This window comes from Enhydra lutris, unplaced genomic scaffold, assembly GCF_002288905.1.
Source record: "Enhydra lutris kenyoni isolate GAN:26980312 unplaced genomic scaffold, ASM228890v2 scaffoldscaffold86, whole genome shotgun sequence".
Lineage (NCBI taxonomy): Eukaryota > Metazoa > Chordata > Mammalia > Carnivora > Mustelidae > Enhydra > Enhydra lutris.
Window position 1 is genome coordinate 1,020,592 of NW_019154170.1, and position 68,343 is coordinate 1,088,934.

Sequence of the window (68,343 nt, forward strand, 5' to 3'; positions counted from 1 at the left end):
CACAGTGAGTGGGGCTGGGGACCGGGAGCTGGAGGCTGAGACGTTCACGAGGAGATGGAAAGACCTGGAGGGAAGAGAAAGGAGAGCACAAGGACCAGAGCAGGCGTTACCAGAAAGGAAGGTGGAAAGTGAAATACTGTGAGAAAGAGAAGCGGGGGCGCCTGGGTGGCTCAGTTGGTGAAGTGTCCTGGGATCAAGTCCTGTGTTGGGCTCCCTGCTCAGTGGGGAGCCTGTTTCTCCCTCTCCTGCTCCTCCTGCTTGTGCTCTCCCTCTTTCTGCCAAACAAATAAATAAAATATTTTTTTTAAAGAGAGAGAAGCAATGTCAATTATCCCTCTTTTTTTTTTTTTAAGATTGATTTATTTATTTACTTGACAGATCACAAGTAGGCAGAGCAGCAGGCAGGGGGTGGGGGGAAGCAGCTCCCTGCTGAGCAGAGAGCCCGATGCAGGGCTCAATCCCAGGACCCTGGGATCATGACCTGAGCCGAAGGCCAAGGCTTTAACCCACTGAGCCACCCAGGCACCCCTATCCCTCTGTTTTTAAACATCTGTGAAGAGAGCTGATCTGAGAGGAGGAGGAGGGAGGAAGGAGGCGAGCAGGTGGTCCACAGGAAGGGGACGAATGGAAAGGTGCTCAAGCTCACTCAGCACAAGCTGGGAGAGAGGCAGGGGGCAGCTGAAGACTGCAGTGAAATCCCCTTCTCACCAGCTGTCCTGGTACAAACACTGTTTGCACCCACTGTTGGGACTGCCAGGGAAAAGGGACCGATCCTGGCAGGCCCCCTGAGGAGGGGAATCCGGCAAGAACTAGAAGTACAAATGCCTTTTCTCCTTGTCCCTAAAGACACATCCAGATGTTCTCAAGACACTCTCAAATGAGCATGAAATGACAGAAAACAGAACCAGAAGACACGGACATTTATAGCAGAGAAAACAGTCAAGACCGATAAACGTAAGACAGATTCAGTCTCAATGATCAGGGACATGCAAAGCAAGACTAGCAGATACCATTTCAGACCCATTCAACTGGCAGAAAGAAAATGGACAAAGCCAGTGCTGGAGGAGACCGGGATCAGGAATCTCCATCTGTTACAGCAGGAAACATGAGTTGGTATAATCGTTTTTGGAAAACCATTCAGCATCATGTAAAATTGTGGACCATTGGACAAAGTTCGATGCAACAAAGGAGATGATGTACACTTGAGGCCCGAACATCTGTTCAGTAGGGCTGGTTCTTTAGGAAACAGGAAATAGAAAGTCAGAATCGTGATGTTACCTTTGACCTTGGGGGGCAGGAGGATGTGGTTTAGGTAGATAGACCTACAGCCACTGTTTCAGCCTTCAGAGATGTGAAGCATGGTGAGAGACACTCATATTAATAAGTGTCAGTTGAAAGGGATGTGTGAAAAGACAGCCCACAGAGTGGAAGGAAATATTTGCAAACCACAGATCTGAAAAGGGCCTAGTCCCCAGAATATATAAAGTCCTGAAACACTACAGCAGCAAGAAACAAAAGGTGAGCAATGGACTTGATTTTTTTTAAGACGTTTTTTATTTTTTGACGGAGAGACAGCGAGAGAGGGAACACAAGCAGGGCAAGTGGGAGAGGGAGAGGAAGGCTTCCCGCTGGGCAGGGAGCCTGATGTGGGGCTCAATCCCCGGATCCCGGGATCGTGACCTGAGCTGAAGGCAGATGCTTAACCCACTGAGCCCCCCAGGGACCCCAAACTGACATTTCTTCAAAAAAGATACATGAATAACCAAAAAGCCCATGAGAAGAGGTTCAGCATTGTAAGTCCTAGGGAAATGTAAATGAAAACCACAAGATAGTACTTCACATCCATAAGGATGGATAAAGAAAAAAAAAAAAAAACTAAAAAAAACAATGCTAGTAAATATGTGGAGAAAGGAACAACCCACATACTTTGCTGGTAGGAATGTAAAACGGCCGTCACTGTAGGATGCTGTTTGGCAATTCCTCAAAAAGTTAAACAGAATTACCGCATGGCCCAGCAATTCCACTCCGGGTATATACCCCCAGAGAACTGAAAACAGATAAACAATGCTTGTATGTGAATGTTCAAAGCAGCACCATTCATGAGCCAAAAGACAGAAGCAACCTAACTGTCCATTAGCGGGCACATGGGTAAACAGACTGTTTCCATACCAAGAAATACTGTTCGGCCGGAAAAAGGAAATACTGATTCATGCTATAACATGGATGAACCCTGAAAAAATGAAACACACAAAAGAAGCCAGACACAAAAGCCAGACACATTCTATGGTTCCTTTTATATGAAATACCCAGATTAGCTAAAGCTATAAAAAATAGAATGTAAATTTATGGTTGCCAGTGGCTGGGAGGGAAGGGGGGAATAGGGAATAATTGTTTAGTGGGTAGGGATTCTTTTTTTCTCAGAGTGAGCCTTGCTAAAGAACTCTTGGGGGGGGGGGGGGCCAGATGGCCGTCATGGAGCATGTGACTCCTGATCTTGGGGTAGTGGGTTTGAGCCCCATAATGGGTATGGAGATTACTTAAAATTGAAAGAAAGAAAGAAAGAAAGGAGAGGGGAGGGAAAGGAAAAAAGGAAAGAAAGGAAGTGAAAGGGAAAGGAGAGAAGAAAGGAAAGGAGAAAGGAAATGAAAGAAAAGAAAGGAGAAGAAAGGAAAGAAAAGGAGTCCCAAATATCACTGAGTAGAAGAGCCACCCAAAAGAAGAGGTCAAGGGGCACCTGGGTGGCTCAGTGGGTTAAAGCCTCTGCCTTTGGCCCGGGTCGTGGTCCCAGGGTCCTGGAATCAAGCCCCGCATCAGGCTCTCTGCTCAGCAGGGAGCCTGCTTCCTTCTCTCTCTCTGCCTCTCTGCCTACTTGTGATCTCTCTGTCAAGTAAATAAATAAAATCTTCCAAAGAAAAAAAATTTAAAAAAATTTTTAAATAAAATTTTTTAAAAATGCGGGGCACCTGGGTGGCTCAGTGGGTTAAAGCCTCTGCTTTCGGCTCGGGTCATGATCCCAGGGTCCTGGGATCAAGCCCCGTATCAGGCTCTCTCCTCAGCAGGGAGCCTGCTTCCTCCTCTCTCTCTGCCTGCTTCTCTGCCTACTTGTGATCTCTGTCTGTCAAATAAATAAATAAAATCTTAAAAAATAAAAAAAAATAAAAAATAAAAATTTTTAAAAAATGCAATGGAATATACTCTTAAAAAGGAAAGAAATTCGGATACATGCAATGACATAGATAAACTGTGAGAACTTATCCTAACTGAAATAAGTCAGACACAGAAAGACAAACACTGTATGAGTCCACTTATGAAGTGTCTAAAGTAGTCACATTCACAGACTCAGAAAGTAGAATGGTGGTTGCCAGGGGCAGGAAGAGGGAAAAATGAAGTAAATTATTTAAGGCGTAGAGAATTTGTTTTGCAGGATGGAAAGAATTCTGGAGATCGGCTACAATGTGAATACACTTAAACCTACTGAAGTACACACTTAAAGTAGCTACAATAGTAACTTTTCTGTTATGTGTATCTTACCTTACAGCTTGCTTGCTTGCTTGGTTAGAGAGAGAGAGCACAAGCACGGGGAGTAGGAGAGGAAGAAGCAGGCTCTCTGCTGAGCAAGGGAACCTGATTTAGAATTCAATTCCAGGACGCTAAGATCATGACCTGAACCAAAGGCAGACGCTTAACCGAGTGAGCCACCCAGGCACCCCGTGTATCTTAAGATAATTTAAAAGGGCGGCGGGGGGGGACTTCTGGGTGGTTCAGTCCTTAAGCATCTGCCTTCGCCTTGGGCTCAGGTCAGGATCCCAGGATCCTGGGATCAAGCCCCTGCTCTGTGGAAAGCCTGCTTCTTCCTCCCACTCACCCTGCTTGAATTCCCTCTCTCGCTGTCTCTATTTCTGTCAAATAAAATCTTTAAAAATAAGTAAACAAATAAATAAATAAAAGATGGGGAAAAAACATGGGAACGTCGGTAAACTAGGAATAGAGGGGAACTTCATCTTGATAAAACCCCGCAACTAGCATCCTACTTAATGGGGAGAAGCTCGAAGCTTTCTAAGAACAGGACTACAGCAAATCAGGCTCCCAGTTCTGTGGGAAGCCTCCTTCTCCATCTCCTACTCCCCCTTCTTCTGTTCCCTCTCTCGCTGTCTCTCCCTCTCTCTCTCTCTCTCTCTCTCTCTGTCAAATAAATAAATAAAATCTTAAAAAGAAAAAAAGAAAATCCAAAATAATTGACAAAAAAAGTCCTCCTGGAACTAATAAGCCCTTGGAGTAATGTGGCAAGATACAAGATCAATGTATAAAAGTCAATCACTTTCCTATGTACCAGCCGTCAAAAAGCAGAATTTGAAATTAAAAGCACAATACCATTTATACTATCATCCCCAAAGTTAAATCCACTGGTATCAATCTAACAAAATACATACTAGTCCTTCATGAGGAAAACTGCACAACTCTGATGAAAGGAACACAAGAACTAAATACACGGGGAGCTATCCATGTTCATGGACAGGAAGGCTCATAGTGTCAACCCATCAGTTCTCACCAACTGGATGTACAGAAGAAATGCACTTCTGGGGGCGCCTGGGTGGCTTAGTGGGTTAAAGCCTCTGTCTTCAGCTCAGGTCATGATCCCAGGGTCCTAGGATCGAGCCCCGCATCAGGCTCTCTGCTCAGCGGGGAGCCTGCTTCTCTCTCTCCCTCTGCCTCCCCCCATCCCGCTTGTGTGCTCGCTCTCCCTCTCTCTCTCTCAAAAATGAAATCTTAAAAAAAAATAATAACAAATAAATAAAATGAAAAATTCCTGCTCGGAGAGAGACGGCATCAACAGAGTGAGAAGACAGGTACAGACTGGGAGGAAAATGTGCAAAAAACTTATGTGATAAAGAACTCTTCTCTAAAATAAATAAGGAATACTTGGGGCGCCTGGGTGGCTCAATGGGTTAAGCCTCTGCCTTTGGCTCAGGTCATAATCTCGGGGTTCTGGGATCTGGCCCCACATTGGGCTCCCTGCTCGGCAGGGAGTCTACTTCCCCGTCTCTCTCTCTATGCCTGCCTCTCTGCCTACTTGTGATCTCTGTCAAGTAAGTAAATAAATAAATATTTTTATTAAAAATAATAAAGAGGGACGCCTGGGTGGCTCAGTTGGTTAAGCGGCTGCCTTCGGCTCAGGTCATGATCCCAGCGTCCTGGGATCGAGTCCCGCATCGGGATCCTTGCTTGTCAGGGAACCTGCTTCTCCCTCTGCCTCTGCCTGCCATTCTGTCTGCCTGTGCTCACTCTCTCTCCCTCTCTCTCTCTGACAAATAAATAAATAAAATCTTAAAAAAAAATAAAAATAAAAATAAAAATAATAAAGAAAGAAAGTATACTTAAAACTCAATAGTAAGAAGCCAACCACCCAGTTAGAAAATGGGTCAAAGATCTGAACAGACACCTACCTCATCACAGAGAGACAGATGGCGAACGAGCACATGAAGACACATATAGGTCACCAGGGGAACACACGCAAAATGAAGCCACCGTGAGCCACCATAGCACCCCCATGAGAATGCTCCAACGCGGGGCACCCGGCTGGCTCAGTCCATGGAGCATGTGATTCTCAATCTCGGGATTGTGATTTCAAGCCCCACGCTGGATGGAGTAATGCCTTAAAAATAAAATCCTTCGGGTGCCTGGGTGGCTCAGTGGGTTAAAGCCTCGGCCTTCGGCTCAGGTCATGATCTCAGGGTCCTGGGATCGAGCCCCGCATTGGGTTCTCTGCTCAGCGGGGAGCCTGCTTCCTCCTCTCTCTCTCAGCCTGCCTCTCTGCCTACTTGTGATCTCTGTCAAATAAATAAATAAAATCTTTGAAAATAAAATAAAATCCTTAAAAACAAAACCAAAAAAATAAGAATACCCAAACTCCGGAGCGCTGACTACACAGTTGTTGGCGAGCAGGCCAAGAAACAGGGCTGCCAGTCCCCAGAGAATGATGGCGGCAGGTTCCCTGACTGGACCAAACGTACCCGTCTGGTGGGGGTGTCGGCTGTGGGGTAGGCTATGCCTGTAGGTGGGCAGTGAGTATATGGGAGCTCTGTTTTCTGTTCAGTGTTGCTGTGAAGCTAAAACTTCTCTGGAAAAGAAAGTCTATTAATAAAATATAAAAAAGCGATCAGCCTCCCTGATGGTCAGGAAAATGCCTATGGAAAGCCCCGTGAGACTTACTTTCCAATGAGGAGGGAGGAAAAAAGGTAAATTCGATAATATCAAATGTTAATGAGATGCCGGGGGAGGGGGGAATGACGTTTTCCTAGGGGGCAGGGTGCGGAGTGGAAATCGACACAGGTCATTTTTGAAGACAAGTAGGCACTAACTAAAACAGTTGAAAATATGCTGACCCCACAAGCCTCCACCTCTGTTTCCCAGCATCTCAGACACCTGGGGAATGGCTGAGGCCGTAGGGGCTCCGCAGCTCGCAGGAAAAAGGAAAGGTGCCCAACGGGCCAGTACCAGGGAAATATACTAGCAAAATACACATGATCAGTGCAAATTACAGTCGTATCTTCAACCCGGAGACACACCAAAAACATGCTGTTGAGTAAAGGAAAAAAAAAAAACTTGCTCAAATATGTATAGAATCACATCTACATAAAAATACAAAACAAATTATGATTTCATATATATATATATATATATATATATATATATAAATACTCTAATGTGGACTAAAGATTACGTAGTAGGGGGCGCCTGGGTGGCTCAGTTGGTTGTGTCTGCCTTCAGCTCAGGTCATGATCCCAGAGTCCCAGGATCAAGCCCTGAGTTGGGCTCCTTGCTTATCAGGGAGTCTGCTTCTCCTGTACTCTGCCCCCTCCCTCCCCATTCATGTCTCTCTCTCTCTCTCTCAAATAAATAAATAAAATCTTTTTTAAAAATTAAAAAATAATTGGGGTGCCCAGGTGGCTCAGTGGGTTAAGCCTCTGCATTCGGCTCTGGTCATGATCTCAGGGTCCTGGGATCGAGCCCCACATCGGGCTCTCCGTTCAGCAGGGAGCCTGCTTCCCCCTTCTCTGTGCCTGCCTCTCTGCCTACTTGTGATCTCTCTCTGTCAAATAAATAAATAAAAATCTTAAAAAAAAATTTTTTTAATTAAAAAATAAAAAAAAATAAAGACTACGTAGTAGGGGGTAATGAAGGTTGGAGACCAGAAGGCAGTTTCATTATAACTTCCTCCTTTTTAAGGATGCATTTATTTATAAATTATTGGTATATTTTTTAAGACTTTAAGTCATCTCTACATCCAGTGTGGGCCTCAGCCTTACAACCCAGAGGTCCAGAGTTGCATACTCTACCAACAGAGCCAGCCGGGCAAGTAAAAATTATTTGCATATTTTTAAACAAATATACACAGAAAGTAGTAGAAGCAAATATATCAAAACATCAATGATAATGAATTTGGGGCTGTAGAGACAGCAACGATTATCACTTTCTTTCTCCTGTTAATATTTCCCTGTTTTTCATTTTTGCCAAAACGCCAATAAAACAAAATGGGAGGGGAGAAAGTGCGAGAATGAGCTTTTTAACTGAAAATTGGGTGTAAGCAGGTGTTCACTTTGTAAGTGTCCATAATGTTTTCTTGGTGTACCTTTTTATAGATGCCAACTCACAATAAAACAATAAAAAGATTTCGAAAACTGAGTAGGGGTGGGGCAGGGTGCCCAGCTGGCTCAGTGGAAGGAGCGTATGACTTGAACTCTGGATTGTGAGTTTGAGCCCCAACGTTGGACACAGAGATTACTTAAACACACACACACACACACACACACACACAATACTGTGCAGAGGAAGCCGGCAGATTGCAGAGGGGATGGCTAGAACAAGCTAGAGTCCCCTTCATACTCCACATCTACGGAAATGATGGAAAACTTTTTCTTAATATATGTTATTCTATGGAGGTCAAATTCACATAAAATTAATCATTTTAAAGTGAACGATTCAGGGTCACCTGGGTGGCTCAGTCGGTTAAGCCTCTGCCTTCGGCTGGGGTCATGATCCCAGGGTCCTGAGATCGAGCCCCACATCAGGCTCCCCACTTCTCCCTCTACCTGGTGCACCCCTGCTCCCGTGTCAAATACATAAATAAAATACTTTTAAAAAATAAATCAATAGTTAAAGTGAATGATTCAGTGGCAAGCCACCACCGCCTCTACTGGGGTCCAAGACATTTCCATCCCCCAAAGGGAAACCTCACCCCCCACTGGTACTCACTCCCATTCCTCCTTCCTCGAGCCCCTGTCAACCACCCACCTGCCCTCTGTCTCTCTGGGTTTGCCTGTTCCAAGCCACGGAACCATAGCGATGGCATCACAGGATCCATGACCTATCATGTCCACGCTTCTCACTCAGCCCCATGTTTTGAATGTTCAGTATGTTGTTCATTACCCTTCATTCCTTTTGATGCGTGAATGCTAGTCCATGGTCCGGCTAGGTCACATCCGGTTTATCCATTTGCTCACCGACAGACATCCAGGTTGTTTCTTTCGACCATTGTGAACTGCGCTGCTATGATCGTTCGTGTGCAAATCTTTGAAGATCTGTTTCCGGGTCAGGTGTGTTCTTTTTTTTTTTTTTTTTTTAAGATTTTATTTATTTATTTGACAGACAGAGATCACAAGTAGGCAGAGAGGCAGGCAGAGAGAGAAGGGGGATGCAGGCTCCCCGCTGAGCAGAGAGCCTGATGTGGGGCTCGATCCCAGGACCCTGAGATCATGACCTGAGCCAAAGGCAGAGGCTTAACCGCTGAGCCACTCAGGCGCCCTGTGGGTCAGGTGTGTTCTGATGCTCACTGAGGTCACGCTGCTTACAGCCCATACGTGCTCAAGCGTGCTCCCCGTCGTATCTTCATGTGTTTCTTCTTGTAACCTAGGCATGCTGTCCTGTGTATCTGTGTGCTTTCTCTAGAGTTGTCCTGTTCTTATTCTAGGTACAAGGTTTTTATCCATTCTTTAGAGGGGCCCACAAGCCCTCTCCAAGATGCTAAAGGCTCACCATTCAAGGGCCACTTCTACCCACCTCTCAGCCCAGACAAGGCTACTCCTTCAGGAAGCCTTCTAGGATTGCTCTCACCTCTTCTTTGACTGGCTTCTCCCCCTGATGGATGCAACATCCCATTGCCTGTACCTGAGTCCCCAACCCTGCCCCACGGCTCAGCCCTGAGAAGCCTGGCCTCACCCACGCAGACCCTGGACTCACAATCCAGGGCCAGGAGCCCATCAGCCTGGCCGGGATCTCTGAACAGGACTGCAGGGACCAGCCAGGCACTCCCACGGCGGGAGGCTGAGCACAGCCAGAGAGGGGACCGGGCGGCAGGCCAGCAAGTGCACAATAGAGAAAACCCCACACAAGAAAACAAGGAAATAACACAGATTAAAGCAGGAATCAACCATACAGAAGGCAAAGGAACAAAGACGCCAAGAATAAAAACCAAACCCTGGCTCTTTGGGAAGACTAAGGAGATAAACACTTGGGGAGAATGAGCAGGGGCAAGTGAGGAGAGTTTTAAAAATATATGTGACGTTAAGAGCAACTAACAACTGTCTCGGGCCAGGGACAGAGGAGACCCCCGTGCGCCTGCCGGTGGGAGAGCGAATGGGTGCATCTTACCATGCTGGAAAAGAGTCCTCAAAAAACGAAAATGAGAACTACCATCGATCCAGTAATTCCATTTCTGGGAATTTACCCAAAGGAAGTAAAACCTGCCATGAAAAGATATCCACAGCCCCAGGTTCTCTGCCACGTGACTCGCGAGAGCCGAGACAGGGAAAGAACCTAAGTGTCTATCCATGGATAAAGAAAAGGGATACATACAACATGATACGACTCGCTTCAAGAAAGAAGGAAATCCTGCCATTTCCAACAACATGGACGGACCTTGAGGGCGTTCTGCTCAGTGAGATAAGTCAGAGACAAACACCGCATGACCTCACTTGTGGAATCCAAAAAAACAAAAAACCCAAAATCGAATTCAGATACAAAGAACAGATTGGTGGCTGTGGAGATGGCGGGTGAGGGGTGGTAAAAACAAAACAAAACGAAACAGAAGACTGAAACGAAACCAAAGAACTCTAGGGTCTCATGGGTGGCTCAGATGGTTAAGCATTTGCCTTCAGTTCAGGTCATGATCCCAGGGTCCTGGGACTGGGCCCCGAGTCCCTCTGCCTGCCACCCACCCTGCTAATGCTTACGCTCTGTCTCTCTCTGTCTCCTCTCAAATGAATAAACAAAATATTTAAAAGCAAAAAACCAGAGAACTATAAGCCAATAAATTTGAAGATCCAGCTGAAATAAATACATTTATGGGAAAACATAAAAAGCAAAAACTCACACCAAGAAGAATCAGAAAACCTAAGTAGATCCATAAATGTGACTGATGGAAACAATGGGGAGACAAAGCCCTCCTCCGTAAAGGACAGAACCAAGATTGTTAAACCACAATCAAGTTTTATCAGCCCTTCAGGTAGCAGATAATTCCCACCTGATGCTGGTTGATATCAGGAATAGGAAAAGGAAGCAAGAGGAGGGGAACAGCTGGTTTCCTTTCCGAGGACGGCGTAACATACGACAAGATGCTAAGGGAAAGAAGCCAGACACACACGGTGACATATCGCGTGATTCTGTTCGTATGACATCTCCACAATGGGCAAATCCATGGAGACACAAGGCAGATCGGTGGTTACCCACGGAAGAGGGAAGGGTAGGGGGTGGGCAGTGCAACTGCTTAATGAGTATGGGGTTTCCTTTTGTGGGGATGGGAACATTCTGGAACCAGACAGAGGTGGTAGCTGTAAAACACTGTGAACGTACTACATGTCATTGAATTGTTTGCTTTCAAAGGGTTAATTTTATTTTTCTTTTCTTTATTTATTAGAGAGAGAAAAAGAGAGTGAGCAAAAGCAGGGAGGGGCAGAGGGAGAGAGAGAATCTCAGGCATCCTCCGTACTGAGCCTGGAGCCCGACGACGCACAGGTCTCAATCTCACAAGCCTGAGGTCATGAACTGGGCCAAAATCAAGAGTCTAGTGCTTGAAGCACCTGCGTGGCTCAGTGGGTTAAAGCCTGGGATCGAGCCCCGCACTGGGCTCTTTGCTCAGCAGGGAGCCTACTTCCCCCACCCCCCTGCCTGTCTCTCTGCCTACTTGTGATCTGTCAAATAAATAAATAAAATCTTAAAAAAAAAAAAAAAAAAGAGTCCAATGCTTAACTGACTGAGTCACCCAGGCACCCCTCCAAGGGTTCAATTTCTTATGTAAATTTCACCTCAATAAAAATAAAAACAGGTGGGGTGCCTGGGTGGCTCAGTGGGTTAAAACCTCTGCCTTCGGCTCAGGTCATGATCCCAGGGTCCTGGGATCGAGCCCCGCATCGGGCTCTCTGGTCAGCAGGGAGCCTGCGTCTCTCTCTCCACCTGCTTCTCGACCTACTTGTGATCTCTGTCTGTCAAATAAATAAATAAAGTCTTTAAAAAATATGTTAAAAAAAAATGAAAATAAAAACAGGTAAGACCCTGGACCAAGACAGGAAAATTGACACCAATCTTCAGTACTGTCCCTCGAAGCAGAAATCCTAACATACTGCCAACCAAATCTCACCAGCGGGGCAGGCGGCCGGGGTTGGGGGTGGGGGACTTCAGAATTATATCATGACCAAAGGACAATTCAGCCAGAAAAGCTCAGATGAGTTAACCTCAGAAAATCAGGAAATTTAGCTCTGGCAGCTGACGGACTTGTCTCTGACATTGATGCTTGCTTTTGCCACGGCACCATGGGTGGGTTCTCCGAACTCAGACCTGCAGCATGATAGGGCTAGGGCAGACCCAGGGCTGGGGCAGCGCACGCAATGTCCTTGCAAGTCTGTTAGCAAAGCGTTGAGGAAAGGAGAAGCCAGCTTAAGATGAGCACTAGCTCAGTTTAAAAGACTTGTCACATTTCTAGTACATGGAAGGAAATAAGGGAGCCTTTCAAAAATAAAAATAAAAATAAAAAATACAGAAATTCTGACACCTGCTGCCACATAGACAACACCTTGGAGGTCAAAGGAGCCAGGCACAAAGAGCCAAACGCGGCATGATTCCACTGCTGTGAGGTCCCTGGAGGAGTCAAAGTCATAGAGACAGAGAGTAGACAGTGGGAGCCAGGGGCGGGGGCTGAGGGGGTGGGGAGGTGGAGTGTAACGGGGACAGCGCTTCAGTTTTGCAAGATGGAGAGCTCTGGAAGCGGATGGTGGTGACGGCTGCACACCATGCCACTGAAATATGTACCTAGAAATGGTTAAAACGATAAACTTCGTGTTATGTATGCATTTTTTAAAAGATTTTATTTATTAGAGCAGGCGGGTGCATGGGGGGGGCAGAGGGAGAGGAACAAACCCCACCTGGGGCTCCATCCCAGCACCCCCAGATCATGACCTGAGCAGGAGCTAGCTTCTTCACCAGACCCCCCCATTTATGTTTATTTTACAACAAGGAAAACACAAAGGTGAAGGTCACCTGAAGGGACAGCGAACGAAGAAGGTTAGAGACAAAAGCAAACGCCGGAACCCGGGGAAGAACTATGGGAAAGAACCAGCAGCAGCACGTGGTGAGGAGACTCCTGGCCGGATGGTGAAGGGAGAGAGCGCCACCTGCAGGTCGCTCGCTGCATTCTCGGGGACACCGGCGCGCCGCGCACCGCAGCCCCAGCCCATCTGTCCTCCTGCCAACATCGCGCTCCCACCCTTGGGGCAGAACAGACGCCCCATCCAGGAAACAGACACCAGCAGAAAGACACATCCGTAGTCATCACAGCTGCCAACCTGCACCTAGACCCACAGGCCAGCCTTCCCTCCGGGGCTGTGGGTAAACAACGTGGCCGGAGCCCGGGCAAACCCCCGGGAGCCACCAGCTTCTAAACCTTGCCCGGGGGGCCACCAGCTCCCAGACAGGCTTGCCTAGGCCAGAAGCCACCCCAGAACCCTCCCCCTGTACCAGATGGTTCCCATCAGCACACAGATAGGCTGGGTCATCTTCCACCTTTTTGGGGGGGTGTGGTTTTATCGTTGAGATGAAATCCACATAACATAAAATTAAACTTCAGCAGCAAAGAGTACACTTAAAAGTAAACCTTGGTGGCAGTTAGTGTATCTACAAGGCTATGCAACTGTTGTCTAATTCCGAAACATATCACATGGCAAAGAAGCGTTCGAAAAGATGTTCTGCACATCTGTGATCAGGGAATTGCAAATTAAAACAAGATACCGCCACGCACCTACTAAAAACCCAAACTGGGGGATGCCTGGGTGGCTCAGTGGGTTAAAGCCTCTGCCTTCGACTCAGGTCATGATTCCAGGGTCCTGGGATCGAGCCCCACATAGGGCTCTCAGCAAGGAGAAGCTCCCTCCTCCCCCCCCCCCCCCCCCCTGTTATCTCTGTGTGTCAAATAAATAAATAAAATCTTTAAACAAACAAACAAAAAAATCCCCCCAAACTGGGGATGCCTGAGGGGCTCAGTCAGTTAAGCGTCTGCCTTCAGCTCAGGTCATGATCCCTGGGTGGTGGGACCAAGCCCCACATCAGGCTCCCTGCTCAGCGGGAAGCCTGCATCTCCCTCTCCCTCTGCCTGCCCCTCCCCATGCTTGTATTCCATCAAATAAATAAAATCTTAAAAAATAGGCAGGCGCAGTTGTGTGCCAGATTGCCAAGACATCGTTCCCCAAGTACCAACCATCGCCTCCGGCTACCCTACCCTCTACCCTCGACCCGGCCAAATACAACATATCTCCGGAAGCCCGGAAGGCACAAGCCAACCAGTTGGCCGTAAGATCCCAACTTAAATGGGAGTATCTGCTTCAGTACTATGACCCCAAATGCCAAGAGCTCATCAAAGATCCTGTCTTGATTCGTTGCACCTAGGCAAGATCAGCAAACGTCTATCTCAATTTCAGACCCACTCCCAAGACTTCGCTCTTAGGAGCTCTGTTTGGAATTGGGCCCCTTTTCTTCTGGTTTTATGTTTTCAAAACTGACAGAGATAAGAAAGAAAAACTCACCCAGGAAGGAAAATTGGATCGAACATGGAACATTTCATATTAAGTCTGGCAGTGATGACTCTGTGTTTTAGATAAATCTATTTTTTAAATAAATCTATTAATCATTTTTTTTTAAATCTTAAAAAATAATAATAATAGGGGCACCTGGGTGGCTCAGTGGGTTAAGCCACTGCCTTCGGCTCAGGTCATGATCTCAGGGTCCTGGGATCGAGCCCCGCATCGGGCTCTCTGCTCAGCTGGGAGCCTGCTTCCCCCCTCTCTGCCTGCTGCTCTGCCTACTTGTGATGTCTCTCTGTCAAATTAATAAAATCTTTAAAAAAAAAAAGCTCTTTAAAAAATAATAATAATAAAGAAAAATAAAAGAACTTTTGAGGTATGACACACTGTTTATTTAGTCTGCTAAGGCGACCGTAACAAAACACTCCACACTGTAGGACTCAGTTTTTTTTTTCTTACAGTTCTGGAGACTAGAAGTCCAAGGTCAAGGTGCCAGGAAAGCTGGTTCCCTCTGAGGCCTCCCTCCTCTGCTGGCAGGTGGCCACCTTCTCCCTGTGATCGCATGTGGTCGTCCCTCCGTGTCCACATCCGTGAGGCTGCTCAGTGTATCCAAAATTTCCTTTGCCCAAAGGACACCCGACAGATTGGATCAGGGCCCACTCCAATGGCTTCCTGAATCACCTCCTTAAAGGCCCTGTCACAATTTTAAAAATTAACAGTAAATAATAAAGGCCCCATCCCTAAATATAGTCACATTTTGAGGTACAGAAGATTAGGGCTTCTGCACAGAAGATGGGAGGGGACACGACTCAGCCCACGACATACCCTAGAATACCCTAGAATTCACCCGCTACATTTTGGTTGATTTTAGGATTTTAGGGTATTTAGGATATTTTAGGATATTTGCATATTTTGTGCCACGAGCATTATGAGGAATTGTAGGGCATTTCAGCCCTCAAGGAGAAACCCCACAGCCTCTAGCTACCTACCCCTATCCCTCTCTCCTCCCCAGACCCCGGCAACCACTCTCTTTCTGCCCCTACCTGGGATATGAACGGGACCATATGATACCCGACCTTCTGCTCCTTTCACTTAGCGTATTTTCAAGGCTCTCCTGTGCTGTAACAGGACTTCACTCCTTTTTACGGCTGAGTAAGACCCCATCGTACAGATGGGCCCCATCAGGTTTATCCATTCATCCGATGATGGACCTTTCCACTGGTTCTATATCTGGGCTCTTGGCGACTGGCTGGCTGGGAACATTCATCTACAGCAAATACGTTCTGAATAAATGAAGAAACCTAATCATGTAACCCAAAGAACCCCATCCAAGTGGAAATTTCACACCGTAATGAGAATAGAAGAAAGCATCCAAAAGATTCCTTTCTTCCCCGTTCTGGCTTTTTGTTCCGCATTACAAATTATAATATAAGTGTGGCTTCAGCACAAAGTGTACCTACACACAGCCGTTACTAAACCAATTTGGCAGAAACAAAACAAATGAAAAAAAAAAAACCTTGTCCTGAGCCAGAAGCTTTCAGTTAGATAAATCACTGCCTTAAAGAGGGATTTTTTCGTATTGCAGGAAGACCCTTCAAAGCCTAAGTCAGACCATGCATCTCTCTGCTGAAAACTCCGAGAGGACCCACCATACCTCCCTCACTCTGTGCCTCCCCCCACCACCCCAGCCATCTCTGACATCACCTCTTACCACTGCACCACCCCCTCCACAAGCCTCCTGACTTCCTGTTTCTGGAACGCACTTCTGCCTCAGGCCTTTGCACTTGCTGTTTGCTCTTCTCAGAATGCTCTCCACCTACATACCCGCACTGTTCAACTTACTTCCTTCATGTCTCCCCTCGAATGTCTCCGTGTTCTGGAAGCCTCTTTTGATTATCAAATAGAAAGATAGTGACCCTTCTTCCCCCAACCCAGCAAGCCCACCCCTCCTCCTTTGGTACTCAGATCCCAGAACTTAGCACCGTCGGACACTGATGTACTGTTTTAGTAGGGTTTAGTAGCTGACCATCTGCTCCATCACGCCACCTCCACTAACTCCTCTCCATGGGGGAAGGGGTCTTGTTCCGTTCAGGCAAGTCTCCAGCACCTACAATGCCTGCCACCCTGTCGGTGCTCAATGAATATTTGTCCTCCTCCACAAACTAACCTAGAAATGCACTGCAATCCCAAAGTCCCAAGTCGATATTTTCTGAAATGCTACACACCCGTGAAAAGATTCACACACTACCTGTCAGAGGTGCTGGTTCCAGAACATTACGAGTGTGCTAAATGCCAGGGAATTGTTCTCTTTAAAATGATTAATTTTCTCTTACGTCAATTTCACATCAATAAACAATGGCTTGGTGTAATACTATCACGCTCCTATTAGAATGGCTAAAATTTCAAAGGTTGCCCACAGCAAGCGAAGGGACAAGAATACGTTGCTTGGGGAGAAAAGTAAGAGTGCACCCACTCTGTAAGGCACGTTGGCATTTCTTTAAAATTAAAAGGGGCACCTGGTTGGCTCAGTCAGTAGCACTTGTGACTCTTGATCTCAGGGTTGTGAGTTCAAGCCCCATTTTGGGCATGGAGGCTACTTAAAAAAATTAAATTAAATTAAATATATACCTACCACGTGATGCAGCCACTCCACTCCTGGGGTACTTACCCAAAAGGAGTAAGAGCACATGAAGAAACTTAAACCTAACTTCATAGCAGGGGCACCTGGGTGGCTCAGTCGTTAAGCCTCTGCCTTTGGCTCAGGTCATGATTCCAGGCTCCTGGGATGGAGCCTGCTTCCGGCTCCCTGCTCGGTGTGGAGCCTGCTTCCCCCCCTCCCTCTGCCTGCCTCTCTGCCTACTTGTGATCTCTATCAAGTGGGTAAATTTAAAAAAAAAAAACTTAAAAAAAAATGAGTTAACTTTTAGTACATGCAACAATGGGTACAGATCTTAAATGTGTCACGTAAAAGACACCAGATAGAACAGGCCACCTATTACCTGCGTCTAGAACTGCAGTGGGGGCTCAGTCGGAAGAGCGTGAAACTCTTGATCTTGGGGCTGAGAGTTTGAGCCCCACCTTAGGTACAGAGATTATTTAAATAAATATTGTTTTAAAATAGAAACGTGATGAATCTATAGTGTCAGAAGCCAATCAGTCATTGCCTGGGTCATGAGGGGGGTAATAAAAAAGGGGCACAGGGAAACGCAGGGGGAAGACCCTTGAACACTTGATGTAGCTGTAAGAAGTACGGCATCAGAGGCCGCCTATGGTGCGACTCCATCGTTATGATATATCCAGATCTGGCAATCCCACAGAAACAGAAAGGGGGTTATTAGGAGCCGGGGGCTGGGGAACGGCGATGGGGAGTGAGTGCTAATGGGGGCAGAGTTTCCTTTTGGGGGATGGCAAGGTCTTGGAACTAGGTGCCCAACACTGTGAATGTACTAAGCACCATGGAATGTCTACTTAAACTGGTTATGGTTAATCCAATGTTAATTTTTCCTTAATTAAAAAAAAAGAGGAAGGTCAAGAGTTAGAGAGACAAGCACACACCCGTCCCCCCTGCTCCCATCCTCCCCTGGAGCCCCCCCTCACACCGGCTCCCAGCCACCTGCCAGGGTCCACCGCCTCCTCTTCCTGGGCTCCCCAAACACTGCCCTCCCCAACTTTTAAATTTGGACTGTCCTTATGGTTTCCTGGAAGTGACTCACTGAGCCCGCTACACGGGACAGCAGAGTGAGCTCCACTCTGGGGAACAGAGGCAGCTGAAACCCCAGCCTCCTCAGAGCGACAGACACTGGTCCCCGTGCCTGTCCCAGCAAGCAGATGACAGAACTGCTGTCCCTTATTACATTACACAGAACTGCTGTCATCTGCATGCTGGGACAGGCACAGGGACCAATGTCTGTCTATGGGCATAGCCGTGGGCCCACAGATAGTCAGCTGGCTGATGGAAACAGGAGTCCCCCCACACCTGCCTGCCCCATCCTCTGCCCTCTCCCCTCTTTGTGGAAGGTGGCCTGCAAGGATGGCACCATGATGCGGGTCCTGTCAAGGTTCATTCCCTTGAGTGGTCCCCACGCACATCTGGGCTAACCTGGGACTCCACAGAAGCAAGAGAAGGCATCAAAAGGGACGCTGGGCTGTCTCGCTCTGGGGGCCTGGGGGGTGGGGTGCACTGCCCTGGCCATCCCAAGGCACCAGACATGCCAGAGAAATTCTAGATGCTGATGTCCACCCGGCCCAGCCCCCAGAGGACAGCAGCCACCATTCACTACATGGAACGGAAGAACGGCAGCAGACGTGACAGAAAACACGTGGCGGGGGGTTTGCTCCTCTGAACCCATGTGATGCCGACGGATGAGCCAGACCTCTGCTTAGGTGACATGTGACAGTGGCTTCATACCCCCCTTCCTCCCTTGCCCTCTGACCCACTGATGCTGACCACACCTGAGCAAAGGGGAGAAAAACCTAAAAACAAGAAAATCCAACCCAGCTCCGAGCAACACTGCCAGATAAGGAATTCGTTTGCCCTGCCCCTCAAACTCCCTCTTTCAGAAAGCCCTGGGGGGCCTAGTTGATTGCCCAAGTTACCCCACTTCTCCCTCCCAGCCTCAATTCCTCTTTTTATGCTTCAAATTCACTAAAAAAGGGGACACTTGGGGGGCTCAGTCGGTGAAGCGTCTGCCTTCAGCTCAGGTCATGATCTCAGGATCCTGGGATCGAGCCCCGCATCGGGCTCTCTGCTCAGTGGGGAGCCTGCTTCCCTCTCTCCCTCTGCCCGCCTCTCTGCCTACTTGTGATTTCTGTCAAATAAATAAAATCTTAAAAATAAATAAATAGATAAATAAATCCATCAGTAAAGTGTGAATCCCCAAAACCCTGGACACCCCACCCTCAGACCTGACAAAGGCAGAGCCCCAGGTCCACTCTCTCTCTAGGTTCCCCGTGACCTCGCTGTATGGCCCTCGAGGCTGCCGTGTGCCCTCTTGTGAGGACTCGTGAGTCATCGCCCTCGTTCCTCGAAGTTTCCAGATAGTCTTTGCTGAAATGCGTCCAGCGATCCTAAGAAGAACAAGGGCCGGCCCAGCCGTAACAGTGGCTGCAGACAGGAAAGTGAAGTGGGGGCGGGCCGGACAGAGCAGAAACCCAGGCGGATGCCCCAGGCGCTCCTAGCCCATGGTGGCACTGTCAACAGGCCAGTACCTACAGGACAGGCGGCGCCTGCTCCCAGAGCCCACTGGGATTATTCAAACGAGCCAACCCCAATCCCGCCTGCCCACAGGAACCACAATAAACGTTCTTGCCCACGTTCTCCTCGAGCTCCCTCCGCCTCCTGACCCTGGTGCTTTCTTCCCCTGCATGGGGTAGTGTGCCCCCCGCCCCCCATCTTTTGGGAACTGTGAGTCTTTTCAGTGGCAGTCCACAGCCCAGACCACAAAGCCCACATGTTAAAACTGGGTGGACGGGGCGCCTGGGGGGCTCAGTGGGTTAAAGTCTCTGCCTTCAGCTCCGGTCATGATCCCAGGGTCCTGGGATCGAGCCCCAAGTCAGGTTCTCTGCTCAGCAGGGAGCCTGCTTCCCTTCCTCTCTCTCTGCCTGCTTCTCTGCCTACTTCTGATCCGTCAAATAAACAAATAAAACCGTTAAAAAAAAAAAACAAAACAAAACTGGGTGGAGCCCAGACCAGCCCTGGGACGTCCAGCTTACATCTCCAAAAGAGCGAGAAGCCTGACGGACAGCGGTCCCCGAGGACTCTGCACAGGGGCCGGTGGGTAAGGAAGACCACCCGATGCCCCAGCCCCACCGCTGCCTCCTCTGGGTCCCAAGAAGCCAGAGGCAGAGCAGCTGAGGGAGCGCCCAGGGCTGGGTCCCCGAGTCCCACCCTCTGGGGACACTGCCACCATGGAGGAGGGGCTGGGAGACCCTGGGCTGCCCGGGCAGAGGGAGACAGAGGCCCGGAGGCAGACGGAGGATGTGAAGTAACTTTAATCAGCAGCTTCCGATGCGGACAGGAGGAGTGCCTACGTGTGGGGCCACTCCCGGGAGCAGACTGGGGCCAGCCCCTCCGTGCCGGCTGCGGTGCACTCCCCCCATGCGGGGCCCCGGCACCCCCCGCCTCTCTGGGGCCAGCTGCAGGAGCTCAGCTCCATGGTGCTGCCTGGCCAGAAGGACCAACGGCTGAGGGCTGGTGTGCCAGCACCCGTGCGCCGCCGCGGATGTCCAAGGTCTCCAGAGCTGCCGCCGCTCCGGGACCGGGAGCCTGGGTGGCAAGGGCTCGTCCTCAGAGCAGCGAGGTCTTCCTGTCTGACAGCAGCAGGGACTCCTTCACGACCACCAGCAGCCCCAGCGGGTGCAGGCGCCCCCGGGCACAGAACCGGGACAGCACGAACAGGGAGATGGCGGCCACACCGGCACTGAGCACCACTGCAGGGTCAGACAGGCGGGAGTCAGCAGGAGCAGGAACTGGACGCACAGAGAAGGGGGTCTGCAGCCTGTGTCCTCCCCAAGCCCCAGGAGAAGGAGGGCCTGGCCATCTTACCCGCAGCTGCGATAACCCCACAAGCACTCCGGTTTCCAGACTGGACGGAGTCCTCGTCCCCAGTGGGGGTGGCTGTGACATTCCTGAGAGAGGGGACACTGTGCGGGGTCATGGGGGTCCCCGTGGATGTGGCAGTCCCTTCCTGGAGGGGCTCAGTTTCTGCAATAAGTCCAGGCATTCAGCAGCTGGGGGTGGGCACTGGCAGGGGGGCGGGGAGACCACGGGGACACGAACATGTGTTCCAAATGCGGGGGACAGGGGTGGGAGGGACCTTGCGGCTCATCTCCCGCTGCCCCCAGAGGATGCAGGCCCAGGTGGATGCAAGTGTCCACACTTAGCCTGGTCACCCACCAGAGGGTGTCAAGTGTCCTTATCTAACGGCCAGCCCTCCCCACCCCTCCAGGCACGCTGAGGTCCCAGGGCACACACCACAGCCAAGCTCATCACTGGAGTCGGGACAGTCAGGATGGCCATCACAGAGCCACGTGTGTGGGACACAGGCACCGCCCAGCAGGCAGCGGAGCTCCCCCGCCGGGCAGGACTGGGAACTGCAGTTGTGACTGTTCTCAACGATGCCATCTGGGCAGTCAGCGATGTTGTCACAAGGGCAGGGGCTGCCAGTGGGTGGCCAGCACTCTCCGTCCTGGGCACAAGGCTTGATCCCTGGGGTACAAGGTCAGTCAGGTCCCAAACACCCACCCAACAGTGCTGCGGTACGCCCCTCCACCAAGCCCCCTCATAAGCCCCTGCCTTCCAGGAACAGGTGACCTTAGAAAATCCACACATCCTAAAGATCCCCCCTTGTTAGCTCCACCTGCCGAGGCCTGGCCTCCCTTCAAGCCCTTCTTCCCGAGCCCCGCCCCCAAGTCCCCTTCCCAGTAAACCCACCTCTTCTTGTAAGACCTGCCCACTCTCAGGCCCCGCCCCATCACCCCCAAGACCACACCCCTTGCACCAGCGCCTCACCCCCTGCGGCCCCGACCCCGACCCCAGAGCGAAGCCACTCACTGCAGTCCTCCTCATCGCTGCCATCGGGGCAGTCCTTGTCACCGTCGCAGCGCAGAGTGCGGGGCACGCAGAAGCCACTCGTGCGGCACTGGAAGCTGGTGGGCGAGCAGGAGCCTACAAGGGGCACACAAGTGAGGTCTGGGAGGCGCCAGGCCAGGGGCATGGAGGTTACAGACTGCGACCACTAGGAGACAGGCCAGGTCCCAGGGCGCTGGAATGACACTGGTAGCCACCATTTGCGGAGGACCTACTCGGTGGGAGGCCTGGAGCGCAGGTTCTCCTGCCATGCCCATGCTGCAGAAGACACTGAGGAGAGTGACAAAGCCCCAGGCTGCAGCGCTGGTGGCAGAGTCCAGGTCTGAACCCAGGTCTCACTGATCCCAGAGTCTTTACCAGGCTCCAGGCCAGACGGTCTCCCCAAGAGGCCCTCCAAGATCCACAGTTCAAAGCACTGGGGTAGCGGCCATCTCCAAGCCTGCCCCGGACCAGGCCCGTGGTCAGGGTCAGCAGGGCCCATTATATCCCACCTGCTTAGCCAAGGGGAAACTGAGGCCCTGGGCAGAGGACCTGCTTAGTTAGCAAGGCTTGTCCACTCACCTCCTAAATTCCTCCCAGATCTAACCACCTTCCCCATCCTGAATGTGCCGCCTCCTCACAAGGCCCTGTCCCCATCTCCATTTGGACACTGGGGACCTCAGAGTCACATCATTCAGTCACTTGCCCTTGCCCTCCCCTCTGCTCAAAACCATGCCCCCTTCCCCTGACCCTCTTGTGCCAAATCCGTTTTGTCTATGGGGTCGCAAGGCCCGGTCCAGCCCCACTGCGAACAATTCCTGGACCTCACCGCCTCCCTCCTCCTCCCTCTTCAACCAGCTCCCTCTGCCCTGGCCTGCTCACTGTTCTCCAAGAGGCCCGGCTCGCTCCCACCTCAGGGACTTTGCCTGTGCTGGTTCCTGGCCCAGTCCTCCCTCTCTTCTCCCCACTCTGCAACTGGTGATTCCTCCTCAGCTTTCAGATCTCAGCTTTTTTCTCGGAGAGGGTCTCCTGCACCTCTCAGGGAGGCCTGACGCTCTGCCTTCCCCCAATAATAACGGTCCTCAAACTGGTATCCACACAGACTGGACACGTGGTGGAGATCAGGGCCGGGACCTCGTGCCCGCAAGCCCAGGGCGATACAGACACGAGTCACACCAAGGTCCAGGCTGTGTCCTGATGAGAGCTGAGCCTTCCTGGGCCCCAGGCAGTGAGGCTCAGGCTACGTGCTGATTTGGAGGAGCATGGAAGGGCCTAGAACGTGGGCCAGCAGGAGGGAATCTAACAGACCGAGGAAAGGAATGGCCTTTAAGGCTCTTCTCTTGGGTGCAGTGGTGGGGGAGAAGGGGGTGGCGCAAATACCTGCTTGGCCCCAACTTAGTGGCTCTCCAGTCCATCCTGGTACTCTTGCCACTTTCACCTTTACTTGGGCCTGTGCCTCCAGACCCCCTGTTCCCCACAGCCAGTCCATCTACAGGCCCCCAGGCACAATGATACCTGTGGCCCACACAGTCCCGGAGCTTTTGAAGTCAGGAAGAGGTATGGCCGGACCTGGATCTGGCTTCCTTCCCCAGGGGGTTGGGGGTGTCTGGCCATCTCTGGGTGCGGTTTCCTCTCCAGGCCTAGCCATTCTCAGCCCTGCCAACCTCCAGACCTCCCTCCCTGGAGTGTGGGTTCTTCCTGGATACTGGGGGGGAGAGGGGGGGCAAAGCACAGCACACCAGGCCTCATAGGGCTGTGGGGTCAGACAGGAGTTAGAAGTGACCAGTGGAGGAAAAAAAGAAAAAGTGACCGGTGACTTTCCCGTCCAGCCTCAGTTCCCTCTCCTGTAAAAGGAGCACGCTAGGAGTCCCTATCTCAGGGTCGGGAGAAGAGGAGACCACTTGCAGTTTGGTACTTGGTTAAAGTGAGTCCTGCCCCCTTAAAGGACCCAGGAACATTTAGCCTGTAAAGGCAGGGTCTTTGGGATGAGCCAGGAGACCAGATCAGACGGGAGCTCACAGCTGAAAGCGAGGATCACCTGTGCCTACAGGGAGATCACTCTATCCCACTGCTCTGGGAACCTCAGAGATGGCCACCAAGATCACTTAGGCCCAGGAGCAGGTGTCCAAGGGCCTGGGATTACCGGGAGGGAGAGAAACCTTTTGCTCTCTAAGGCCAGAGGAGGAAGGCGCAGGGATGGGGAGGGTGGGGCCTGGTGGCCCAGGAAACTCAGCCATATGGCCTCGGGGTCGGACGGGGGTATATTCGCCGCAGCTGCTGCTAAGAGGCACCAGGTGACCGGCCATGCAGTTAGAGGTCGGACAACCGGAGCCTCCAGCAAGCCTTCATGCCCACGCTGGGCTGAAGGGCGGCTTGGAGGTGACAAGGGGATCCGCCAAAGCGGAGCGGGAGTGGGGCGTGAGAAGGCAGAAGCCGGGCAGCGAGAGGCAGGCAGGGCCACCCAGGCGACGGTCGCTCTCTGGGGAAGACTGGCTCAAGGGCCGGGCTCCCTGCACGCCAGAGTCTCGAGCCACGTGCGCGGGGAGTGTCTGGGACCCACGAGCGGCACAGCCAATGGCGAGGCGCCGCCGGCGCGCGGGGCGGGCCGGCGGAGGGACGCGCGCGCGGGGTACGCGGGGCGCGGAGCTCACTCACCTGGGGCCTGGGCCAAGGACTGGGTCGGCACCGGGGTCGGGGCTGCCTGCAGGCCCAGCCCGAAGCCGAACAGCAGCCGCAGCGCCAGGCCCAGGGCTGCCGGCCACCGCACTCCGCCCTGCGCCATGCAGCGTCTCGCCGCTCCGCCCCCGCCCTGGAACTAACCTTGCGCCGACCCGGCCTCGCTTTTATCCCCGCGCACGCGCGCCGCCGTCGGGGGCGGGGCCCACGCCTCAAGGATCCGCGGCGCCCCCGGCTACGCTACCCTAAAGGTCCGAATACGAGGGGACCCACAATTTGAGGCTCTAACCCACTTTTCCTAGTGACAAGGTCTATGGAAAAATCCCGGGCCGTTTGAAGTTAGAAACTGTGGGGATATAAAGGAACTCGTCGGTGTCTACTCACAACATCGAAGGCGTCGCAAGGATCCCGCAGCAAATGTGACTAATTATCATAGTTAATATGGCAGCCACCCCCTGAGGCACGCTCCAGCCTATGCCTCCTCCAGCTTCTTTTCTGCGCCCAGCTTTGCTACTTTGCTCACTTTGACTTAGTGTCTCATGACCCACTAGAAGGTCAGCGGTAGGACAGGGGTGCTGTGTTGTTCATTGCGTCCCCAGTGCCCAGCACAGGGTCTGCCACCATAGCGGGCTCTTCAATATTTAGTGAATAAATGAATGAAACACTTCCAGAAGTTCCATCAGGGGTCCTGCCCCTCGCACCTGGGAGCGCTCACCCACGCCCACTGCCTCCTTCAGTCTTCCTCACCGGGAGGTAGATCGTATTCTTCCGAAACAAGATACACAAAGGCCGCCCGTGGGCTTTCTCTTCTCATGCTTAACCCATACACATAAAATACAAATCTTCTGGGGCGACTGGGGGGGCTCAGTCGGTTAAGCGTCCGCCTTTCCCTGGGGTCATGATCCTTAGGGTCTTGGGATCAAGCCTTAGCATTGGGCTTCCCCGCTCAGCGGGGAGCTTGCTTCTCCCTCTCCCGGCGGCTCTGACTACTTGTGCGCTCTGTGTCAAATAAATAAATATTTTAAAAAAAATACAAACCTTCTACAGACTTTCTAGCCAATCAGAGGCTGAGTTTTCTCGAAAATAAATACTTTATCAATAGCTCTGCCTTCAGAAGAGGCAACAGGTGGACTGCCAGCAGAACCCCAGACAAGTGGTGCTCCCTCAGTGCTAGGTGTACAAGCATTGACCATCACCCCAAACCCCCACCCCCGTTTCCTGGGGAGCAACACTAAAGCATCCCGAGTTTTCCCACAAGGGGCTCTGTTTGCAGGTTGTTGGCAAGCTTCACGATTTGAAAATGTTGAAAGTTATAGCTGTTTTTGGAGTGTGTATATTATATGTGTTTGTCGGGGTTTTCTGTTAAAAAAAAAAAAAATCTCCCAAATATCCCAGGGGAAATGGGTAAGAGGCAAAGGTGTACAGGTGCAGAGGCAGGTGGAAAGCTGACAAACAGGACTGTGCATGGCAGGGGTGGGGAGTGCCCCATCTTTGAGGCTCAGAGGTCTCTGGGGTGCAGGGATAAAAGCTGAAGACGCCGTGGATCTGTAGTAGTTAGGCGGACTCATCAGCTGTCAGGTTCAATGTTCTTGAGCCTAGCAAGTTCTTGTCCTTCCATTCCTGTTTTTCTGCCGAGGGGGTGTGGCATCATCCATGACCTCCCAGGATTGCTACACAAAGGAGCCGAGAGCCCCAGAGCGTTCAAAACAGTCCCTAGTGCGCAGACCTCAGGTGTCAGACCGCCTTCCCACCCCCACTCCCTTGCGAAACTTCAAGTCTGTGTCACCGGAACTATTCAGCCCTCAGGGCAGCTTCCTTGTGACCTCAGGACACCCTGCCCAGACTTCCTCTCCCTCCCAATCTCTTTCCTGAATCTGACTCAGCCTTTGCTCCAATTAGAGTCCCACGGCCTCCAGAAAGCCTGTCCTGAGGGCTGCAGCCGGGAGTTTTCTCCCAGGTGAGCTTTTAGCATTTCTATCGCCAACTCTGAGGCTCCAAGATACATCCTGCCTTGCTCTTGGCTTCCAGAGAGCAGGGCAGTAGCAACACCCAGATCTTCCTACATCTCCTCACCTACTGAAGGACTGTGGGGGTTCTTCCGCAGGGCAGCCATGACACGCCCCCACTTGAGGTCCCTACATGGCTCCCCACTGTTCCTTCGGACAGACCTGGTTTACTTTTCTGGCTTTCACTCAACAGCTCATTCCTCCACAAGGACCAGCCCCTTCCTCTCCTAGGCTGACTCCACCTTGCTCCCCAGGCCCACAATGAAAGGTTTCTAGTTCATGGGGTGCGTGGGTGGCTTAAGCCTTTGCCTTAGGTCATGATCTCAGGGTCCTGGGATCTAGCCCTGCATTGGGCTCTCTGCACAGTAGGGAGCCTTCTTCCTGCCCACCCACACCCCCCCCCTCCGCCCCGCCTCTCTCTCTGCCTGCCTCTCTGCCTACTTGTGATCTCTGTCAAATAAATACAATCTTTTAAAAAAAAAAATGAAAGAAAGAAAGGTATCTGGGGCGCCTGGGTGGCTCAGTGGGTTAAGCCGCTGCCTTCGGCTCAGGTCATGATCTCAGGGTCCTGGGATCAAGTCCCGCATCGGGCTCTCTGCTCAGCAGGGAGCCTGCTTCCCTTCCTCTCTCTCTGCCTGCCTCTCTGCCTACTTGTGATCTGTCTGTCAAATAAATAAATAAAATCTTTAAAAAAAAAAAAAAAGAAAGAAAGATATCTGGTTCAGGAAGGCCTTTCTTCACCTGTCCTAGGTGAGCCTTCTCTGGGACTTGCCCTGCTGTCCTCGGTCACCCCCACGAAGCTGCAGGGCACTCAAGGCCAGATGGGGGCAGCCGTGGAAGGGCGCTGGCTGGTGTCTACATGAGCAACAGCAACAGGAACTCGAGAAACCTAAGGGAGCAGCTTGCGTTCAGCCCTGGGGTCCTTCACCGTTAGTGCCCAGACACCCAAAGGTCCTAGAACCCAGCCTACTGCTCTCTAGGTTAGCCAGGCCCCCAAGAAGGGACGGTGACAACACTGGAGCCTCTGGACCCCATGGCATCAGACTCGGTGCCCAGTGACAGCGTGTAACCCTGAAGCTCAGGGACCCCTCTCCCTCTCCCCGCCCTGGAGCGCTGGCAGAGTGAGCAGAATCAGCACCAACTTCCACAGGAAATCCAGGAAGTCGTACGCAGCTTCAAAAAGTCAGAACCAGAAGTGACACTAGAGAGCTGGGTGTATTTGTCATAAATTAGGTCACGTTCTCCTCGGAAGGAACACACGGAGGGGAAGCACTCAGGTGGCCCTGGGAGCAGAGTCACAGGTAAGGCTGGTCTTTGGACAGCTCCCACCTCTTCATGGGAGGGGCTGGCGACACAGCCTTCTTCTCAGTGGCAGCTGCAGCCGAGCTGGAAGGGAAAAGAGACTTTGGTTAGGGCCAGGTCTCCGGAGAGCAGCGTGGGCGGATCTGAGGGAGCCCCACACCTGCGTCCAGCAAGACCATGCCTGCCGGGACTGTGCGCAGGCCAGAATGCCCAGAATGCCCAGACGCCTTCACTGGGGTCCCCCAGAGGGTCAGCCAACCCTCGCTGGGAGCTGGCCAGCCCCCTTCGCACCCAAGCCCCCACTGAATGCCCAGTCAGCCTGCCCTGGCTCCTGAGCTCAAAGGCAGCCATGAAGAGCTGGCTGCCTCCTCTAGTACCCCCTCCCACTTGTGGCCCCAGGGTGGACGAGCACCCGACTCCTGTTGCCCCCAAATAGGATACTGGCAAAAGGGCCAAGCAATCAGGTGACGGGCGCCCACTGCTCTCTCCCCATCGGGTGCTGAGCAGTTGACACGTGGCAGGCACTGTCCGTGCCCCGGCAGAGCGCTAAGACCCGGCCTCAGTCTAATGTGGCTGAGAGTCCAGTGCAATTGGTAAATACTCCGTTTGGGGCGCCCGGGTGGTTTAGTCGGCTAGGCGTCTGACTCTTGGTTTCAGTTCAGGTCATGATCTCAAGGTCCTGAGACTGAGCCCTGCATCAGGCTCCCGGCTGAGGGGGGGTCTGTCCCCACCACCCTGCCCCCGACTCTCCCCTGCTTGTGTATGCATGCATGTGCCAGCTCTCTAAAATCAATCAATCAGTCTTTAAAAAAAAAGAGGAAGAAAAAAAAAAAGAATGCACCATTTGACCCAGAGTGAGCCCCAAGAGAGACACTAGCAACAAATCCAAGGAGGGTGCCCCAAGACACCCAAGCCCCTGGGCCCCTGGTGCCTCGGGCCAGAGAGGCTGGCGCACGGTCAGCCAACAAGGGAGAGGAGGCGGGTGGTCTTCTCTCTTGTGGAGAAGACCCCCAGGAGCAGGGGTTCCAGGGCTGCCCACCCTCCCAGGGGTCTGAAGGAGGTGGAAGAGGCAGAAGCGGCCTCCCTAGAAAAGTCAGGCATCCCAGGAGCAGGTGAGGGGCTGTGGGGGGAACTGGGTAGTGTGCCAGTCTGGTGCTGGACTCTGGAGAATCAGAAGGTAACAAGGACCATGACATTGGTCATTCACTGAGTTCTAACTACACAGCAGGCCTTGCCCGGCCTCATCACCTTACAGATCTCGTCACACTGCAAGCCCACCATCCCATTTTACAGATATAGAAACTGAGGCTCAAGAAGGACGGAACAGGGCGCCTGGGTGGCTCAGTGGGTTAAACCTCTGCCTTTGACTCAGGTCATGATCTCAGCATCCTGGGATCAAGTCCCACATGGGGCTCTCTGCTCAGCGGGGAGCCTGCTTCCTCCTCTCTCTCTGCCTGCCTCTCTGCCTACTTGTGATCTCTGTCTGTCAAATAAATAAATAAAAACTTTAAAAAAAAAAAAAAAAAGAAGGACGGAACAGGGGCATCTGGGTGGCTCAGTGGGTTAAAGCCTCTGCCTTTGGCTTAGGTCATGATCCCAGGGTCCTGGGATTGAGCCCCGCATTGGGCTCTCTGCTCAGCAGGGAGCCTGCTTCCCCCTCTCTCTGCCTACCTCTCTGCCTACTTGTGATCTCTGTCTGTCAAATAAATAAAATAAAAATAAAAATTAAAAAAAAAAAAAAAGGACGGAACACTGGCTGCAGACCATATGATGAACCGGCTATAGAGTCCAGACACCACTGGGGGTCTGAGCAAACTGGTCTGAAATCCTTCTTCTGCTCCCCACTAGCTGTGTGACCCAGTCAGGTCACATGGCCTCTCTGTGCCTCGATTTCCTCTTCTGCAACAGGGGCCATCACTGCCCAACTTGTGGAGGGGTCAGGAGGCAGGCATGGCACTGACTCCATCCTAAAACCTTACAAATATTAACTATGAAGATTAAACTTCCTAACAATTCTGCTATAGACTCAATGTTTTATGCCTCCCAAACTCCTGCTGAAATCTCAACCCCGGACGTGACGGTATTTGGAGGCAGCGCGCTTGGGAGGTGATTAGGTCCTAAGGGAGGAGGCCCCGTGAATGGGATTAGTGCCCTTACAAGAAAGACCAGACACCCCTTACCCTTCCACCACATGAGGACAGAGCAAGAAAATGCCATCTGCGCAGCAAGAAGAGTGTACTCGCTGGACACGGAACCTGCCAGCACCTCGATCCTGGACTTTCCAGCCTCCAGAAGTGTGCGAAAGGGCTTCCTGCTGTTTATAAGCCGCCTCAGTCTATGATATCGTCACAGCAGCTGAGTGGACTGAGATACACTCCCTAAAGTAGATACTATTTTTTTTTTTTTTTAAGATTTTTTTTTTTTTTTTTTGTCAGGGACAGAGGGAGAGAGAGCGAGCGAGCACAGGCAGACAGAGAGGCAGGCAGAGGGAGAAGCAGGCTCCCTGCCGAGCAAGGAGCCCGATGTGGGACTCGATCCCAGGACCCTTTAACCCACTGAGCCACTCAGGCACCCCTAAAGTAGATACTAGTATCATCCCCTTTTATTTGAGAGAAGGCACCTGAGGCCAGGGACCAAACTGGGTTTTAAGGGACCTGAGATTTACATGATTCTTTCTTTGGGGCACCTGGCTGGTTCAGTTGGTGAGGCATCCGACTCTGGATTTCGGGGTCATGAGTTCGAGCCCCATGTTGAGTGTGGAGCCTACTTGAGAAGAAAATACAATTCTTTCTTTAAGAAGAGTTCAAAGAAAATGTGGTTGCATGTGTGTATACACACACACACACACACACACACACGTACACGCACAGAATGGAAAACTCTTCAGCCATAAAAAAAAAAAAAAAAGAAATCCTCCATTTGTAACAACATGTATGGACCCTGAGAGTACTACACTAAGTGAAACAAATCAGAGACAAACACTGTAGGATCTCACTTATGTGTGGAATCTAAAAACCAAACAAAAACAAAACCAAACTCATGATACACAGAACAGACTGATAGTCACCAGAGGTAGGAGACAGGTAGGGCGTAGGTGAAATGAGTGAAACAGCCCGAAAGGTACAAACTTCCAGTTAGAAAATGAGTCAGTCCCAGGGGTGTACTCTACAGCGTGATGACTGAGTTAAAATACTCTACTGCATAGTTGAAAGTTGCCAAGAGAGCAGATTTTAAAAGTTCTCATCACGAGAAAAAAACGTGTAACTCTGTGTGCGGGACAGATAAGGAGACTTACTGTGATCATTTCACAATGTATGCAAATACCAAATCTTTACATTGTGCACCTGAAACTCACATAATGTTATAGATCAATTATGCCTCCATTTCAAAAAAAAAAAAAAAAAAAAATTACAAAACAAGACCTGGGCTTCTCCCAGAGCCCTTGATGGGAGCGTGAAGTTTCATTCGCTTTGTAGGAAATGCACCCCAGGCTGGGTGGGGATTAACAGAGCTCTCCCATGAAAAGCCCCCACAGCACAGTTCCTGACACAGGTGACGCTCAGTGGGTCCCTGAAAGGCACAAGCAAGAGAAAGGGCTGGTTCTGGGCTGTGGGGTGCTCACCTCTCCGCAGGCTTGCCTGACGCCAGTACCTTCTGGGAGGACATGATGACTGAGGGCGGCACAGCTTCCCGGCGGCCATCGCGAGTGCAGTAGTGGTTATTGGAGAGCTTGTGGCTGGGGCCCACGGGGAGCTTGGGAGGAGGCTGAGTTCTGCGGGAAAAAACATCACCACTGAAGCAAACAGAAAATCACTTTAAAAAATTTTATTTATTTGAGAGAGAGAGCGAATGCAAGTGTAAACGCTCACATAAAGATTCTCAAGCAGACTCCCCACTGTGCACAGAGCCCAACATGGGCCTTGATCCCACGACCCCAAGATCATGACCTGAGCGGAAACCGAGTGTCGGACGCTTAACTGAGCCCCCCAGGCAGCCCTAATATAAAGTCACTCTTCCTGGCTACACTGGCCTGGGCCGCCTCCATCACTGCGGCAGGCCAGGGCAATTCCTTGATCCGCTGTCGTGGATGCATGGCTAGGCAGGATCCAGGGCCCTGAAGGAGGTAGCAGTCTACACTTCGGGTGTGAAAGTGCTGGAAGGCAAGGCCTAGATATGCCCCAAATGTATGGAGGACCTTTTCTGAGGCTTCTCAGGGAAGGGGGCAGCCCAGATTGGAACCCCAGGCCTGTTCCCACTACACCATGGCCCAAAGCTTCCATCTGGCCTCACTTCCAGCTGCAGGACAGCCCCAGACCTCGTGTGTTTTGTGTTCTGAGGGTCTTTGTTCCCAAAAGCCAGGCTACAGAACTCCTGGGTTTCCCGTTATCTCAGGAACTCTGAAGAACCCTACTGGGATCAAGGCTTATTACTCAAAGAGCACCTTGTCCTCTGAGGTCTCTGCATTTCCTGCCTGGTCACCAACACTATAGCCAGGGCTGGACGAGTGATCAGAGCTCTGCCCTGGGTTGGGCTAAAACCTAGGGTGAATTTACAAAGAAGCCAGGAGCGTAAAATGGAAATGCTAACCTCAAAACAAGAGAGAAGCCTCCCCAGAAAACACAGCAGAGAGGAGAGGCAGAGAAAATAGGAGAAATCATAAAATCACCGGGTTTTCATTCAACCATGTTTTACAGTAATTGGTTTAATTAATTAATTTACAATAATTGGTTAGCTGTTTTGCCAGGATTTAAGTTTTTCTGAAAACAAATAACAGCCATTATATTAAAAAAATGAAAAAAATATATAAAAATATAAAAATTTGATATTAAAAGCAATATCCTGGGGCACCTGTGTGGCTCAGTCGGTTAAGTGTCCAACTCTTGGTTTTGGCTCAGGTCATGGTCTCAGGATCCCCACATCAGACTCTGCGCTCAGTATGCCTCTGCCCTTCCCTCAGCTCACACGTGTGTGCACGCTCGCTATCAATCAATCAATCAATCAGATCTTTAGAGTAAATGAGTAAAAGCAATATTCTGGGGCACCTGGCTGGCTTGGTCAGTGGTGCGTGCGACGCTTTTTTTTTTTTTTTTTTTTTTTTTAAAGATTTTATTTATTTGACAGACATAGCCAGAGAGGGAAAACAAGCAGGGGGAGTGGGAGAGGGAGAATCAGGCTTCCCGCTGAGCCGGGGGAGCCGAATGTGGGGGTGGGGGGTGGGGGGTGTGCTCGATCCCACAACTCTGGAGTCATGACCTGAGCCACAGGCACACGCTTAATGACTGAGCCACCCAGGCGCCCCATGCGTGTGACTCTCCATCTCTGGGTTGTGAGTTCAAGCACCATGTTTGGTGTACAGATTACTTAGAAATAAAATCTTAAAAAGGGGGAGGCACTATCCCGTGTGGCAGTTAGAATTTGCTTAACCCCTAGAGTGCAGATGACACCCCCCCACCCCTGGTGGGTTGGCCATAGCTTTCTGCCACCTAGCAGAAGGGTTAAGAACCGCATGCACAAGAGACACACAGGAATCACTAGGGGGCGCCACGACCCTACAGAGGTTGTAAACTTTATAAACCCTTTTCCTCAACTGGCCTACCAACTACCCTGGAGAGAAATCAACTTCAAACTTCTGATATTTGGGATTAGTTTTAACAGGGAGACATTCGCATAAGTTTGGTTATTCAAATGCTAGTTGTCTTCCTTTCGTGTTAATTCTCAATGGCTGCCTTACCTTCGCCTACTCCTCCTCGGACTTCCAATATACTGATATCCCTCCTTCCCTCCAACTGTTCCAGCCACAGACCTCCTTCCTACTTCTGGCTCTGACGGGCCTCAACAGCCTTGGCACATACTGTTCCCTCTGTTCAGAATGTTCTTTCAATCATAACCGTTTGGCTCATTACTGAGGTCATTCAAATGTCAATTCCAGAAAAAAAAGACCTTTCCTGATCACTTGACCTAATGTAGCCACCCCCAGCTGACTCTAATTTAGTCTGTCTTCAGAGCATTCCAGAATGCTCTTTACCTGTTGCATTTATTTCCCTACTATATTTTTCTCTTTCTAGAACTTGAGCTCCGTGAAAGGAATGGGGATAATAACTTTTCTTCTTGGTCCTGGTATCCCTGAGGACATGGCAGGGGCTTGTAAATATTAAGTAATTTTTGTACATTTTAAATGAGTTTGGAATCACGCCACTTCTGGGTTCAAATCCCAGCTGTCACTTTCTAGCTTCTGAGTGACTTGAAGAAAATTATTGTCTCTCTGAAACTCACACTTTTTCATTTGTAGCTTGGGGATGATAACCCTAACTGGCAGGACCACACTGAGGACTCCACAGCTACACAATCCCCACTCTGAATTCATGTCCAACCTGACCGTTCCACCAGCTGCCGGCTGTGAGTACAGGAAAGATAAAAGCAAACCTCTGCTTCCACAGCCTGCCAGGGACTGGAGGCAAGATGCCCGCCCAGCAAACCCGGGGCCTAAAGGAAAACGCATTTTGTTCCCCATGTTAAGAATAACAGGACAAAGGGGCGCCTGGGTGGCTCAGTGGGTTAAGCCTCTGCCTTTGTTTGGCTCAGGTCATGATCTCAGGGTCCTGGGATTGAGCCCCACATCGGGCTCTCTGCTCAGCGGGGAGCCTGCTTCCCCCTCTCTCTCTGCCTGCCTCTCTGCCTACTTGTGATCTCTGTCTGTCAAATAAATAAATAAAATCTTCAAAAAAGAAAAAAAGAATAACAGGACAAGGCCAGAGTGTGGGCAGCGAGCGGGGCTTGCTCACCGCTTGGAGATCTCCTGGTAGCGCAGCTGCAACTTCGCCTGCAAATCGTGCTGGGGGGTGGGGGGGGGGGGGGAGAAAGGCAGTCAACCCGCAGGGTCCTCCAGGAGAGGAGAGAGCGAGGGAACAAGGCATCCCAGGAGTGGAGAAGGGAAGGTCGGACGGAAATGGTACAGGGATGTGGGCCCTAGAGGTGAAGAGAAAAGCGAAGGCCGGGGCCTCAAAATACAGAGCTAAGAAGGTCCGGGACTAGACAGAGCTCAGTCCAGAATGGGTCCAGGGCTGGGGTGGAGGGGGCTGTGTTTGCTGAAGCAGTCACGAGTTGGGGGTCTCGGGCTGAGACACGGGTTCCGACCTATGGGGATCTCGGTAGTAAAAGCCTCAGGCCCAAGGGTGCAGGAAGAAGGGGACTAGCGGGAGCGGGTCCAAGGTGCACGCAACCCTCAGCCTCCCCGTTTGGCCCCTTCCGCCCCGCGCACCCCCGATGCCCAGTTCCGCAGCCGCTGGATGAAGCGAGTGGCGGACGCCATCTTCCGTTTGCTCTGAAGGACGCCGGTGACGTCTCTACCGCGAGGGCTGCTGGGAAGAACGTACGCGATCTCGCGAGAGGGTGGGCAGGCGGGGCTAGGATGTACTATAAAAGGTCTCCTCGAAGCACGTGACCCCTCTCCGCCCGACCGCAGCCGCGCCGCCATCATGGACACGAGCCGTGTGCAGCCCATCAAGTTGGCCAGGGTGAAGTGGGGAGTCCTGTTTTGGGGGCCCGGGATGAAGAGAGATGGGGTGGGGGGCTCGGGCTGCCCAGGTCTGATCCCAGCTTCTCTCCGCTAGGTTACCAAAGTTCTGGGCAGGACCGGCTCGCAGGGACAGTGCACACAGGTGAGCACGCGGGTGGGGACTCCCCAGGACTGAAAACCGGAGTCCGTATATCCTAGGACTCTGACGTTCCTCTTTCTCGTGGCTTAGCCCGTCCCAGCGACCTCTTTGTGGCTCTATACCCTGTTGAGTGTGTCCCTCTCCCGAACAGGACCAGAGCTGCAGCTGTCCCTCCTGGCGGCTGCTCTTCCCGCTCGAGAACTTTGTGTTCCGCGACTTGGCTCTCTCGGGTTTCTCTCCTGGCTCTGCTCTGCCTCTCAAGCGCAGCCCCCTTTTAAAATATCTCTGGGTGGGTCCCAACACGTCCTTTGAATCGAAACCTGTGGCCCAGCCCGCGGTGCCTATCTGCGGCTCTCCCTGACTCGTTGGCGTCCTCGCGTTGGGCCCCGTAGGTGCGCGTGGAGTTCATGGACGACACGAGCCGCTCCATCATCCGCAACGTGAAAGGCCCCGTGCGCGAGGGCGACGTGCTCACCCTATTGGAGTCAGAGCGAGAAGCTCGGAGGTTACGCTGAACTTGGAGTTGGTGAGTGCAGGACAGGGGTGGGGATCGGCAGGCCTATTAGACCGTTCCTTGGTGGTAGTAGGGAGGCTTCCCAAATCCATGGGGTGAGAGGCTCTTGGGGTGGGAAGTGTAGAAAGAGGCTACTGAGATTTGGAAGTCAGGGGAGGGAGTTGCTGGACGGCCCCTCAGTATCTCATGTTTGGGTCTGTTTACAGGGTCCTGGATATCTGGGTCAGCCGCTTGCTCACAGGGATGATCTGCATATGTTAATAAATCATTTGTCTGGCTCTGAGAAAGGCTTATAAAATCTTCTAGAGGGAACCTCTCCCACCTTTTGGCCTCTAGTGAGTTGGGGGGAGGGGGAACTATGTGTATGTGCCCCCAAAACAAGACACAAGTTGAGTTAGTAATATTTTATTCTGCAAGTGGGTGGACTCAGGGGCCTTGTCACTTTCCAGCCCCTTCCTCACCCCACTGGTCCAAAGTGAGCCCCTCCTGAGCACTGGGTCATCTGAGCCTTTCTCTTGGCCCACGGTAGCATCTGGATAGCAAACCCTGGTCCTTGCTGTGCCCCAGAGGCTGGGGTGGAGGAAGGAACGGACTCTCTCCCAATCCAGGTCCAGGGTGCCAAGCTGCTCACGGAGTCTGGGGGTCTTCTTTATGGTCACTGTGTTCTCCTTCACCAGGCACAGCTGTGGGGGACTCAAGGGGTGACTGGGGAGAGGTGGGGGAGGGGTCCTGTCAGTTACCCGTGGGCAGGATTCCCCTGTGGTGGAAGCCTCTTGGGGGCGGTAGCAGGAGTCCCCTGACAGGGAAAGTGGGAGCTAGGTCTAACAGCTTCCACCTGATCTTAGATCACTTCCCCTCTGGAGACCTTGGGCTCGTGACCTGTGACATGGAGGTGCGTCTCACAGGTATTTTGCAGGGGGAACCTCAGCCACATGCAAGGGGTCAAACCCAGGTTCCCCTGACCCTGGGTGCTTCCCCAGGAAAGGTGGAAAGGAGGCCTCCTTCCCAGGGCACACTTGGTATGCTCTCTGAAGCCAGCGTGTGGCAGGGGGGCCTGGTCCCTGCAGTGTAGGGGCTGCACTCACCGGGGATTGCGGCCGGCCCAAGCTCAGGTGCGCATGCAGCAGTGCAGCCACCTCATCCTGCTCGGCCTCCAAGGCAATGGCCAGGGCGCTGGTGCCCTCCTGAGGGACAGTGGGAACAGTCAGGTCCCTGAACCAAGGCATGGCTCCCCTGCCATCCCCACATCAGCCCCGTGGTGGCTCACATTATCCAGGAGGGCCGGGTCACAGCCTGGTTGGGCCAGCAGCAGCCGGACAGTCTCCAGGCGCCCGTACTCACTGGCACACATCAGCGCTGTGGCCCCATCCGCATCCTGGGCATTCACATCTGCCCCACATGCCAGCAGGGCTGCCACCATGTCCTGGCGGCCGTGGCTGATGGCCAGCATGAGGGCTGTCTGTCCTGTCTGGGGACAAAGAAGGGGAAAGGGTTGTGCGGGAGCGGCACTGGAGGAAGGGAGGTCAGAGACAAACCCAGAAGTGACCTCACTAGACAGGGAGCAAAGGAAGAAGTGTCCACGCACCTGGCTGGCCTTGGCATTAACGTTGCCCATGTGGAAGAGTCTCTGAACCACAGCCATGTCTTCTTCTCGCCCCACAGAGGTGAGTGCAGCCAACATGAGGGCCGTGTAGCCAGCCCGATTCTGGCGGTCAACCTCGCAGACCCCTGGGAGAGTGGAGGGGGTCAGTGAGCCAAGATGCTGACACCCTCAGCCCAACCTGGTTTACTCCCCTCCCCACACACACAACAGGTTTGCCGCCAGTATAAGGGGGGTGGTCACTGGTCATGAATTTACTATTTCCTCTGCCTCTTAGGCTCTCCCTGCCAAGAACCACATGGCTCCATGCCCTTCAGGGTCTGCTCAAATCTCTGTATTTCAAGCTGGTTCAGACTTGGCTTTCTGCTGTATCTCCCAGACCTAACACCTGTCCCATAGTACATCCTCAAAAAACCAGTGTTCCTATTTTTGTGGCTATCATCCACCAAGCCAATAACATTGCCCACCCCACCCCAAGAACTATGTTAACTTGGGGCACCTGGGTGGCTCAGTCAGTTAAGCATCCAACTCATTTTTGACTCAGGTGGTGAGATCAAGCCTGGTGTTAGGCTCTGCATTGGGAGTGGAACTTAAGAGTTTGCCTCTGCCCCTGCTGCCCCCCCCCCAAAAAAACAAACTAAAAAAAGCTATGTCAGCTGGTTCCCCTTTATGTCCAAATCCACTCGTTCCCATGCAGATGAAGAGGAATTCGGCCAGGTCACCTATTTAAGGCACTCTCACATCTCCCCATTGCTCCTGGAATACAGGCCACTGTCCACCGTGGCTTCTGCAGCTGTCCCCTAACTAATGTCCCTTCCTCTGGAACCCCTTCTCCAAGACTGTGTTACATATTGAGTTATGTCCTACCCCCAGAGCTACAAAGTCCTACCTACCCCGTACCTGCGAATGTGACCTTAATTGGCAATGGGGTCTTGGCAAATGTAATCAAGTTAAGGTGAGGTCATGAGGGTAGGCCCTAATCCAGTGTGGCTGGTGTCCTTAGAAGAGACCCAGAGACATGCAAGAGACCACGTGAAGACAAAGGCAGAGAAGAGAAGCTGCCATTGCCCACGGGATGCAGAAGATGGCAGGCGGCAGCCGGGGGCTCAGAGAAAGGCCTGGAGCAGATTGCTTGCTCGGAGCTCCTCAGGAACCAGGCCTGCCAACCTGGATTTTGGACTTTGGGCCTCCTGAACTACAAGAAAATGAATTTCTGTTTTCTTAAGCCACCCACGTTGTGCTATTTTGTTACAGCAGCTCAGGGAAGGAGCACTGAACATGAACACTGGCTCTGTTTCCTTTGGGATCATCCCCGAGGATGATCGTGACCAGCCATCACAGCATCTCCTCTGGGCACAGTTAGCAGAGTGACTTGCTGTTGTCCCCCACTGTTTGGAAAGTTCCATGAGGCTACAAAAGCTTGGGGAGGTCTGAGGCTTGGATCAGGGTCATGGAGTGGATACCCTGTAGAGAGGGACTCAAACAATGGTCTGGGAAGAAAAAGGGTTAAGTAGTATGGAAAGGAGTACGGTGGGTTTCCTAGTCCTGCAGCATGCCCTGTAGGTGTTCACTGCCCCCACAAACTGCTGTGACGCTGGTGGAGTGTGCTGGAGTGGGGAGGGGCACATAGAAACAACCAGAGTGGGGCCTCTGCTGGGTAGCAGGGGTACCCATCTTCCCCTGCCCTCTCCTTTCCCCTCCTACCTGAGGCCTTCCTAAGCCAAAGGATCACTCCATTTGATTTCCTTTAGTTTTGTTTTGTTGTGACCCTCCCTATTTGTAATTATTTCATGTTTCGACGTGATAATTGTCCATCTCCACTCCCTGTCTCGCCATAATGCACGTGCTCACAGCCGTTCGTTCTCATACATTTGTGAGCATTTGCTCATTCTTTGAACCAACACTTGAGGGTCTACGGGGCTCGGTGCTGGGGCCTGCCATGCAAGTAGAGTGAGGTGAAGGAGGGCCATGGGTGGGGGGGAGTTTGAAAAGGGACATGAGGGCGAACAAGGAAGCAAGGGATGTAGCCGGCATTGATGGGGAGGCAGGGGGAGAAACAGACAATGGTCCTGTGATGGCCAAGGGCTGTTAGGGCCGGGCAGCTGGAGAGCTGACAGGAGACTGGAGGGGGCGTGGTTATCAGTGATACCAAGATCTTCCGGTGACCTTACAAGTGTAAGCTGATGTAGGGCGGAGGTCAAGGTGAAAGGAGGAGCAAGGAGGTCAAGGAACTGAGAAGCCTGGAGGTGGTGGGAGTGATGCTTCATGAGGATCCTGAAACTGGGGAGGATTCGCCTGCAAAGAGGAGCTGCTGACCCACAGCTAGAACGCGAGAGGAAGGAAGAGTGGCCTGTGTTTGGAGGGAGATGCCAGAAGGGGTGGAGGGAATAGGGGTCTGATGGATTGGAGGCTCCAAGGTAGGGCTGAAGGGGGAATGGTCTGGAGGTGGATGAGGGGCAAGGATACACAGCCACGTCCAGCCCAGTGTGGAACAAACCCGACGTGGGGAGTACGTTGAGGACTCAGGGTCCTGGGGCAGGGGAGGGACCTGACAGCAGGCAGAAGGGCAGAGGGAATGATCGATGTGAGAATTAGAAGGCCCAGGGCGAGGTCTGGGGAGCTGGAGCTTGGGGGACTGGCGTGAATGCAAGGAATTAAATGGGTCTGGGAGATTCGGGGCTGCTTGTGACCGACAGCCAAGCCTGCCTTGCTGGTTGCTGAAGCCCCGCCCCAGCTCCCTTGAAGGGAGGAGATGCCTTGAATCATGTATTGTTCTTCCCTCCCAAGCTCAAGCTCCCGGTCCAGCTCAGAGCAACTGTACCCTTCCCCAGGTCACCAAGATCTTCAGAGATGGGACAGACCTGTGTGTCTGGGGGCACTGGGGCCGGGGAGGAAACAGTGGGGCCTGCCTGGGCCTGCCGTGACAGTAAGACCCTCCAACGACAGGCCCCGGCAGATACTGGACCTGAAGGATGACATCCAGTCTGTCTACTGCCCTCTGTCCCCTCTGCTGTGAGTCCCCTGCGGAAAGTAGTAGCTGTATGTGGGTGGCCCACCCCCACCACAGCACGGTACTGGAACCTAGTAGGCTTTCAATGTATGTCTGTGGGCTTGGGAACACCTGGGTGTGTGTATCTCAGCTCCAGAGGGGGAAAGCTGGGGAGAGAATGAGCAAGCAAGTGGCAGGAGATAGAAATGGGTAAAATGTGGAGTTGCAGCCCCATTTCCCAGATGAGGAAGGTAAGGCTGGTGACACTAATTCCTCTAAATTTAGGTCAACCTAACTTTAAAGCCGGGTATTCGGCAAAGTGAGAGGCAGGGTCCGGGTGGAGAGCTCAAAGCAGAGAGGCCTAAAGGCCCTTGGCAATCTGCCCAGGACACACGGATCCTCTAACCCTGGGAGGAAGGTGCTGACCGGTATCCAGCAGCAAGCTCGAGATGGCCAGGTTCCCGTGGGACACGCTGTAGTGCAGGGCTGTGTTCCCGTTGCCATCGGCCAGGTTCACCACGTGCACCAGGAGCTCAGGTCCCAGGCGCGCCACCGCGCCCAGGACCCCCGCCACGGGCTCTGCCTGAGAGCGCCGCTGGCTCGACACTCGAAACCACTCCTGGGCCACTAGGCGCGCCGCGCCCTGCCGGGACCGGAGGAAAGACGTCAGAGATGGTCCAGGCTGTGGTGGCGGGGAGGGCGTGGGGGCGGGGCTGGGAATCGAGGCCGGGGAGGATGGTCGCGGCTTGTCTGAGGGAGTGAGTGGGGCCGCACCCTTTTGGAGGAGGGAGTACAGCCAGTGCGGGTCCCAGGCTCAAGCCAGCAGGGGTCCTCCCCTCTGGGAAAGAGCCTGTGGGAGAACCTAGAGTGGAGGAAGGCGGTGAGAGCTTGCCTTTGGGGAGTATGGGGGTGGGCTTGGGGCGCACCCTTTTGGGGGAAACAGGGAACACTTCAGCGATATCCCTGTGGGTGGAGATCCCTTTGAAAAGCCTGGGATCAGAAGTCTTGGCGCCAAGGGGTGGAACTTGGAACCGCCCCCCACCCCAACTCTAAGAAATCCAATGCACTTCCCCAAGAGGGCGTTAGGGGAGGTCCTCGATGGGGCCACGACTCCAGGTGTGAAGGGCTCTGGCTGGCACTCACGCCATCGCGGGTGATTCCACGGGGTCGGCTCAGCTGTCGCTGCAGCGCTGCGCACGCCTCCCTCAAACGCGGGCTCAGCTCGCACCTATCAAGGTGGTAGGGAGACGCTCAGGAGGAGTGGGAGGTGGGGTGCGTGGCAGACAGGAAAGAAAGCAGCGGTCCCCACTGTGTCCCTAACGCCGCTCACCTCCCCTGCGCACCAGGCTGAGGTTCTGCCTCCAGCTCGGGCGCGGGCTCGGGCTCCAGCTCCGGGTCCAGGGCATCCCTGCCACTGTCGTCCCCAACATCCCTGCCGCTGTCCTCCCCGGAGGAGCTGCTCCTTGGAGGCTCGGCAGCACCGTCCTCGCTGTCGCTGTCACTGTCGCTGTCGTCCTCGCTGGATGAGCTCTCGTACCTGGGGGCAGGGTGGGAGGCGGCCGCTGAGCCACCCCTGTGGGCTCATTCTTGTGTCCTGCGCGGTGGGAGTGGTTTCCCCACTTTACAGAAGAAGAAAACAGGCTTTCCAAGAGCACACTGCGAGTCAGGGGCAGAGCTGGGATTCAAACCCCAGACTATGTCCCTGCAGGTGCTGCCACGGGGAGGGGTGAAGTGCTCACTCTCCGTTGAGGACCCCAACAAACTGCAGGCTCTTGGGTCCAGGGCTGGGCTGGGCGCCAGGTGTACCATCCCTCCTCTTCATGATGGATTTGAGGATGCCTGGCGGGGGTCAGATGAGGGTACTGAGTTCGAGTCCAGCAGCCATCAAGCCGGGGCTTAGGCAGGGCTTGGGACTCACCCGCAGGGGCCATGGCTCTGTCTGCATCCATGGGTCCCTTCGGGTTCTCCTGGCTCAGGCCAGGGTCCTCGGCGGGGGTCTCGGTCTGTGTGGCCTTCGCGGCGCAAGCCCACGGGGTCTGGGTAGCAGCCTCGTGCGGCTGGGGCTGAGCCGCCGCAACTGCCGCTGCCTCCTCTTCGGCAGCCTCTCGGGCCTCCTCCAGCTCTCGCAGCCGGCAGCGCAGGAGCTCGCTCACCCCGCGCTGGTGCTCCAGGCTGGCGCGGAGCAGCTCCAGCTCGCGCTCGGCGGCCTCGGGCATCCCCAGCAGCGCCTCGGTCACCCACGCGTCCGACTCGAGGGTCTCGGGGGCCGCTTCCACGCCAGCCTCCCGGGTCTCCGGCACTGCCTGGGCCCTGGCGTCTTGGGTCTCCGGCACCGCCTGGACGCCAGCCTCCCGCGTCTGCAGCGCCCCGTCTGGGGTCCCGGCTGCGTCGGGGGCCTGGAGCGCGCCTTCACTGCCCCTAGAAGCCGGCCCGTCGGGGCCATCGGCCCAGGGACTGGCCCTGGAGCGAACGCCACGCTCGGAGGTGGCGAGGCGCTCGGTGAGCCGGCGAAGCTGAGCTAGCTTGTCCGGGCGCGCCTCGGCCTCCCCGTCGGGCTCCGGGGGCCAGCGTCCTGCCAGTAACCGCGCCTTCTCCGCACGCAGCACGCGCACCTGTTCCTGCAGCCCGGGCAGCGCGCGCGCCTGTTCCTCGAGCTCGCGCAGGCGCCGCAGAGCCCCGGCCATCTGCTCGCGCACCAGCTGCAATTGCGCGGGACCGGGAGAGGCGGGGGCGGGGTTGGAGGCGGGGCTGGGGGCGGGGCTGCTGCGACCAGAACCTCGCGGACTGCGCGGGACGGCGCGGGCGGGGCTGGGCGCGCGCTCGTGCGCCTGCGTCAGCTCCAGCCGTCGGCTAGTTTCCAGGAGCGTGTGCTCGACCCGCGGATTACGCACGGGCACGCGCGGCGACAGCGGCGGCAGCAGGAGTCCCGAGGGCGCGCCGGGGGAGAGTGCGCCCGATGCTCCCCCATCGTCACTGGCCAGGGATTCGCTGGAGGTCCAGGCGCCTGGGCTACGCGCGCCTGCGAGGCCCGCCCGGGGTGCACGGGGGCGGCGCGCAGGCGGGGGGCCGGGGGCGCGGCGGGTGGTGGGGCCGCGCTCCAGCTCCTCCACGTACTTGAGGAAGTCCAGGTCCAGGTGGAAGCCATAGGGCGTCTCCACTGAGTAGGGCGAGCTCGGGCTGCGGGCGCCCTCAGTGGTGCTGGGGCACAGGCGAGGGCCACCCAGGTCTGCAGGCATGACGGGGTTTGGGGGGCGTCACGCTGGGGGAGGGGACGCCCCGGGGAAACTGGACAAATAGAGCGCTTCCCCCCGCGGGCCCACGACAAGGAGTCCTGCAGTACTCCACCTGCACCAAACCCTACACACCCGCCCTTGCACGCATGCATACCCGAGGACCAAATGCCTATCTGCACCAGTCAAGCAATCCCACCCTTACTGAGCACCTACTATATGCCAAGAATTTTTCTAGGCGCTGGGGACACATGAGTGAACAAGACAGACAAACCCCTGTCCTCTGATAGGAGATAAATAAACACGATTATTCCAAATGATGCTTAGGGCTCATAATAATAACAAGACGAAATACAAGTAACTGGAGGAGGTGCGTGACTTTGGCTCTAATTGTCAAGGCTGGTTTCCTGCAGAAGGGACTTAAAAGCTGAGCCCTTACCCGAGGAGGAGGAAGCAGTTGGGGACAGAAGATTCCTGAAGGGAAACAGTCAGAGCAAAGGTCCCAGGATATAGTGAGCAGGGTGGGCTGGAGTTAACAGTGAGGTGGACGGAGGTGAGGGTACCCGAAATAGAGTGAAAGAAGGGAGAGGGAGAGGAGTCCGAGAGGTGGTTTGGGGCCAGATAGTGGGGGGCCTCCCAGGCCACAATGAGGAGTTGCGATTATATTACACATGTGATAGACCACCACAGGCAGGGTTGAAGCAGAGCATGACATTATCAATGGACCTTTAGAAAGGGCTCTCTGGCCACGTGCAATGGAGGGAACGACAGGGCTGTGTCCATACATGGGCACCACGTATCAATCCGTGCACACACACATATCCCACTTTGCACACTCACCAGGCAGGTTCTGATTCAGGGCAAACTTGGCCATGTTTTCTGGAGTAGCTGCCAGACACACCCTGGAAAATGTCCCCAGAGGGGGTGAGGCTGGGGCTGGCCCCATCCCTCTGGAGTCGGCTGGAACTCTAAGTGAGTAAACAGACCCTCATCCACCCTCCCACACACATATGTCCTGTCCTCCCTGATCCTTCAAGAGGCCTTGGAACTTCAGAATGAATGAATGTGGGCGTCCCCAGGTCCAGGCCTCAGCGTGCTGGGGAGGAGGAGGCAGGAAGGGCACCAAGAAGAGAGGACAGTCATCAGAGAGCATGAGTGACTAGGTGTGGGGGCTGGGAAGGGTCATTCCAGACCTGCCAAGCTGTGTCAGTCCCAGAGCAAAATTAGAAGCTGGTGCTCTAAGGGATGAGGTGTGAACCTTCAGAAGAAGAAGGTGAGAGCTGGAAGCCCTCCATGGGCTCCGTAGAAATTCATCTGGTCAGATTCTGCATATTAAAAAAGGGACAAATGCAGGGTCACTTGAATCTTTTTTCCTTAAAGAAATGCAGACAAGATATAATTGTGCCTCTGAGTTTTTACCAGGTCACTTGCGAGAGCCTTGTCGTCATGATGGAGAGTCGTGGGCCAGATGTACCAAGGATTCAAATCAGTGGAGACCTTTCTCCCTAGGATGTCTCTAGTGGAGTGCCACAGGGTTCTGTTCCTGGCTCGTAGGAGCTTGTAATGGAACTATAAGCACCCAGGTTGTCAGAACTGTGGCTATACCTGGGGCTGGGGGGACTCTTCGGGAAACATGATGGAGGCTCTACGAAACCGAGGGACGGTGGGCCACATCTCATGTGGTAATTAACAGGGACAATCAGAAAGCACAGGGCAGGGAAAATGGGGCTTTGAAGAGCTCACACGAAAAACCTTTGAGGAAGGGAAAGCTGTCTTCAGTACCTACTGTATGCCCTGCCTGATTAAATGCAAGCCCCATACAATTGTGTAAGGTGGATATTATCATTCACATTTTCCAGATGGGGAAACTAAGGCACAGAGCAACCAGGTCAGCTCTCTGCGGGAAATGCCCTCAGACTGGGCTCTGCCCATCTTCCGGGGACCCTTTGCCCACCGAGCCTCCACCACCAGGGGTCTGCCGGACCCATCTGTCCTCTCCCTGACCCAGTGCTCTATGTGCCAACCACCTGGCAACCTTTGCCATCGCCCCTCCTAACCTCCCACACTTCTGATGACCACCTCTGTACCCCGACACCCACCAGCCATTGAATATCCCCTGCTCCACTGCTGGGGGGACCCTGCCACTCCGGACCTATGCCCAGTCTGTGTCCCTAAAACCTCCCTCACCCCACCCCCAGGCAGGCAGGGCCCCTTCCAGTCCTGAAGCAGCTGTTTCCTGTCCCCTTACACCGGCAGAGAGGGGCAGGCCAGCAGGGCAGCCGGTCATCAGGGAGGACGGCCTGTGCTCACACAACTTGTTTTCAGGAAACTGCCAGGGAAGAGTTGAGTCGTGGAAAAAAACCTGGACCGATTAGGGGTCTGGGCCCGCCTCCCACAGCTGGCACTGTGACTCAATGGGCTCAGCCCCCTCCTCTGGTGACCTCGTCACACCCAAATTTGAGGTCCTGGGAACTTAAAAAAAATTCAAAACAAAAAAACAAACAAACAAAAAACAGCTGTGGGCCGTCCCTAAGACCCCAATCAACTAGAGCAGTCGGACCCAGGCGCTAGGGTGAGAAATGATGCCTCAAGAATGATAAATAATAATAATAACAACAACAACAACACTTTTGCCATTTACTATGCGTCACTCTCTACTCAAGCAATTTGTGGGTATTAACTTAAAAAAAAAAATCCTAGCTAAACACTCTGAGGGAGGTTTTCTTATCATTACCCTTTACCCTACTGCACAGATGGAGAAACCGAGACCCAGAGATATTAGGGGACCCGTCCCAGGTCACTCATGGGCAGAGGCAGGATTTTAACGCAGGCGGTTTTGCCAGTGTTTCTGCATTGGCCACCCACTTGATGGCCTTCTAGAAGCAGCCCTCTTCTGCAGGGCAGTGGCAGAGAGCCCGATGGGGTTCATCCCTCCCAGCCTGCATCCCTGCCTATCCCTGCGTGCTTCCCTAAGAGGGGAAGAGGCAGGCCCACGGCGCGGCGGCTCCAGGGGCCGGCCGCAGCCCCACCAGAGTGGGGGCGCGGCTGCCCTCCCCTCTTCTCCGTTCCCTGCAGGAGATGTCAGCTAGATCGGATCCTCTGCCTAAGACCCCCTCATTAGGCCGTCAGAGCCGACGCCATACGCCCCCGCTCCCGCCCCAGGGACTATTTCGGGACTCGGAGTTGCGATCAGGAAACCTGCAGGGTGGGGGACTCGGCGGGTAGCGCGGATCCCGGTCCTGGGGATGGGGGGGGTTCTTCCAGGCTTGAGGCCCTGAATGGTAGCATCCCCTAAAGTTGGAGCTGGATTCTCAGACCCCTGACGTGGGCGTGGAGGCTGATGATGGTGGGAGGGGGAGATACCTCTCCCTCCAGGTACCCCCACCCCCACCCCCAACACACACACACACACACACACCCCACAAGACAGCCTCGTAGAGACAGAGCAGTTTCCTGCAGGAAACGCCGCCGGGCGGTTCCATCCGCTACCCATTGTCTGCCCGCCCGGGGGCCGTCCGTCCCTCCCCCCAACCCCGTTTCCGTATCACCCCCCACACCCAGGTCCAGAATGAGGGACTGGAACTAGGTCCCCAAGCTCTCCAGGAGCGTCGCCGGGAAAGTCCCGGAGTCGGTTGGGGCGCTACAGGGTGAACAAGCCCCCCACTTGGCTCTTAAGGGCGGGAGGAGGGTCATCTCCCGAGTCCAGAGTCCCCAACTCTGCTCGCTGCCCACCTGGGGCTCCCTGTGCGGGAGGGGTCCCAGCCAGAGGACATCAAGCCCGCCCCATCACAGGGCACTGAGCCCGCAGAAGGGCAGGAGGCGCAGTACCTCTTTCTGGTACGCCCACTAATTCCCCCCAAAACCCCCATCGATGGCCCCGAAAATTGGCGCTTTACCTGAAGCCGCAGCCCCCGCCGCGCCCGCACCCGAGCCCGCCCCCTCGAAGCTCGGGGACGGGTTATCAAGGCCTCGGTCCTAACTGATGGCGACACCAGCCAGTCAGCGCCCGATGTTCTCCGAGCTGTCCAATGGTGACGGGGGTAGGCGGTGCTGGTCTGGACTGAGTTTGGGGCGGGGCTGGGGGCGGGGCCTGAAGTGACTGTCCCCGTGCGCCTGCTGGCAAGGAGGAGAAGGTAGGGGGCGGGGGCGAGCGGTGGGGGACGGCCAAATTCCTCCCAGCGCAGGACCGAGGAGCTTGGATTTGATCCACTGGGAGCTAGGGAGCCATGGGAAGACCGCAAGAGACTAACCCGATGGGATTTGTGTGTTTGGAAGAGCCTTTGGGTGGAAGCTAGAAAGACTGATGCTCATGTCCCAGTGTCTGGGTGAGGTACCAATACCCTGGCTCTTTCCTACCACAGGATCTTGGCACAAGCTGTCCCATCTTTCTGAACTGTTCTTCCCTGCACATGTTCCCATGGGCAACTTCTATTCTGGATGACTCGACCTGTGTGTTCCCGGCTCTAAGGGCTTAATGTGGCCCGCCTCCAGCCTCTGTCTTTCCCATTGCTCTGTTTTATTAACTTGATAGCTACTTTCATTATCTGAAAAAAAAAAAAGAATCTCTGTCCTTTGTTTACTTGCTTGCCATCTATCTCTGCCTCTAAAGTGTCAACACCATAGGACAGGGAACTGATTGATTTTGGTCACTGCTTCATCCAAGGCCCCTGGCACACAGTAGGTGCTTAATAAATGTTTGTTAATTTTTTTTAACTTCTTAAATTTTTTTCGTTAAAGTAGAACGCATGCCCAACATGGGGCTTTGACTCACAACCTTGAGATCAAGAGTTGCATGTTCTCCTGCCTGAGCCATCCAGAGACCCCTGTTGAATGATTTTTAAATAAGATTGAATTCTTTAACCCATTTCCCGATTCATTTAGCATTTATTGAGCACCTAACATACACCAGGCACTGTGCGGGCCCCTGAGGGGTCACAATGCCTGCCATCCTGGGCCACAATGCTGAGAGGCAGAGATAGACTTTCAAGGTAATGTTTATGGTAAGAGGGTGACAGAATGGGATGGGAGGAAAAGGGAGGGGCAAATCCCTGACTTTCAGGGTTCAAGGAGGCAGCCGGCAGTGGGGACACTTAGAGAATTGTGCTCCAAAAGGGATAAACTACACAGGCAAAGGAGAAGTACAAAGCTTCACAGATGGGGAGCTCACGGTACTTCTAGATTCATCTGTCTTGTTCGTCCCAGTGCCAGTCTGCTTTAACTACTGTAGCTTTAGGATACGGCTCAATATCTGGTAGTCCTCTTTTTACAAAATTCCTGGGATATTTCCATTGTCTTTTTTTTTTTTCTAGATTTTTCTTTCCCCCTGTAGATGTCTGTTGAGTTTCCCATGAAAACTCCATTGGAAATTTAAAAGTATTTTTTTAAGATTTTATTTATTTATTTGACAGAGACAGAGAGCAAGTAGGGGGAGCAGCAGGAAGAGGGAGAGGGAGAAGCCAGCTCCCTGCTGAGCAGAGGCTCCATCCCAGGACTGGAGATCATGACCAAGATCATGACCAGAGCCAAAGGCAGACGCTCAACCAACTGAGCCACCCAAGAGTCCCTGAATGTATTTCTATTGTGAAATAAAGTGCATACACACACAGAGTCTGATGCAGGAACCCACACAAAACAAATGCATTGCCTTTGGAGGTACTGAAGAGGGCATTCCCAACCAGGGGTGATTTTGTTCTTAGGGGACATCCAACAATATCTGGGAGACACTTTTGGATTGTCATGGTGGGGCGGGGAAGAGCTGTTATGGTCTTCTAGTGGGTGGAGGTCAGGGATGTTGCCAAACACCCTGTGATAGACAGAGCACCCACACACACACCCTCAAGAATGATCTGGCCTGGGCGCCTGAGTGGCTCAGTGGGTTAAGCCGCTGCCTTCAGCTCAGGTCATGATCTCAGGGTCCTGGGATCAAGTCCCACATCGGGCTCTCTGCTCAGCAGGGAGCCTGCTTCCCTCTCTCTCTCTCTCTCTGCCTGCCTCTCCATCTACTTGTGATCTCTCTCTGTCAAATAAATAAATAAAATCTTAAAAAAAAAAAAAAAAGAATGATCTGGCCTGAATGTCAAAAGAGCTGAGTTTGAGAAACCCAGCTCGCAGGTGAACATCATGATAACCTGCACCCTGGTCCACACGTAGCACGTCATCAGCGACCCCAGAAGTCCCTCGATGCCCCACGTCCCCATCCCAGTGACTCTTCTCTCCACAAAGTAACCAGCTGTTGTGACTTTGGTAATAATCCCTGCTTTGTGTTTCTGAATAGTCTGTCACCCAAGCAGGGTCTGCAAACACAGTAGTTTCGTCTTGCACATCCAAAAAGGAAATTATATATCTTTTAAGTCTCTTTTAATTCACAGTGTTTCCCCATCATCCCATTCTTTCCCTTCCAATAAATCAATTGCTCAACTCATGCTGTTTGTTCTGGAGCATTTCCCAGGGTCCGGGTGTTGCTGATCCCACACTTGCGTCCCTCCGTCCTCCACATTCCCTGCAAATTGACATCTGGGTCTGGAACTGGGGTCAGACTCAGGTTTACTCCTTTGGCACAACTATGGGGTGTGCTAGGGTCTCCCACCAGAACCCCCACATTCTGATGGTCTATCCAGCGTGGGGTTAGCAGCCGTTGACGTAGCAGTTCTCTGGGGTTGCACCATAGTGATGTCCTCCTAGCCTCTCTTCCTCACTAACAAGCTAGAATTCTTCCCTTGCCAGATGCTTCTCCTTGCATCCCATTTGGCTACCCACGGGCATGTTCATATAAGAAAGGCAAGACAAGTGTTTGATTCTTTTTACCTTCATATATCACTTTTCAAAATAATGAATTGATTCCCCATCATCCTCTGAAGGTGATGAATTAGGTTTTTTTTTTCCTTAAGATTTTATTTATTTATTTGACAGACAGAGACCACAAGTAGGCAGAGAGGCAGGCAGAGAGAGAGAGGAGGAAGCAGGCTCCCCGCGGAGCAGAGAGCCCAATGTGGGGCTCGATCCCAGGACCCTGAGATCATGACCTGCGCTGAAGGCAGAGGCTTTAACCCACTGGGCCACCCAGGTGCCCCGAATTAGGTTTTTTTTAAAAAGTTGGGGCACCTGGGTGGCTCAGTGGGTTAAAGCCTCTGCCTTCAGCTCAGGTCATGATTCCAGGGTCCTGGGATAGAGCCCCACATCGAGCTCTCTGCTCGGCAGGAAGCCTGCTTCCCTTCCTCTCTCTGCCTGCCTCTCCGCCTCCTTGCGATCTCTCTCTCTCTCTCTCTGTCAAATAAATAAATAAAATCTTAAAAAAGAAAAGAAAAGAGTAGCCTAACACTACATCACAATGCTGATATCATTCACCTCACTTCATCTCATGACTTAGGCAATTTATCATCTCACATCATCACAGGAAGACGGGTGAGTACGGCACAATAACACTCTCAGAGAGAGCAAGACCCCAGTGACATGACTTTTATAAGAGTATATTGTTATAATTGTCCTATTTTATTATTTGTTACTACTGTTAATTTCTTACTGTGCCTAATTTATAAACTATGTCATAGGTATATATGACTGGGGGGAAACATAGTATTTATAGTATATAAATGTAAACACAGTATATGTGTATATAGGGTTCAATATATTCCGCAGGTGTCCATGGGGGTCTTGGAACATGTGCTCGTGGAAAAGGGGAGAAGAGGGGTGCCTGGGTGGCTCAGTGGGTTGAAGCCTCTGCCTTCGGCTCAGGTCATGATCCCAGGGTCCTGGGATCGAGCCCTGCATCGGGCTCTCTGCTCAGCAGGGAGCCTGCTTCCTCCTCTCTCTCTGCCTGCCTCTCTGCCTACTTGTGATCTCTGTCTGTCAAAGAAATAAATAAAATCTTTAAAAAAAAAAAGAAAAGAAAAGGGGAGAACACCGTACACATTACAATGCTGTACGAGCACACGAGAAAATGTCCAACATCACTAGTTATCAGGGAAATGCACATCGAAACTGCGATGAGAGACCCTTCATGCCCACGAGGATGGCTATTATCAAAATAAGCATTGGCGAGAATGTAGAGAAGTCTGAACCCTCCTCCATTGCTGGTGGGAGTGTAATAGAGCCACCTTGGAAAAAGATTTGGTGGATCCTCTAAAAGCGAAACATTGTTTTTTTCCAGATTCCTAACACCATTCCTGGTGGGAAATGGGACACTTCTCTGTCCCATCCTGTCCAGCTGAGGCTTGAGCCTGAAGAGAAGAGAGGGGGCCTCCTGGTCACTCCAGGACTCACGTGAGCCTCTTGGGAGCCACTTCAGCTCCTTTGCCAGATCTAGGGCCTCCTGGAAACTGCAGAGCAGCCCACACCCCAGCATGGAATGTCCAGCTGCCCCAGAGTGGCTGTGTCTGCCCCTCAGCACTCACTCCTCCCAACGTGAGAGCTGATGGGCGTCAGGTGGGAGTCTGGAAGGGCAGGATCCTTCCATCCACTCTCCAGTCTTAGCCGCCCCCCTTCTCCCCAGACTCCAAATCCAGCTGGTCCACAGCCTGTTAGTTGCCGCACCTGAAAAGCTCTGGAATCCTTGTCTGGTTAACCCAGAACCCCATCACCACAGGCTTCCCTGCTGCCCTCCAGCTCCCACCCCTAGCATTGAACAATTTGTACATTTCACCAGGCAGGAGTGGTGCTGGAGCTTCTCTCCTTCTGCTGTGTCTCCTTCTTAGCCTGGCTGAACGTTACACAAGTGTGTGTTGCGTTTTTACTCCGTACATTTCACATGCATGTTAAAAGCAGGCTTTGGGGTGCCTGGGTGGCTCAGTCTGTTGAGCGTCTGCCTTCAGCTCCAGTCGTGATCTCGCCGTCCTGGGATTGAGCCTGGAGTCGGGCTCCCGGCTCGGTGGGGAGCCTCCTTCTCCCTTTGCCTGCTGCTCCCCTTGCTTGTGCGCGCTCTCTCTCTCTCTTGCTCTAGCTCAAATAAATAAAATCTTTATTTTTAAAAAAGCAGCCTTTTGTCCTTATTGAGTATTTATTTCAAACAATTTGAAGCAACCAATCTAGACAATGATGCAGGCAAGAAACTAGTGAGTGAAAGTTTGAGGACAAACAGTATCGTTGCGTAGCTTCCATGTATCTGCTTATACAATACATATTGATTACAAAGGAGAGAACTGTAAGGCTGCGGAGGAGAAACAGAAGGGGTCTGAACCATGTGATTGTAGTTACAATGGCTGGTAATGGAGAGTATCACGCGCCTCCTGATACCGGGCACAGAGGACACACCATAACCTGGGCAGCGTTCTTCCCAAAAATGCAGAACCCGGATCTAAACATGAGGAAAAGTCAGACAAACCCAAACAGGGCCACACTATGAAATGACTGGCCTATGATCTTCAAAAATGTCACTGTCATGGAAGGTAAAGGAGATAAAGGAGGAAGAACGTTCCGGGTGAAGGAAATTAAAAGGGCAATGGGGTGCCTCGGTGGCTCAGTCGGTTGAGCATCTGATTCTTGATTTTGGCTCAGGTCCTAATCTCAGGGTCGTGAGATCAAGCGTCATGTTAGGCTCTGCGCTGGGCGTGGAACCTGCTTGGGATTCTCTCTCTCTTCCTCTCCCTCTGCCCCTTACCCACCCCCCCAACTCTCTCTCTTTCTCTCAAATCAATTAATTAATTTAAAAAGCAGGGGGCTGCCACATGGACCGCATGATCCTGGATTAGACCAGAGAGCAGAATATGAACATTGTTCTAAGGGATCTTACTGGATGATTGATAAAATTTCAACACAGGGGCACCTGGGTGGCTCAGTGGGTTAAGCCTCTGCCTTCAGCTCAGGTCATGATCTCAGGGTCCTGGGATTGAGTCCCGCATCAGGCTCTCTGCTCAGCAGGAAGCCTGCTTCCCTCTCTCTCTGCCTGCCTCTCTGCCTACTTGTGATCTCTGTCTCTGTCAAATAAATAAAACCTCAAAAAAATTTTTCAACACGGTCTGTAGTTTAAGGAACAACATGTCCCTGTTATTGTGCCACGTCCTTGTTTAGGACAAGGACCTTTGTGCCCATCGCATGGCACACAGTAGGTTCTCAATAAATGTTGGATGTATGGCCTAAAAGAAGGAGGAGGAGGGGAGAGGAGGAGGAAGAGGAAAGTTGCTACTCATCATCTCCACATCTCCCCCTTGGACTACTCCTCTGAATCTCTCATCTCCTAGGCCAAGGCCCCCGAGGCCACCTCGGTTGCCCCCGCTGCCTTCCGGAGTCGCACAAAAGGGGTGCCTGAAGCACCTCACGGTCCGGGCTCTGGAAGAGCGGGAATGGGAAGCCCAAGGGCTGATCTCGAATCCGCCACCAGGGGGCGCTTCCCCCGGCCAAATCCAGGGCTGGGGCGCTTGTGCGCGGATTATCTGCGAAGAAATTTCCCTTCCGAACAGAAAAAGGGCAACTTAGATTTTTCTTATTGTTATTAAAAAACTAACCTCTAAAAATTAACATATTCATTACAGATATTTAAGAAACTAAAGAGAAAGACAAAAATTGCTGCACTAGCCCCCCCGACCCCCCGCCCCGGAACTCAAAATGAGATCTACCAGCATATTTTACTTTGATCACCATGTGCTCACGCTGAAGTTTTTATTTTAACTTTTATTTTGGAGAATTTTATTTTTTTTTAAAGCTTATGTTTGTTTATTTGACAGAGATCACAAGTAGGCAGAGAGGCAGGCAGAGAGAGAGGGGGAAGCAGGCTCCCTGCCGAGCAGAGAGCCCGATGCGGGACTCGACCCCAGGACCCTAAGATCATGACCCAAGCCGAAGGCAGAGGCCCAACCCACTGAGCCACCCAGGCGCCCTATTTTGGGGAATTTTAAACAAACAAACAAAAAAAGAAATGTACTTCATGCCACTAAACTGTACACTTAAAATGGTTAAAATGGTAAATTTTATGTTACGTATCTTCTCCCACAATGAAAAAAATATATATCTATATATATCATAAACACTAGGTTATCAACTCAATCCTGCTTCGTCTCCTTTCATTTCCCACTTCCTTCCCAATTGAATTCTTTTTTTTTTTTTTTAAGATTTTATTTATTTGCGAGGGAGAGAGCAAGAGAGCACAAGCAGGGGGCCGCCAGAAGGGGAGGGAGAAGCAGGCTCCCCACTGAGCAGGGAGCCCTACTAGGGGCTAGACCTCAGGACCCCAGCCGGGATCATGACCCCAGAGGAAGACAGTCGCTTAACCTACTGAGCCACCCAAGCGCCTCTAGCCACTTTAATTTTAAAAGGCAAAGCCGGGGTGCCTGGGTGGCTCAGTGGGTTAAAGCCTCTACCTTCAGCTCAGCTTATGATCCCAGGGTCCTGGGACTGAGCTCTGCATCCGGCTCCCGGCTGGGAGCCTGCTTCCCCCCCTCTCTCTCTGCCTAGATATATCTATATCTATATGTGTGTGTGGTGCTTGTGATCTCTCAGTGTCAAATAAATAAATAAAATCTTTAAAAATAAAAGGGAAAGAAGGTGGAATGTATTGTAATGATTTCATTTTAACTCAGCATATCCAAAATTTGGTTATTCCAACACACAATCAATATCAAAAATTAGTGAGGGACGCCTGGGTGACTCAGTCAGTTAAGCATCTGCCTTTGGCTCAGATCATGATCTTGGAGTCCTGGGATGGAGCCCAACGTCGGGATCTGCTTCTCCCCCACTCCCTGCCCCCGGCATGCTTTCTCTCACTATCATTCTCTCTCTTTCCAATAAATAAATAAAATCTTTTTTTTTAATAGTCATATATTTCACACTCTTCTCTTTTCTTTTCTTTTCTTTTTCAGCCAAGTCTTCCAAATCTGGTGTGTTGCTTAGAGCACATCTCAACTTAGACCGACCACACTTCCAGGGCTTGTACGCCACAGGTAACTCATTGTTATTATTTTGGACAGTGAACGAACTCTGGATGTTTTTTCATCTTCAAGTTTGATATTTCAGCAGGGCGACTTTATCAGTGGCGATGCACACTTCCATTTAGTGGTCCACGCTTCCTCTCTTCTGTGACACAGCATCAGTAAATATCCTAGTGAATGAATGAATGCGCCCACAGAAAACTTGCCGGAGGTCATTCATCTGCTTGCGTGTCTCTCACCAGCGTCCTTTCTTGTAAACATGTTTAAAAAGAGAAATTGGAGGGGTGCCTGGGTGGCTCAGGGGGTTGGGCCTCTGCCTTCCGCTCAGGTCATGATCTCAGGGTCCTGGGATCGAGCCCCATGTCAGGCTCTCTGCTCAGCAGGGAGCCTGCTTCCCCCTCTCTCTCTGCCTGCCTCTCTGCCTACTTGTGATCTCTCTCTCTCTCTCTCTCTCTCTCAAATAAATAAATAAAGTCTTTAAGAAAAAAAAAAGGAAAGAGAAATAGGAATGTCACCGGTTACGTTTGGATTTTTCATTTAACACACCTTACATTTTTTTCCCAGGTCCCTAATGCTTCCTTAAAGCAGCTTGCAGTTTGAAAGTATGTTGCACTCAAGGTCTTTCCCCCAATTTTGGAACACTTAGGTTGTTTCCTGAGTGTTACTGTTGCAACAAATCATTGTTTCAGGAGGTGGTGTAACTAGTGTATTAAAATGTTCTGGCCTAGGGGGCTCCCCGCTGGCTCAGTCAGAGCACCGCCGCTCTTGGGATCCCGAGTTGAATGCCAACTCTACTTCGCGCATAGAGATTATATTTTTAAAATGTTGTTGTTTGAATCAAATATTTATGCATAAAAATAAAACCATAAATGTTCAACCAAAAACTGGAGAATTGTCTTGCAAAAGTAAAATTTTCTGTGACTTAAAACCCAGAAATTTTAAAAAAAAGTTTCTTCTTTCTCACACAGAAATTAAAACTTCTCTATGGCAAACAATATATACAGAGCAGACAGCAGCTCTTTCTGACCCTGGGTTCTGTCCCCGTGCTTTAATAAAATCACCGTTTGCACCCCCAAAAAATATCTATATCTATATATCTATATCTATATGTGTGTGTGTGCGTGTGCGTGTGTGTACACACACACATGCATATATATACACACATATATGCGTGTGTGTGTGTATATATATTTTTTTTCCAGAGCAAAGAGGCACCTGCCTGAGTCAGCTGATAAAGCATGCGATTTTTTTTTTAATTCATTTATTTGACAGAGACACAGTGAGAGAGAGAACACAAGCACGGGGAGTGGGAGAGGGAGAAGCAGGCTTCCTGCTGAACAGGGAGCCGGACACAGGGCTCGATCCCAGGACTCTGGGACTGTGACCCAAGCCAAAGGCAGATGCCCAACGACTCAGCCACCCAGGTGCCCTAAGCATGCAATTCTTAATCTCAGGGTTGGGAGTTCAAGCCCCACATTGGGTGTGGAGCCTACTTAAAAAAAATAAATAAATATATAGATATAGATATAGATATGCTGAAAAAATTATATATTTACTTGTATATAATATATTCCTATATATTATATATGATATGTTTATATATTAAGTATAAATTTATATATATAAATGATATATGCACATATATAGGTCATATATATGAAATTATATATAATATATAAGTTTATATATGTATATATATATATATACATATATATATTATATATATTTGCAATTAGTATCCCAGAAACAATCTGTCTGCTAGAAATTAGGAAGAATTAGGAAGAAAAAGAACATACCAATTTCCCCCCCAAAAGATAAAGGAAATATAAGTGGCTATTAAACGTTTGAAAAGATAATCTTGTGCTAAGATAACGTTGTACTAAGATGGATACTTAAATGATGAGATGCCGTTTTCTGCATCTGGATCAGATTGGCAAAAGCCCGGAAGTTTAGTAAGATGCTCCACTGACCATGCTGGGGGGGGAATAAGTGCTCTCACAGATTGTTGGGCCAGCCCATACTGGCCAAACTCCAGGGAGGTAGTTTGGCAATGGTTGTCAAAATCACAAATATACATCCCCTCTGACCCGTAATCCCACTGTGGGAAATTCATTCTGAAGGTCTAATTGCACAAGTGCAAAATGGTCGTCTGCAAGGTTATTACTGCACGGCTTGTAGTAGCAAAAGATTAGAGACCTGGTTAAATAAATTATAGTACAAACATAAATGGAATACCATATACCCGTAAAAATGACTGATCAGACCTCTGAGACTTATGTCAAGTGAAAAAAGATACAAAACAGTGCGTGCGCTACCCTATCCTCTGTGTAAAAAGAGCTTTTGGAGGTATTGCTTATATCTGTCTAAATAAACACAAGAAGGATAGAGAAAGAACTCTTGACAGTGATTTTATGAGGGGAACTGAGCAGTAAGCAAGAGGAGTGCCAGGGAAATTAAAATTAAAATCTGAAATTAGGGGCATCTGGCTGGCTCAGTCAGTAGAGCATGTGACTCTTGGGTCAGAGTTTGAGCCCCACACTGGGTGTAGAGATTACTTTAAAAATAATAATAAATACATAAAAATGATTAAAATATGAAATTTAAAAAAAAGATTCCTGGGGTGGGTGGCTCTGGTTGGCTCAGTCAGTAGAGCATGTGACTCTTGATCTTAGGGTTGTGGGTTAGCGCCCCATGTCAGGTGTAGACAGTACTTAGAAAAAAAGCTTTAAAAAAAAAAATCCCTGCAGGGGCACCTGGGTAGCTCAGTCTGTTGAGCCTCTACCGTGGGCTTGAGTCATGATCCTGGAGTCCTAGGATTGAGCCCTGTGTTGGGAGGGGGGGGGGGGTCCCTGCTCAGCAGGGAGTCTGCTTATCCCTCTCCTTCTGCCCTGACCCTACCCCATGCACGCACTCTTTCTCTCAAATAAATAAAAAATTTTTTCTAAATTCCACCAAAAGAAATGAAAGTATTGTCCAATCAAAATCTTGTCCATAAATGTCCATAGCAACTTTATTTATAGGAAAACAATCCAAATGTCCTTCAGCAGAGGAATGGATAAAGACACCGTGGTTTATCCATATTATCATTAAAAATAAATATATTATTTTTTAAAAGATTTTATTTATTTATTTGACAGAGAGAGAGATCACAAGTAGGTAGAGAAGCAGGCAGAGAGAGAGGGGGAAGCAGGCTCCCTGCTGAGTAGAGAACCCAATGCGGGGCTCGATCCCAGGATTCTGAGATCACGACCTGAGCCAAAGGCAGAGGCTTCACGCACTGAGCCACCCAGGCGCCCCCAAAATAAACATACTATTGATCTCCAACGGGAATGAATCTCAAAGTAAACATGCTGAGTGAAAGAAGTTGGACAAAAAAAGAGTGCGTTCTATCTGATGCCATTGATATAAAATTCTAGAAAAAAAACAACATATTCTGTAGTGACAGAAAGCAAGTCACGAGTACACAGGAAAGTGGGAGAAGCCAGTGGAAAGGGTTCCCAAGAAGCACCAGGAAGCTTGTGTGTGATAGATAGAAACGAAAGGAAGCTTGGGTGTGATAGATACGTCCATTACCTTGATTATGGTGATAGTTTCACAGGCATATACATATGTCAGTGTCAATTACGTTGTGCACTTGAAACGTGCCACATTATGGCTGTGTCATTTGACTTCAGCATGCTATATTAGTCATCTTCGGCTGCTACAACAAAATACCACAGGCTGAGTGGCTTAAACAACAGACACTTAATGCTCACAGTTCTGGAGGCTGGAAAGTCCGAGATCAAGGTGCTGGTAGGTTTGGTTCCTGGGAGAGCTCTCTTCCTGGCTTGTAGGCAGCCAACTTCTTGCTGCATCCTCACATATGTTCTCTCTGTGTCTCTTTTTATAAGGACAACACTGTCATCATGGGGGTCCCACCCTCATAACCTAATCACTTGCAAATGCCCCCATCTCCAAATACCATGACACTGGGGGGTTAGGGTTTCCACATATGAATTGTAAGGGAATACAAACGTTCTGTCTATAACATTTTTTAATTTTTATATTTATTTTTTTTAAATATTTTATTTATTTATTTATTTGACAGACTGAGATCACAAGTAGGCAGAGGCAGGCGGGGGTAGGGAGGGAGCAGGCTCCCGGCCAAGCAGAGAGCCCGATGTGGAGCTGGATCCCAAGACCCTGAGATCATGACCTGAGCCGAACGTAGAGGCCCAACCCACTGAGCCACCAAGTTACCCTGATTTATTTTTATTTTTAAAAAGATTTTCTTTATTTATTTGTCAGAGAGAAAGAGAGAGAGCACAAGCAAGGGGAGCAGTAGGCAGAGGGAGAAGCAGACTCCCCGCTGAGCAGAGAGCCTGATGTAGGACTTGATCCCAGGACCCCAGGATCATGACCTGAGCCAAAGGCAGACGCTTAACCAATTGAACCACCAGGCGTCCATGTCCAGAAAAATTTTTAAATGAGGATATTTAAATGTACCAAAACCCCCTGAAAAGTGATGGATAAATATTCTCAAAGTTTTGTGTTTTGTGTTGACACAGTATTAGGAAAAAGGGACTTCTCCAGCATCTTTTTAGACTTTTTTGGGTTTGGTACAGTGTAAATGCATTACGCATTCAAAACTGTCATTTACCGAAAAAAGGGCAAGATTTAAAAAAAAAATCCAGTGATTTGGAACTAGAAAGAACTAGATTAGAATCTTGGCTCTTCCAAGCTGTGTGACTTTGGCCAAGTATCTGAACATTTCTGAACCTCAGTCTTCCCAACAGTCAGAAAGGGAAAGGAACACTGTCCTTTCAGGGCTGATCTGAGGATGATGTAACACGGACCGCGCACAGGCCCAGTGGCATAGAGACGAGCGCTCAGTAAAGGGGCTGTTTATGGTTATTACTCCTTCCTTAGTGATTTGAGAGCTGTTGACTGCCATGTTCACATGCACACAGCTCCCAGGCTGGGAGGACTCTGAGGCAGGGTGCCCATGGGGAGCCTGCCCCATTCCTTTCTGGGGACCAACCCACAATCCGATTCATCCTTTTATTTCTCTGAGCCTGTGAGCCTCCTGTCCTGTGGCTGACTATTCCTGGTGACCTGGCTGTGACCAGAGGCTGGCAGGAAAGGGCATGAGCAGTAGCTGAAGATGGTGAGGGCCATTCCCTGGACAGAGGCCAGCAGCTTCCCTTGGGGTGTCCACATAAACAACCGCAATGTCCCTCTGGGTTTGTCTGGGAGGGACTGGGCACGCGTCCCAGGCTAGAGTGCGTTTTCCACACTCTCCCTCCAACCTGGGCCATCCGTTCCTTACCCTCTTCATCTGGTTGGTCTTAGTATCTGTCAGCTTTTGGGCCTCTGCCCCAGGAAGGCTGGCCTGGTGGGATTGGTCCCTTTTCTGGGCTGTCCTGGGTTCACATGCTTCCTGCATGACTGACCATCCCGTATTAAATTTAAAGTTAAAATAATCACTATTCGATCAAATTTCTAGTTCTAAAATAAATAAGTTCTGGGGTGTAACATACAGCTTGGTGACTATAGTTAATAATACTGTAGGGGCACCTGGGTGGCTCAGTGGGTTAAAGCCTCTGCCTTCGGCTCAGGTCATGATCCCAGGGTCCTGGGATCGAGCCCCACACCCGGCTCTGCTCAGCAGGGAGCCTGCTTCCCTTCCTCTCTCTCTGCCTTCCTCTCTGCCTACTCGTGATCTCTGCCTGTCAAATAAATAAAATCTTTAAAAATAATAATAATACTGTAGTGGGCATTTGAAAGCTGCTAAGACAATAGATCTTAAAAGTTCTCATAACAACAACAAGAACATTTTGTAACTATGAAGAGCGACGGGTGGTAATTAGACGTATAGTGGTGATCATTTCGCAACCTATACAAATATCGGATCATTATGTTGTATACCTGAAACTAACATAATGTTATATGTCAGTTATGCTCCAATAAAAAAATAAATTTAAAAAAAATCACAGCAGGAGCGCCTGGGTGGCTCAGTGGGTTAAGCCTCTGCCTTCAGCTCAGGTCATGGTCCCAGGGTCCCGGGATCGAGCCCCGCGTGGGGCTCTCTGCTCAGCGGGGAGGCGGCTTCCTCCTCTCTCTGTCTCTGCCAGCCTCTCTGCCTACTTGTGATCTGTCTGTCAAATAAATAAATAAAATCTTTTAAAAAAATCACAACAAACAGTGCTGGCAAGGGACAGACGAACATCACGTGCTTCCTGATATACACAGAGGAGGACAAAATATCACTGCCCAAAAAATGTCTAATCAAGAGGGAACATCAGACAAATGCAAAGCAAGGGACCCTCTATAAATAACCGGTGTGGAGACTTCAGAAATGTCCATGCCCTGAAGGACCAAAAAGGAACAAGGAATTGGTCCAGATGAAAGGGGGCGGGAGATGAAGAGACACAGAAACCAAAGGCAGCGTGTGATCCTGGATGAGATCCCAAGAGAAAACCAGCCGGAAAGGACACGGTGGAATATGGACCATAGATTAGATAACGGCGATGTGTCAAGGTCACATTTCCTTACGTTGTGAACCGTGCTGCAGGGCCCGGGAGAGTGGTCTTGTTGTCAGCACAAGATCCAAGCCCAAGGCAGAGCCACACATTGTGTGTGCAACACATCTTCACACTGTTCAGAAAAAAATCAACGTGTGTGTGCATGTGTGTGAAAGAGTATATGTCACCTTTCTTTTTCCCTCTGTGCCTGCTTATTATATCCATATCTGTATCTACATGTGTATTTTGTATTTATAGGCATGAATAATATATTTCCATGTATATATCGTGTGTATGTATGTGTGTGTCTCTGTACATAAATGTGGCTCTCTCCATATACATGTGGAGTTTGTGCTATGTATGTATCTGTATGTATTAATATGTCCCTGCATATGTGTATTATATATATTTATGTATGTATGTATGTTATATATCTCTTTGTATGTTATATAGCTCTCTACATGTAAGTGTGTGTATTATACATGTGTCTCTCTCCGTAAATGTTTGACATATTCATTTCTCAAAATATTTGTGTGTTTATATAAATATAAATATATATATATATATAGTGTGTGTGTGTGTGTGTGTGTGTGTGTGTTCCATCCCTGTATCTATTCCTACACGGGATTTATGGATCGTTGGAATGATAAATCTAGTGTAGTAAGTTAACAATCGGCAAATCTCTATGAAGAGTATACAGGCAGTCTATGACCTCTTCTTGCAACATTTCTATAAGCTGAAGTTAGTTCAGAATTAAAAATTTTAAAAAAAGAAATTGCAGGGTCATGGGGTCTGTCTTCTCAGGCAAGCTTTTCCAGAAAGAGTCTAAAAGGTAAGCTCTTTTCAAGCCCCTACAAAAACATGTGGGATTTGAAAACAAAACATACCTTCTTGCAAATCTGGGAAGGAAAAAAAAGATCTGCAATAATAAAGTTAACGTATATTTAGTCAGATGTCTGCAAAATGCCACGTGGTATCAACTTGACCGCAACTCGGCTGTGTGTAGGTAATTCATCCCAGGGCCCTGGTCCCCTACAGATTTGTGAAGTCTTGAGCACAGGACTGTGTCGACCTGCCCTGGGTCGTATCTCCACTGGATGGCACAGGGCCTTGGCACATGATAGGTAATTAACATCTGCAGAACATATGACGCGAGTCATTGCTGGTTCTGGCCCCCAAACTTGGGATCTCTGTGATGGCAATGCCAGGATTTTGATTTGCATGGAGTCCCTAGTGCCATGGAGAAGTCCCCCCCAACGTCTGCAGGGCCAGGGCAAGAGTACCAGTGGAGGTCCATATACCATGTATCTAAATATGTGAAGTTTGGGGCGCCTGGGTGGCTCAGTGGGTTAAGCCTCTGCCTTCAGCTCAGGTCATGATCTCAGGGTCCTGGAATTGAGCCCTGCATCCAGCTCTCTGCTCAGCAGGGAGCCTGCTTCCCCCTCTCTCTCTGCCTGCCTCTCTGCCTACTTGTGATCTCTGTCTGTCAAATAAATAAATAAAAACCTTTTTAAAAAAATATGTGAAGTTCGACATCAAGTTAACTGCGGGAGAGGGTGTGTTTGCTAATGGCCCCCAGTGCTTCACTCATAGTGGTACCCATGCCCTTGTTCGGCGCTGGCTGCTGGGGCATCAGCAAAGGAGATCCAAGCCAAGGCTTAAAACATCTTGTATCTTGGGTCTTAGTCTCTTGCAACACTGTCTTGACCATATAAGGAGTTCAGTCAGTCCTACAGAGGAGAACGAGGGGTCCTGTCCCATAGTCCCAGCTAGCTACCAGACACCAAGTGTTCACCTTGGATCATCCGTTCCCAGTGGGCTCAGGTGACTCTTGGGTGACCCCCCAATGGAACGAACACACTCTCCAAGTCCCCTGAATGTGGTTGTGAGCCCCTACATTCTGAAAATGTTTGTTACACAGCCATAATAGGAAACTAACGCCCTAATTATCTGTTGTCAAATAATAAAATATATCCTATCCTTGTTATTAATTATATTTATTAAATATATCCTCAGCATTATATAAACGGCCAGGTTCAGATTTTTTTTAAAGATTTATTTATTTATTTCACACACACACACACACACACACACACACACACACACACACGGAACACAAGCCTGGGAAGCTGGAGATAGAGAGGGAGACACAGGCTCCCCGCTGAGCAGGGAGCCTGGATGTGGGGCTCCATGCCAGGACCACGGGTTCATGACCTGAGCTGAAGGCAGACGCTTAACCAACTGAGACACCCAGGCGCCCTTTATCAAGATTTCTTTTAGTTTAGTTGTTTTTTTTTTTTTTTTACTGTGGTGAAATACACATAATGTAAAATTGACCATTTTGTTCGTTTTTTAAAAGATTTTATTTTATTTAGGGCAACTGGGTGACCTAACTAAAATAAATAATTAAGTTAAATAAAGATTTTATTTATTTATTTGAGAGAGAGAGAGAGAGAGCATGAGAAAGAGACCATGAGCAGGGCAGAGGGGCAGACAGAGAGGGAGAAACAAGCTCCCCTGCTGAGCAGGGAGCCTGACTGTGGGGCTCCATCTCAGGACCCAGAGATCATGACCCGAGCTGAAGGCAGACGTTCAACCAATTGAGCTACCAAGGCACCCCCATTTTAACCATTTTAAACTATACTATTCAGCTACGTACATTCACGATGTACTGCCATCATCATTACATGGTTCCAGAACTTTTTCAGCACACTAAATGGAAACACTGTACCCTTGGTCTAGAAGGAGTCCGTAAGCTCCAGTAAACACAACCCTTCTCCCACTACTTCTTAGCAGGTGGGGGGAGTTCACCCTTTAAGTGCAGTGCCCTCATAGAAGTCCGTCTTGCCCAGGTCTGAGGCTGGCACTGGCGACGGAAAATCACCAGCCCAAAGGCAATGACCAAAGCTCTTAGGGATGTGCAAAAGACAGAGCATAGAAGGGACTGTGTCCCACGGCAGTGACAGGGTGGGAAGGCTTGCTCTGGCCAAAGAGGCAGCTTCCCATCCACTCCGGCCCATTGCAAATGGGCAGGACTGCAGACCACCTTGCCGGTCCTTCCAGTTTTGCAAGGAAACCAAAAATCTAGATTTTTGTTAGGAAGCTCCTGATATTCAAAATTCTGACCAGACCCAAGGAAGCATATCTATCTTCAGGCAGGGTTTGGCCAGTGGGGCCCAGTGTAGGATCATGCAAGGTCTGTGCCTAAAACATGGGCAAGGGGGGAAGTGGATGCCAGAGGAGAAAGGATGGAGGGGCCATGGCTTCCGCAAATGTGGACAGGTGACAGGATTGTAACTCATGGGCTGGCTTTAACTGCGCCCACTGTCAGCCCCTGACAGAACTCAAAACAGAATACAGTTGCAAGAGTGCCTGGGGGGCTCAGTCAGTTAAGCGTCTGCCTTCTGCTCAGGTCACGATCCAGGGGTCCGGGGATTGAGCCCCTCATTGGGCTCCTCGCTCAGCACGGAGCCTGCTTCTCATTCTCCCTCTGCCTGCCACTTCCCCCGCTTGTGCTTGTGCTCTTTCTCTCCCTCTTGCTCTTTCTCTTTCTGATTTTTTAGTTATTTATTTGACACAGAGAGAGACACAGCAAGAGAGGGAACCCAAGCAGGGGCAGAGGGAGAGGGAGAAGCAGGCTTCCTGCTGAGCAGGGAGCCCATCCCAAGATGCTGGGATCATGACCTGAGCCAAAGGCAGACGCTTAGCCAACGGAGCCACCCAGGTGTCCCATAAATAAAATCTTAAAAAGAAAAAGAGGAAGAAGAAGAAGGAGGAGGAGGAGGAGGAGAGGAGGAGGAGAAGGAGGAGAAGGAGAAGAAGGAGAAGGAGGAGGAGGAGGAGAAGGAGGAGAAGGAGGAGAAGGAGGAGAAGGAGGAGGAGGAGAAGGAGAAGGGGGAGAAGGAGAAGGAGGAGAAGGAGAAGAAGAAGGAGGAGGAGGAGGAGAAGGAGAAGAAGGAGAAGAAGAAGACATTTGCAGTGGGTTTAAGCCCAATAATAGCTCCCAGTCTTCCCGGGAGACAAGCCCCCTCCCACCGCCTCTCTCAGGTCAGGTGACCTCTCTGTGCCTGTTTCCTCTTCTTTCTTTAACTTTTAAACTTCTGTTTTAATTTGGTGCACCTGGGTGTCTCAGTCGTTAAGCGGCTACCTTCGGCTCAGGTCATGATCCCAGAGTCCTGGGATCGAGCTCCGCATCGGGCTCTCTGCTCTGCAAGAAGCCTGCATCTTCCTTTCCCACTCCCTCTGCTTGTATTCCCTCTCTCTGTGTCAAATAAATAAATAAAATCTTCTTAAAAGAGAGAGAAAACATTCTGCTTTTTTTTTTTTTAAGTAGTTTCCACACCCAACATGGGACTTGAGCTCACAACCCAGAGATCAAGAGTCCTGAGCTCTACCATCTGAGCCAGCCAGGTACTCCTCCTCTTCTTTAAAATGGAGAGTAAGGGTGCCTGGGTGGCTCAGTCACTGGGCGGCTGCCTTCGGGTCATGATCCCAGGACCCTGTGATCAAGGCCCACATAGGGCTCCCTGTTCAATGGGAAGCCTGGTTCTCCCTCTCCCGCTCCCCCTGCTTGTGTTCCCTCTCTCATTCTCTGTCAAATAAATAAATTTTTAAAATCTTAAAAAAAAAAATATGGGGCTCCCGGGTAGCTCAGTGGGTTAAGTCTCTGCCTTTGGCTCAGGTCATGGTCTCAGGGTCCTGGGATCGAGAGCCCCACATCGGGCTCTCTGCTCAGCGGGGAGCCTGCTTCCCCCTCTCTCTCTGCCTGCCTCTCTGCCTACTTGTGATCTTTCTCTGTGTCAAATAAATAAAATCTTTAAAAATAAAACGGAGATTAAAACAGGACCGTGCCAGCCTCGTAGGGCATACTAAGTGAATGAATGTATGTAAAATACTTAAAATAGTGCCCGGGCACAGAGCGGGACGAATAGTCATTGGCTATGGTATTAGCTATCTATTGAGTTAGCTGCATATTGGATCCGCCTTGGGGGTGTGCCTCATGACGTTGCTAACACGTACCAGCTGAGGCTGCATCATTTGGAAGCTGGACTGGGGCTGCAGGATCTGCTTCCAAAATAACCTCCTTACAAGCACCTGGGTGGCTCAGTCGGTTAAGTGCCCACTTTCTATATTGGCTCAGGTCCTGAGATTGAGCCCCATGTCAGGCTATGCACTCAGCCGGGAGTCGGCTTCCGTTTCCTCTCCCTCTGCCCCTCCCCCCTTTCTCTAACAATCAATCTTCAGAATAGCTCCCTTGCCTGGCGACAGGCTGATGTTGATCTTTGTGGGGGAGGGGACAAGTTCATCATGACACCGTGGGGATTTCTCCAAAGGGCTGGTTGAGTGTCCTCACAGCATGAAGGCCAGCTTCTCCCGGAGTAACTGATCTAATCAAGAAGACAGAAGCCACATGGTTTTTCATGATCTGACCTAGGAAGTTGCACACACCATCATCTCAATAACATCCTCTTGGTTATACCACAGGGATGTAAGGGCACGGGTGACAGGAGGCAAGAATCACAGAGCTGTTATGAACAAAGCGGCATATCACGGCTCCCAAGAACACAGCTGTGAGTCAGCTAGCCCGGTGTCAATTCCTAGCTCTGTCCAGATCATCCTGAGAATTTCAACAAGGACTTAATCTTTTATTTTGTCTTCGTCTATAAAATAGAATAATAATAGCTCTTAACTCATTTGGAGTTGCTATGAGGATTCAGTGAATACATAATCACTTTAGGATAATAGGAGCATTATGTTAAGAACACAGTAGGTGTTTGCTGCTATTTTGATTATAAGCGGTCTCTCTGCTGACAGACTGTCCCACCCCCCAGAAGACTGAAGACTAGAGATTAGTAAAGAGGGACAGAGGGACACTTTGTAATCTAGGTTCTAGAGACACAGGTGGAAAGATACACTTCATGAGACCATGTACTGTGCCAGAATGAAATCTCCAAAAAAAGAAAAACAAAAACAAAACAAAACAACAACAAAAAAAAACCAGTCCAGGGGCGCCTGAGTGGCTCAGTGTGTTCCAGCCTCTGCCTTCAGCTCAGGTCATGATCCCAAGGTCCTGGGATTGAGCTCCGCATCGGGCTCTCTGCTCAGCAGGGAGCCTGCTTCCCCCCCTCTCTCTGCCTGCCTCTCTGCCTACTTGTGATCTCTGTCAAATAAATAAATAAAATCTTTAAAAAAAAAAAAAAGAATCTGTCTTTAAAAAAAAAAAACAACAGTCCATTTCACTGCTTCCCTGGTTTAGTGAGAGATCCAAGGCCATGTGTCACCTTCCTGATGCTATTTGCTTTGACCAGAGTAGGTGACATGGGGGATAGGAGTGTCTTACCCACCATTATGGCTCCAGCTATCACACAGCAGGTACTCAAGAA

General features: G+C 51.0%; 4 protein-coding genes and 1 pseudogene across 10 annotated transcripts; 2 read left to right on the forward strand and 3 right to left on the reverse strand.

The window, feature by feature from the left end:
• Positions 1 to 12,592: 12,592 nt before the first annotated feature.
• On the forward strand, positions 12,593 to 14,110 carry LOC111161641 (annotated as a pseudogene).
• Positions 14,111 to 20,036: 5,926 nt separating this feature from the next.
• LOC111161806 (CD320 molecule) lies at positions 20,037 to 24,461 on the reverse strand. 3 transcript variants are annotated; one of them, XM_022525779.1, is made up of 5 exons: positions 24,286 to 24,461; positions 21,616 to 21,729; positions 21,037 to 21,270; positions 20,608 to 20,690; positions 20,037 to 20,492 (listed from the first exon to the last, which is right to left on the reverse strand). In XM_022525779.1, exons 1-5 carry the CDS (start codon positions 24,410 to 24,412, stop codon positions 20,394 to 20,396), a joined length of 657 nt encoding a protein of 218 aa, XP_022381487.1. In that variant the 5' UTR covers positions 24,413 to 24,461; the 3' UTR covers positions 20,037 to 20,393. The 3 variants fall into 3 exon arrangements, with proteins under 3 accessions (XP_022381487.1, XP_022381485.1, XP_022381486.1); XM_022525777.1 differs by having other exon boundaries at positions 20,608 to 20,766; XM_022525778.1 differs by lacking the exon at positions 24,286 to 24,461 and having other exon boundaries at positions 20,608 to 20,766; positions 21,616 to 21,922.
• A 3,047-nt stretch (positions 24,462 to 27,508) lies between these two features.
• LOC111161756 (NADH:ubiquinone oxidoreductase subunit A7) lies at positions 27,509 to 34,946 on the reverse strand. The gene is made up of 4 exons (XM_022525677.1): positions 34,873 to 34,946; positions 34,397 to 34,446; positions 31,237 to 31,386; positions 27,509 to 27,698 (listed from the first exon to the last, which is right to left on the reverse strand). The coding sequence occupies exons 1-4, from the start codon at positions 34,921 to 34,923 to the stop codon at positions 27,608 to 27,610; spliced, it is 342 nt and encodes a 113-aa protein (XP_022381385.1). The 5' UTR covers positions 34,924 to 34,946; the 3' UTR covers positions 27,509 to 27,607.
• Positions 34,947 to 35,030: 84 nt separating this feature from the next.
• On the forward strand, positions 35,031 to 36,070 carry LOC111161758 (ribosomal protein S28). The gene is made up of 4 exons (XM_022525684.1): positions 35,031 to 35,128; positions 35,225 to 35,272; positions 35,662 to 35,795; positions 35,990 to 36,070. Exons 1-3 carry the CDS (start codon positions 35,090 to 35,092, stop codon positions 35,782 to 35,784), a joined length of 210 nt encoding a protein of 69 aa, XP_022381392.1. The 5' UTR covers positions 35,031 to 35,089; the 3' UTR covers positions 35,785 to 35,795; positions 35,990 to 36,070.
• Positions 36,071 to 36,156: 86 nt separating this feature from the next.
• LOC111161757 (KN motif and ankyrin repeat domains 3) lies at positions 36,157 to 47,523 on the reverse strand. 5 transcript variants are annotated; one of them, XM_022525683.1, is made up of 10 exons: positions 44,443 to 46,112; positions 42,291 to 43,598; positions 42,112 to 42,211; positions 41,703 to 41,909; positions 41,516 to 41,600; positions 40,799 to 41,015; positions 37,369 to 37,511; positions 37,051 to 37,251; positions 36,869 to 36,967; positions 36,157 to 36,488 (listed from the first exon to the last, which is right to left on the reverse strand). In XM_022525683.1, the coding sequence occupies exons 1-10, from the start codon at positions 44,546 to 44,548 to the stop codon at positions 36,411 to 36,413; spliced, it is 2,544 nt and encodes an 847-aa protein (XP_022381391.1). In that variant the 5' UTR covers positions 44,549 to 46,112; the 3' UTR covers positions 36,157 to 36,410. The 5 variants fall into 5 exon arrangements, with proteins under 5 accessions (XP_022381391.1, XP_022381389.1, XP_022381387.1 ...); XM_022525681.1 differs by having other exon boundaries at positions 37,051 to 37,511; XM_022525679.1 differs by adding an exon at positions 47,499 to 47,523 and having other exon boundaries at positions 36,421 to 36,967; positions 37,051 to 37,511; positions 44,443 to 44,927.
• Between the last annotated feature and the right edge of the window lie 20,820 nt (positions 47,524 to 68,343).

What these genes read in the sequence shown, in the direction of transcription:
- LOC111161806 (XM_022525777.1), bottom strand. Translation starts at nt 24,412, where the DNA reads ATGGCGCAGGGCGGAGTGCGGTGGCCGGCAGCCCTGGGCCTGGCGCTG. An exon ending in CAGCGATGAGGAGGACTGCA is followed by an intron (nt 21,271 to 21,615) that starts GTGAGTGGCTTC and finishes CTTGTACCCCAG; the next exon opens with GGATCAAGCCTTGTGCCCAG. An exon ending in CAGTGATGAGCTTGGCTGTG is followed by an intron (nt 20,767 to 21,036) that starts GTGTGTGCCCTG and finishes GACTTATTGCAG; the next exon opens with AAACTGAGCCCCTCCAGGAA.
- LOC111161756 (XM_022525677.1), bottom strand. Translation starts at nt 34,923, where the DNA reads ATGGCGTCCGCCACTCGCTTCATCCAGCGGCTGCGGAACTGGGCATCG. An exon ending in TGCGGAACTGGGCATCGGGG is followed by an intron (nt 34,447 to 34,872) that starts GTGCGCGGGGCG and finishes CCCACCCCCCAG; the next exon opens with CACGATTTGCAGGCGAAGTT. An exon ending in TACCAGGAGATCTCCAAGCG is followed by an intron (nt 31,387 to 34,396) that starts GTGAGCAAGCCC and finishes TTTTTCCCGCAG; the next exon opens with AACTCAGCCTCCTCCCAAGC.
- LOC111161758 (XM_022525684.1), top strand. Translation starts at nt 35,090, where the DNA reads ATGGACACGAGCCGTGTGCAGCCCATCAAGTTGGCCAGG. An exon ending in AGCCCATCAAGTTGGCCAGG is followed by an intron (nt 35,129 to 35,224) that starts GTGAAGTGGGGA and finishes TCTCTCCGCTAG; the next exon opens with GTTACCAAAGTTCTGGGCAG. An exon ending in CGCAGGGACAGTGCACACAG is followed by an intron (nt 35,273 to 35,661) that starts GTGAGCACGCGG and finishes TGGGCCCCGTAG; the next exon opens with GTGCGCGTGGAGTTCATGGA.
- LOC111161757 (XM_022525679.1), bottom strand. Translation starts at nt 44,548, where the DNA reads ATGGGGCCAGCCCCAGCCTCACCCCCTCTGGGGACATTTTCCAGGGTG. An exon ending in CAGAGCCATGGCCCCTGCGG is followed by an intron (nt 42,212 to 42,290) that starts GTGAGTCCCAAG and finishes GACCCCCGCCAG; the next exon opens with GCATCCTCAAATCCATCATG. An exon ending in ACCCGGCCCTCCTGGATAAT is followed by an intron (nt 36,968 to 37,050) that starts GTGAGCCACCAC and finishes ACTGTCCCTCAG; the next exon opens with GAGGGCACCAGCGCCCTGGC.